The 60,948-nt window shown below is 40.5% G+C and overlaps 5 protein-coding genes and 1 pseudogene across 6 annotated transcripts; all 6 read right to left on the bottom strand.

Moving 5' to 3' along the window:
* Window positions 1–6,177: 6,177 nt before the first annotated feature.
* Window positions 6,178–9,950, bottom strand: LOC146371048 (trace amine-associated receptor 1-like). 2 transcript variants are annotated; one of them, XM_084908185.1, is made up of 3 exons: window positions 9,938–9,950; window positions 7,117–7,270; window positions 6,178–6,994 (listed from the first exon to the last, which is right to left on the bottom strand). In XM_084908185.1, the coding sequence occupies exons 2-3, from the start codon at window positions 7,182–7,184 to the stop codon at window positions 6,178–6,180; spliced, it is 885 nt and encodes a 294-aa protein (XP_084764311.1). In that variant the 5' UTR covers window positions 7,185–7,270; window positions 9,938–9,950. The 2 variants fall into 2 exon arrangements, with proteins under 2 accessions (XP_084764311.1, XP_084764310.1); XM_084908184.1 differs by lacking the exon at window positions 9,938–9,950 and having other exon boundaries at window positions 7,117–7,289.
* A 3,633-nt stretch (window positions 9,951–13,583) lies between these two features.
* LOC146371049 (trace amine-associated receptor 13c-like) lies at window positions 13,584–14,700 on the bottom strand. The gene is made up of 2 exons (XM_084908186.1): window positions 14,525–14,700; window positions 13,584–14,400 (listed from the first exon to the last, which is right to left on the bottom strand). Exons 1-2 carry the CDS (start codon window positions 14,695–14,697, stop codon window positions 13,584–13,586), a joined length of 990 nt encoding a protein of 329 aa, XP_084764312.1. The 5' UTR covers window positions 14,698–14,700.
* Window positions 14,701–24,409: 9,709 nt separating this feature from the next.
* LOC146371050 (trace amine-associated receptor 13c-like) lies at window positions 24,410–25,659 on the bottom strand. The gene is made up of 2 exons (XM_084908183.1): window positions 25,487–25,659; window positions 24,410–25,226 (listed from the first exon to the last, which is right to left on the bottom strand). The coding sequence occupies exons 1-2, from the start codon at window positions 25,657–25,659 to the stop codon at window positions 24,410–24,412; spliced, it is 990 nt and encodes a 329-aa protein (XP_084764309.1).
* Window positions 25,660–33,693: 8,034 nt separating this feature from the next.
* On the bottom strand, window positions 33,694–34,943 carry LOC146371051 (trace amine-associated receptor 13c-like). Its single transcript, XM_084907936.1, has 2 exons — window positions 34,771–34,943; window positions 33,694–34,510 (listed from the first exon to the last, which is right to left on the bottom strand). The coding sequence occupies exons 1-2, from the start codon at window positions 34,941–34,943 to the stop codon at window positions 33,694–33,696; spliced, it is 990 nt and encodes a 329-aa protein (XP_084764062.1).
* Window positions 34,944–45,309: 10,366 nt separating this feature from the next.
* LOC146371052 (trace amine-associated receptor 13c-like) lies at window positions 45,310–46,559 on the bottom strand. The gene is made up of 2 exons (XM_084908754.1): window positions 46,387–46,559; window positions 45,310–46,126 (listed from the first exon to the last, which is right to left on the bottom strand). Exons 1-2 carry the CDS (start codon window positions 46,557–46,559, stop codon window positions 45,310–45,312), a joined length of 990 nt encoding a protein of 329 aa, XP_084764880.1.
* Window positions 46,560–50,880: 4,321 nt separating this feature from the next.
* On the bottom strand, window positions 50,881–52,444 carry LOC146371053 (trace amine-associated receptor 13c-like; annotated as a pseudogene).
* Window positions 52,445–60,948: the final 8,504 nt, after the last annotated feature.

Here is a 60,948-nt window from a genome sequence, read left to right on the forward strand (position 1 = left end):
TACAGCTGGGCTCGTCAGGCTCTCTTCTTGGCTACAGTGGTTATTATTATATTTACATGCTTCCAGCTCCCGTTTTTGCTCGATGACAACTCGTACCTTTCCACTCCCCTTTTTCTCCCTCCTCGCGCTCACAGACCCATAACGTGTATGGCAGTCCATTCTCCCTGCAACACGGACTACACTGCCCATGATGCTACATTCTTTAGAGCTATGCTTGTAGCATTCTGCCTGTTAGCTTAGCACAACAACAACAACAACGAAAAGGCGCTCTCTCACCCAGGAAACACACAGTCGCAGAGAGAGAGAGAGCGTCGCCCTGTAACCATGGCAACCGTAACGCTGCCGCCTGGAACAACAGAACGTAGCTGTCAAACAAAACCCAAACAGTCCTGACCCGCGACAAAATGAAACAGGAAAGTACCGCAGTGTAATCCATTTATTTCAACAAAGTAACTGTATTCTGAATACCACCTTTTTAAACGGTAACTGTAACAGTTACTCATATTTTGTATTTTAAATACGTAACGGCGGTACATGTATTCCGTTACTCCCCAACACTGGTTGTATCCCTGGCCACCCCACCTATTAGCAGATAGGTGGGGTACTTACTGACTGGACTAATGTGTGGGCAGACCACACTTATAAAGACAGTTTGCTGACACAAACAGTCAAAGACAGTAATACAACTATAGGTGTATCAAACAAATAATACATAAAACTGTTTTGGGTTTTTTTGTGGCTTTTTATAGCATTTTATCAAAATCTACAGTAGGTTTTACTAAATCATTTTTACATGATCCATTTAAATTCTTTCCTCCCTATCTCTGGGCTCTACACATACATGTGAAAGAAGCCTACCTGCAAACATAACTGTGTCCATTCCAGTAAACTCTCACTGCTGGAGCCTGTCCAAACTACCATAAAGCAAGAATCCATTCAGAATGTCAAAATTATTTAAAAAAAAATGCCCTGCACATTTTCATTAGTGTGACCAAAAAAAGAAGAGCGTCATGTAGGTATACTGAGAGATAAATGGCAAATGGATGAATGAAACGTCATAGTAAGAACATGTTATAATCTGAGTCACTGATAGTGTTTCATTTTAAAATGGACTCTGTCTTTGCTAAAGGAGACAAGGTCAAAGATGCCTTCGCCCACAGGAACGTCAGATCTCATTAGAGGAAGAGGGGGTGGTGGTGATGGTGTGTGCATGTGTTTGGGCATGACTCCATTTATAAAATCACATCCTAAGAATACTTACTTTAAAAAATTAGAAAAATCCCAGTAAGTTAGGACTTAGTCTGAGCGAGTAATGCTTATGATTATATAATGTACTGTGTCCTCTAAGCTACTAGAAACAAGGCGGAGTGTGTCTGTGTGGTTGTAGACACTCTTGCAATATAAAACATAGTGAAGCATCAATCTGACACACTGTCACCCCTCCCTACTCTTTCCCCATTTTGCCTTAAAAATGAAAAAGAAGTCAAGTCTGTTAGGAGTGATGAGGGCAGAGCGAGGCCTATGATCTCTGAGGTTATCTGCTGAAATATGTGGAATCAGAAGTAATTGGAATTTCCTTGTGTCAGTTTTGAGGCTGTGATTTTGTCCATATATTTGTTTGTTTAGAAGAGCGTGATTGTAAAGAGAAATAATTACCCTTTATGCACCTGGAACCCAGGTCTCCTCTTGTCAAACCAGCCAGTTTCCAATTAGTAGCAGAGAGCATTGTGCCACTATCCTGTGCCTGAAGACACAAAGGCAGGTCATACCACAGTGTTCTTGCTCTGCCATTCATTAGGCTGGGTCATGCAGCTGCTCTCAGGAAGTTTGAAATTACATTTGTGACCATCTCACATAACTCTACACAGTACTGTAATTCTCTTCAATTCTGAACCAACTGTGGTTATCCATAATTACTGGGCCACATGACAAGCTCTGCTTTATGCGCTATAACTAATATATATCACAGTCTGGGTTAAATTACCAAAATGGCCAGAGTGTGACCTTGCACACAGTAAATTGTGAAACATCCACCTGAAAGGAATGCGTCACAAACAGCTTTGTAATCCTTTGGGTATTTGCCTGGCAGCAGCGCTAGTTCCCGAGGCAGTACCTGGTGAGGACATACAGTCAGTTACATCATTTCATTTACTTCTAAAGAAAACATAACTATGTAAAAATCTCTTTCGTTTCCTTGGTATCAAATTTGCTGATAGCACATATTTTACATTTTTCCAAAGAGTAACATAGAAAAAAAACTGACCTTATACATTAGAAAGATTTTGTTGTTTGCTGGGATAGTGAATATATTTGATGTACATATTTACAAAAATTCAAATAGATAAATTGACAGTGGAACACAATTTTTGTAACAAAAAATAAATAAAATACTTAAGTATAAACAACAAGCATTAAGAATTTAAACAAGAATATGAAAACTAGGGGGAAAGAAGAGTTTTGATTATAGCTTGAATTTGCCACTATTCTTAGTGTATTTTTGGCCCTCTTTAGAAGCAACAGGACATAATGTAGCACCTTCTTGTGATTTAGCCTGAGGTGGACGGGTATGTTTTGGTTTTCGTCCAACTACAGAAATGACATGTCAATAGTCTTACAACCTTACAATCCTGAAAGAAAATGTCTTCTGCACTTCACCATGACTCTGCAGCTGAACCTCCTGCATGTTGAGAGGCGGACCCTTTGAATGGCAGCAGGAGTCATGCTGGCTGACAGAGGAATGTGCAGCAACAGTTCCAGACATGTCGAGCTAAACACAACCACATAGGCTTGTCCAATGAGTGAATTCGTACGGCACATTGCTCCAGTTTAACAATTAAAAAAGCTGTGGTAAATGTGCTGGAACCTAATGGTTGTTTCCTATAACATTTACTACTTCACCAAGACGACTGTGTTTGTTTGATAGGTGAAATAGAAACAAATGTTGGTACCAAATATACAAAAAACATCTTCTCTGCAGAATTTAATTCAAGTGGTCCATGTAAACTAGACTCCTACACCTCCTCTGGGCTCTCTTTTCAGGCGTAAGAAAATCTAACTGCCATAGTCGCTGCTCCTTTTTTTGATTTTTTCCTAGAAGATTCCCAGTTTTTTGGATTATGTGCACTGATCTGTTTTTTTGTATGACATCAGCAATACAGCATCTTTTTGTGTTTATGTGTGGCTATCCGAGTCCTCCATTTTGGATACTTCTCCTACTTGTCAGTCATCGGTCTATTTAAGATTGTAAGAGGAAAAAATACATGCCTAAAATGATATATTTCACCAACATGTGACACTGGACTGTTTTTAGTTGACTATAGCACATTTACCAGGTCATATAGACATGTACAGTATACTGATGGGGTAATGAAATATTTCTTGATTTTATGCCTTTTAGAGACCAACTTTAGCTTGTGAAGTTTTGGACTGTTTGCATTAGTATTCTTATCCTATGATACTATTTCAGGTTTAAATGGTCATTTTTATGTTGAGGCATTGCTGGTTTAAATTTAATAAAGTGGATGACTGCCTTGAGTATGAAAAAATGATAAACAATATGATTAGAAAGTAGTTATAGTTATATGTCTCGCTGTTGCAAAACTTGTCACAACGCCTGGTCATGGCAACAACAACACCATGGTGATTTAACTACCCCCCACCAGATGGCTGCTTCACAGCAAAACTTGCAATATAAAAACTGATCAGAGATTAAAGACCCCTTTTGCAGAATCCATAGGCCCCCATCTGCCCATTTATTAAGCCTCAACCAAACCACGAAGGATGGGAGGGAAAAAAAAGAATAATCTTTGTACAAATTCAACATACAGTGTTTGATCTCGAGGCTTGCAGAGCTCATGCTGTTGTCCACAAAATTTCTTCCAAATGTTTGGCATTTAAGTTGAACAAAATTAAAAAATCAATCTTTGCCTTTTTTTTTAAACATTGGCTTCACTTAAGGTTTTCTTTGTTCAAGAATTCAGTTTATGAAATGATATTTAAATATTTTTCTGCATTTATACACAAAGTTTTAGCATTTTTTCCACCTAAAGCCCTAGCTCTCAAAGGCCAAGAGCCATAGTATTTTATCAGTATCCCAATCAACTTTCTATCAAACCTTAATTTTTTTACTCCATACTCATGAAAAAATTTACTGTGTAGCCACATCAATAATACAAGAATTGCTGCTCTTTTCAGGTTTGTTTAAATTGAGGTTAATATCTGACCAAGCAGTCTTTTAACATCCAGATGAGACTCTGAAGCGAGTCAGAGGGCTGCAAGACAAGGAGTGGGTTACAGTATGTTCAGTCTGGCGTGCACTGTGCAGAGGGAGACCTCTTGTGGCTTGAAAGGTTGCTGACTCCAATAAGCCAGTGGTTGAAACAGCAACTGTGATCTAATTTACAGATATTCATTTCATTTCTGGCATCGCAAAATTTAGTCAGGAGCGCCATCTTCTGGCAAGTTTGTAGAATGAACAAAGGCTGACTCAACAATATAAAATTTAATGGTAACAGCAAAAACAAATATTGTATTGACCTTTATTTTTTTCTTCAAAGTACATTCATAAATAGCTGTACTGAAATCAGACTGAAGAGACTGCATGTGCAGATCCAGATGTAAAATATCAATCTGAAAGAAAAGCATGCTCCTTGCTTTTTCCAAATTTTGTATCTTTGCATTGTTTTGACAGGTAGTTTTATTTTGCTGTTTAAAGGCTACAAATTTTAATTCATAATATCAAATATATATATATCATCTCTCCGCACCTTTTTCCCTATTGTGGCCTATAAAGCCTGATTCCCACCTTGATGCCTCACAGTTTAATGTCCTAAGTAGTCACAGTGATGGTCCAAACATGCTAGAACCCAGGTTATCTTAGCTAGACAAGTAGAATTTTAATCTTAGGAACATAAATAAAGGAGAAATAAATTGAATATTAAATATAAAATTGACCTTTGATCTTTGAAAAACTAAGAGCTGGTAAGACATCCCACAAAGCAAAATTGGTATGGCCCGGATCTGGCCCACACAATGTGCTTACACATGGCCCACATATCGCAAAGAATGATGGCCCTTTGGTAGCCCAGATCTGGTTTGCTAGAGGTAATCCACACATAGGCCAGCACAAGGCAGACACACTGCTGGCTCTGTGTTGGCCCAGAACAGTTTCAGCTCTGGCCCCATATGTCAGCCTAATGTGTACTGTAATCAAGCCATGTAATAACAACATGTGCTGGAACATAATAGTGCAAAAGTAACATGACGAAACTCTGTTCAGACAGGGAATGGACTGATTCTTATATAGCGCTCTTCAACTCTCCCAAATTACTCAAAGTGCTCTATACAACATGCCACATTCACCGGATCACACACTTTCTCTAAACGGAGTACTAAAATAGGAAAACAGGAACATAAATAGTGACATCATTGCCACACCTGGCCCACATCTGGTTGACATACACCCTGCCAGTCAGTCAGAAGTGCCAGGTTGATGCCGGATCCGGGGAAGACCTGTTTTCTATGAGCCTGGGCCACATAAACCAAACCATAATTCGGTCAGAAATGGCATGGCATCACATAAACAGTGCCATCATTGCCAGACCTGGCCCATATCTGGATGACATACCACTTACCATGCCAGAAGTCAGCCAGCAGTGCTGGTTTGAGACCAGATCTGGGCCAGACCTGTCTGCTATGTGGGATAGTGTGTATACAATGGAATTTATATTGTTAGTAATTTTTTTAGGCTTTTAAGGCTTTTATTCTGCAAAAATAATTAAAAGAATAAACCAAATTATTTTGTAAAAAATGTAAATACTTATAGGCCGAGAAACCAATGATGAGCCTGCGAAAGGGGAAACGTGATGCGGCGAGGGAGTAATGTATCTCTAAAATTAGAAATATCCTGTCTCAGAGTGATGCTTAAATACTAGTTCATGCATTTATTACTTATAGGCTGGACTACTGTAATTCATTATTATCAGGATGTCCTAAAAAAACTCCCTGAAAAGCCTTCAGTCAATCCAAAATGCTGCAGCAAGAGTACTGACAGGGACTAGAAAGAGAGAGTATATTTCTCCCATACTGACTTCTCTTCATTTTCTCCCTGTTAAATCCAGAACCGAATTTAAACTTAGTTTTGATTATGGTAATCTTTTTAGAACAGATTTCTTCCTTCTACAGTATGCTGACTTCACAGGAGCCAGGCTGCAGTATCTGTAGAGTCATAATTAGTTTCACAGCTTTTCTAAACCAGGGGTAGAACATAGCATAGATCAAAGGGTTTAGACATGAGTTTAAAAGAAAGAAATAGAATACAATAGATTCAGAGGCACTATTGAGAAACTCGTCTCCAAAAAGCGAAACAATGTAATATGGGCAGAAACATATTAGAAACACAAGAACAAGAACACCCAGAGTCTTGGCTGCTTTTAACTCTGATTTCTTTGCTGTTAGAGTCACTGATAGCTGCAGTGTGACAGCTGTAACCTGAGAGCGCATGGCACGGGCCTGAGACACAGCCACCACAAACACTCTCATATACAGAACAATGATGACAGTAAGTGGAATAATAAAGGATATAAAAAGGTCAACAAATCCTGCAATGAATTCAATGAAAATTATACATTTTCCATAGCAAGATTTATGCTTGCCTGGTTGACTTAGATCATCTATTAAAATCACATAGCTGTAGAAAACAGAGCAAAGCCAACACAGACAAACACAAAGTTTCACTCTTCTCTCTGTGATTCTGGTGGGGTAATGCAGAGGGTCACAAATAGCCACATAGCGGTCGACTGATATCAGCACCATGTTGCCCACTGAGGCAGAGGCAATGATGTAGGATACATAATTACACAGAGAACATGTGAGCTGACCAAGAAACCAACACGCTGTATTTCGCAGGATTTCTCCAGGCATAAACAGAAGACCAACGAGAAAGTCAGCGACAGCCAGAGAAAGGAGCAGGATGTTAGTGGGTGTGTGGAGCTGCCTAGAAAGACAGGAAAATATAATTTTAAAAAATCAACAGAAAGAAACTATTCAAACAAGTATTACAAATCAGGTATAGACTTGTAAAGCCACAGCAGCAGGTAAAAAAAAGTGAAACTCTGCCTGAAGTGGGAGACTGCAATGATGACAAACAGGTTGAGAGTCACAGTCAGCAGAGACATTGATGGCATCAGAATGTGAAAAAGCAAAACTTGTGATAGAGGAGTTGTAGGCTTCTTGCAGGAGGTGTTGAAGAGTTGTGGAAAGCAGAGATCTGCTCTGCCCTGGGTATCCATCTTCACAGACCTGCAGAGAGCTGCAGCATTGTGACCAGAATTAGTAATATCCCCACACCTTCTTTAAACTCCTCCCCTTATCATTCTCTCAGTGTCTGTTGGATACTGATGCCCCTCTTCCCTTCCCTTGGGCCAATATGTTAATTAATTTTTGATCGTAACCATATCTATCTCACTGTCTGCCTGTACTCATCCCTCTTTCTTGGAGGTTTTGCATGTGATGTCATGAGGATGTCGTTCAAGAGCTTCCCATCATATTGGACGAGATAAATGGTAGTTTACATAGAAATTGCCACTATTTATTTTTCCCCTCACAATACCTACATTCTTGTGCATGGTTGGCTGCAGCAATCATCATAGACAGAAAGCAAGCCTTTTTTTTAATCACTTTCTTGTTGTTTCAGATATATGTACCCGAGAAAAAAACAATAGGCATTGCATAAATAGTATAACAGTATAACAATTATGTTATTTAAAGTCGCTAGTATCTGTTTCAAACGGTATTTGACCATTTAAAAGTTTTATATTTATCCTTTCATAGTTTTTTCTTTCTCATCTTGTTCATCCACCTCTTCCATTTCTACTCTTGCCTGCTCATATCCATCTCATCCTTTTCCCCCTCAACTTAATCATCACTCCTGAACTGTAGTTAGTGTTTTAACAAAAGAAATCCTCCAGGTTCAAACTTAATTTAATCTCTTTATTGTCGCAATTAAGTTATCATCATGCAACCCCCCATCCCTGGACAGATGACAAGAAATGGCTATGCAACAACATAACATTACAAGCTAGCTTGATGTTGTAAGTTTTAACATCCTAAAACTTTTTAAGTAATTTCCCTCTGATCAACAGTTTAATTACATTTTCACATCATGAAAGTTTATTTGTGGAATGCGAATCTACACATGTTAGATCCACTGCAAAAAAAGTTTCAGTAACAGCCATGAATGGCAGCAAACAGGGGATAACAGCAGTGCCCCAAGAAATGAATTTCTATTTAACTTTTAGTATTTATATCATGTGTTATACAGGGAGTGCAGAATTATTAGGCAAGTTGTATTTTTGAGGAATAATTTTATTATTGAACAACAACCATGTTTTCAATGAACCCAAAAAACTCATTAATATCAAAGCTGAATGTTTTTGGAAGTAGTTTTTAGTTTGTTTTTAGTTTTAGCTATTTTAGGGGGATATCTGTGTGTGCAGGTGACTATTACTGTGCATAATTATTAGGCAACTTAACAAAAAACAAATATATACCCATTTCAATAATTTATTTTTACCAGTGATACCAATATAACATCTCCACATTCACAAATATACATTTCTGACATTCAAAAACAAAACAAAAACAAATCAGCGACCAATATAGCCACCTTTCTTTGCAAGGACACTCAAAAGCCTGCCATCCATGGATTCTGTCAGTGTTTTGATCTGTTCACCATCAACATTGCGTGCAGCAGCAACCACAGCCTCCCAGACACTGTTCAGAGAGGTGTACTGTTTTCCCTCCTTGTAAATCTCACATTTGATGATGGACCACAGGTTCTCAATGGGGTTCAGATCAGGTGAACAAGGAGGCCATGTCATTAGTTTTTCTTCTTTTATACCCTTTCTTGCCAGCCACGCTGTGGAGTACTTGGACGCGTGTGATGAAGCATTGTCCTGCATGAAAATCATGTTTTTCTTGAAGGATGCAGACTTCTTCCTGTACCACTGCTTGAAGAAGGTGTCTTCCAGAAACTGGCAGTAGGACTGGGAGTTGAGCTTGACTCCATCCTCAACCCGAAAAGGCCCCACAAGCTCATCTTTGATGATACCAGCCCAAACCAGTACTCCACCTCCACCTTGCTGGCGTCTGAGTCGGACTGGAGCTCTCTGCCCTTTACCAATCCAGCCACGGGCCCATCCATCTGGCCCATCAAGACTCACTCTCATTTCATCAGTCCATAAAACCTTAGAAAAATCAGTCTTGAGATATTTCTTGGCCCAGTCTTGACGTTTCAGCTTGTGTGTCTTGTTCAGTGGTGGTCGTCTTTCAGCCTTTCTTACCTTGGCCATGTCTCTGAGTATTGCACACCTTGTGCTTTTGGGCACTCCAGTGATGTTGCAGCTCTGAAATATGGCCAAACTGGTGGCAAGTGGCATCTTGGCAGCTGCACGCTTGACTTTTCTCAGTTCATGGGCAGTTATTTTGCGCCTTGGTTTTTCCACACGCTTCTTGCGACCCTGTTGACTATTTTGAATGAAACGCTTGATTGTTCGATGATCACGCTTCAGAAGCTTTGCAATTTTGAGACTGCTGCATCCCTCTGCAAGATATCTCACTATTTTTGACTTTTCTGAGCCTGTCAAGTCCTTCTTTTGACCCATTTTGCCAAAGGAAAGGACGTTGCCTAATAATTATGCACACCTGATATAGGGTGTTGATGTCATTAGACCACACCCCTTCTCATTACAGAGATGCACATCACCTAATATACTTAATTGGTAGTAGGCTTTCGAGCCTATACAGCTTGGAGTAAGACAACATGCATGAAGAGGATGATGTGGACAAAATACTGATTTGCCTAATAATTCTGCACTCCCTGTAGAACTAGTCAAGGATTTCTTTGTTTTAACATTTTTAAACATTTATCCAGAGGCACATCCTTTGATCCCATCAACATCAGAGGGGAAGATAATTCATAGCTCTGCAATGACTTGTTTTGTGCAGAGCTATGTGTGAAGGAACCTCCTTGTCAACTCAGTTTACTGAAAGAAAAAAAGAAGTCAAGGCACATATTTAACAGCTTTTGGAGAGTAAAGCGATTAGAGAAAATTGCTATCCCTTTGCATCCTTAGTAGTATTAGTACTAGTTTTAGCTTATGCCAATGTTTCACAACCCTTCATTTTGAAGGTTGATGTTCGTTACTGTTGTTTGGGTGCCCCGCTTTCACAGCAGTATTCAGATGATAGGGTACGTTCTATAGCTCCAGGAAACTTGAGTTCCTAACTTTACAATGGGCGAAAAGTTCAGAGGGTATATGCTGGTTCATAAATGTGGTCTTCACAACGTTAACGATCCCTAGAGCTTTCAGACCACAGCAAACCTTGGAGCTTTGAAGCAATGCTGAGCTGCTCAAATATCCTCCTTTAACCATTCAATTAAATATCATCGAGGTTGGGTCAATGGTAATATGGATCCTCTCTCCTGCTATTGTCAGTCATCTGCCTCAATGGCACATATTGAGAGCTTGCTTTCTGGTACCCTTCTTCCAGATGCCTTAATTTGCAGCCAGATGGTGGTGCGCCAATACAGCAATTAGTACTCTCTCAGAGCCTTAGGGATAAGGTCTTGTTTCACAATGAGTATGGTTACCAGGCGATTGACAGGACACCAATGCAAAAAACATTTTGAGAGGTGAAACTTGAGTCTTAGTAACGCCCCTTTTAGGCAGGGTTGGGTTCTTCTTTTCTCTTTACTAGCACAGGTAGAAGAAAGTAGGGGTATTTTGTTTGAACTTGGAGCTTTGTGGGGCTCCTTGGTGCAGAGCAGTGGTGTGTTTGAACTTTTTGACATGTAGGAGAAGGCTTTATGGTTCACTCCCATTAGATCGTCATAGTGGCCCCTCCCAACTCTTCTCATGATACCTGTTAGGGTGGGACCCTATTATGGAGACAGCCTACAAAAAGAGTAGAGTAAACAGGGAGAGATAGTCACTCCGAAGTAACTTGCTCATTTAATATATTTATGCTTTGCTTCAGTTAACAGATCGCCAGGCTGTTTCTTTGTCAGTGTGGATTTCAGGCTGCTGGTCTAAGGTCCTTACATGCGTGTGGCTACCATAATTTGTGGGGTTTTATTGAAATAGCTTAGAGCTGAAGACTTTTGTATGTTTTTGTATATTAACACATTGCATGTTTAAAAACAGTGGAGAGCACAGAGATCAGTGGTTAATTGTTGTTAATTAATTGTGTTCAGGGTAGTTTAATAGTCCTGCTGGTTTTGGTGCTTGGAGTATGTTTTTTCTTTTGATTTCAGTGGGGTGTCCAAATTCATAGGCTGCATCCTCCTGAGGACTCAGCGTTCAGTCTACGTGGCCCAGGTCAACTCGCCAACTGGTCAGGGAATGCACATTACCAAAAGTTGCCACAAGGTTTTAAGGTGCCCTTTAACCTTTGTGACAGAGGCGATACTAAGCACTGCTTCATAACAACTACTGCCCTAAAACACTGATGATCTGTCAAATAGAATTTAAATGGCTTCTGGGGCATAATAATTATATATAGAGAACAACTGTCTAGTCTGAGAAAGAGGGAAAAACACTTTCAACTTTTGGAGCAAAGTCAGAAAACTTTTACAAAGCATGTCTTGATGCATGCTCAATCATCCAGGTATGTAAATCTCCAAAAGTTGATTCTGAAGCTACCCTGGAGCTCTCTTTTCCAGCCGATCCAGGAGAGTAGGACAGCTGCCTAAAACCTGTAGTGATCCCGTATGTGTCAGGAGTATCAGAACAGTTGAGATGCATTTTTTCTAAACACGGTGTCTCTGTGGTTTTTAAACCCCAAAACACGCTGCGCCAAAAATTAATCTGTGTCGGGGATTGGGTCCCCGACACAAACAGAGTAACATAGTGTACGCTGTTAAGTGCCAGGAGGATTGCCAGGACTATACATTGGGGAAACCAAACAACCTCCTGCGAAGCAGATGGCACAGCACAGAAGAGCTACCTCGTCAGGCCAGTAGTCTGCAGTCTACTTACACCTACAGGCCAGTGGACACTCTTTCAATGATGAGCATGTACACATCCTGGACAGAGAGGAACGCTGGTTTGAGTGCGGAGTCAAGGAGGCCATTTAGGTGAAAAGGGAAAGACCATCCCTGAATCGAGGAGGGGGCCTAAGGGTACATCTTTCGCCATCGTACAATGCTGTGATTGCAGCCATTCCCCAACTTGATCAGTGAGCTTTGATCAGTGGGCCTTGATCAGTGGTTGTTGATCAATGGTCATGAGAATTTGCACAATTATGATGAAGGAACTGACCTCCCTGCCCTTTGTCCCTTCAGTGGGCTGGTTTCAGTCATTATGCAAATGTACTGTTTATAAGATAGGGGAAACCTGCAGTCAGCTGAGACTGAAGAAGACACTTGGATGAGTGACGTAACATTTGTCCTACTGTAAACGCTACGTCCAGATGAACAGAATCAACTTTTGGAGATTTACAAAGCATGGTGTTAAATTCCTTTATATCTCCTATTTCCTCACAGATTTCAATTCATGATTAATAATGAATGGAAAAATCTATGATCATATTATCTATGTGCTAAAAGAGCTTCTTCTAGAACATTCATTGTGACACATAAATGTGAAAATTCGGATTGAAGAAGGTAAGAAGAGAGGCACAACAGTGAGTGTCTAGAACGATCTGTAAAACATTGTTTTGAACTGCATTTCAGCAAGTGGTGCTTGTGCTTTCATACCCTCCACAACATTTAAACCACTATAATTCTCAAATAGACAAAGACAGACAAAACTAAATCATAAACACTATACATAATTGTTAATTATACTAACTAATTTGTATGTTATACTTGGATGCCCACACGTGAAACCTATTTTTAATGTCCTACCTTTAAACTGTTTTAATTAGTATACCCTACAGCTTTAAAATTGTACCAGTTTTTTTGTGAAATGGGGCACTTTTGAATCATCTAAGAACATCAAGGTTTTTGTCATGTTGGTTTTAAGTTTTAGGGCTAACTGTTTCGCCCACCAGTGGGCAGTGATTTCAGAATATGACATGTTTATGCTATGTGTCTGCAGCTCTGTTTCAGTTTACAGTTCAAATCCTCCTGATGCTTTCATACACTCGCCCATGTCAGTTTAGTTGTATTCAACTAAACTTGGGCAAAACTGAGAGTATTTTTAGTACTTTACAGTAATTATAAATAGAAACTTGTAGTTTGGTAATATTATACTGTACAACTCAAATGTAATGCAATTTATATAACAATTAAAGATATTACATTTTAATTTGTTATTAATATATCAAATATACAGTCTACAATATGGTTCTAAGATAAGCCAAGGCATTTTGCAACTTGTCTAATAAAGGAATGTGGATTTTTCAGAAAGCTGTAGTACCTTGCCCTTTTATTAATATACTGAGTAATAATTTGCAATCTCTATCATTTCTCTTATAAATTATAAGTTCTCTTAAAGCGACAGAAAAGATTTTATCTTCTGCTTGTTTAATTTTGCACATAAACATAATAAATAAACATTTTTAAAGGAGATTTCTTCCTTCTACAGTATGCTGACCTCACAGGAGCCAGGCTGCAGTATCTGTAGAGTCACAATTAGTTTCACAGCTTTTCTAAACCAGGGGTAGAACATAGCATAAATCAAAGGGTTTAGACAGGAGTTAAAATAGTACAGATAGATCACAATCGATGCAGATGAGCTATTGAGCAACTCGTTTCCAAAAAGTGAAATAATGTAATATGAGCAGAAACATAATAGAAACACAAGAACAAGAACACCCAGAGTCCTGGCTGCTTTTAACTCTGATTTAGTTGCTGTTAGAGTCACTGAGAGCTGCAGTGTGACAGCTGTAACCTGAGAGCGCATGGCACGGGCCTGAGACACAGCCACCACAAACACTCTCATATACAGAACAATGATGACAGTAAGTGGAATAATAAAGGCTAAAACAAGGTCAACAAATCCTGCAATGAATTCAATGAAAATTATACATTTTCCATAGCAAGATTTATGCTTGCCTGGTTGACTTAGATCATCTATTAAAATCACATAGCTGTAGAAAACAGAGCAAAGCCAACACAGACAAACACAGAGTTTCACTCTTCTCTCTGTGATTCTGGTGGGGTAATGCAGAGGGTCACAAATAGCCACATAGCGGTCGACTGATATCAGCACCATGTTGCCCACTGAGGCAGAGGCAATGATGTAGGATACATAATTATACAATGAACATGTGAGCTGACCAAGAAACCAACACGCTGTATTTCGCAGGATTTCTCCAGGCATAAACAGAAGACCAACGAGAAAGTCAGTGACAGCCAGAGAAAGGAGCAGGATGTTAGTGGGTGTGTGGAGCTGCCTAGAAAGACAGGAAAATATAATTTAAAAAAAAAGTCAACAGAAAGAAACTATTCAAACAGGTATTACAAATCAGGTATAGACTTGTAAAGCCACAGCAGCAGGTAAAAAATTTGAAACTCTGCCTGAAGTGGGAGACTGCAATGATGACGAGCAGGTTGAGAGTCACAGTCAGCAGAGACATTGAGGACACAACAATATAAAGGAGCAAAACTTGAGACAGAGGAGTTGTAGGTTTCTTGCAGGAGATGTTGAAGAGTTGTGGAAAGCAGAGCTCTGCTCCATCCTGAGTATCCATCTCCACAGACCTGCAGAGAGCTCCAGCTCTGGCAGAGTTATGACTAGAATTAGTAATATAACTGATCCCCACACCACATCCTCTCAACTCCTCCCCTCTTCTTTCTTTCATTTTTTTATTGGACATTGATTTCCCCCTTCCCTTTGTCTTGGCCAAAAGCTTCACTATTTTCTTCCTGTAGTCCTGCCTCTCTCTCTTTTCTACATTCCTTTTGGATATGTTGTACTTGTGTTTTTTTTTTTTTTTTTTGTTGTGTCCTAATCTCTCTCTCTCTGTTCATTCTAGGTCAGAAATGGAAGTCTCAGTTTTTTAATTTACTCAACTTGTCAATCGGTAGGCCCACAAAACCCCTATACAGGATGTTGATTTCAGCTCGCTGATTTAAAAAAAAAAAGGTCCTAATCCCTGATCCTATGAGTCTTGCCCAGTGGACAATGCAGGATTCTGATGCTGATGTGGGTGAGGGGACTCGCCCAGTACTGGCTACCTCAAAATCAGCCAGGTGTAACCTGAGTAGCTTATTTAACATGGCACTTGTTATTTCTGGTATTATTTTAGTAGCTTGGAAGGAAGGGTAACCTGTGGGAGCTATTTGCACTAATAAAAAATAATCCTCATTGTTACAGCAATAAAGGATGAATGTGGAAACATACTTACCACCCCAAATTATATTAATATTCAGTTCATTTTATGAAAATTTGTATACTTCTGAAGCCTGTAATGCAGCCTTAGTGGAAGATTTTTTTGTAATTTGGCTATGCACACTCTCATTTGGATAAATCCAAATTGAAGAATGACATTACGCCATCAGAAATAAATGAGTGTGGTGAGGCATGGTCGGCGGTGTCATGCGGACGCACCTGCACAGCATCCGCTATCACGCCCGCCGTGTTTAAAACCACGGGGAAGCAGGGGTTGAGAGAGTTGTGGTGTGATGTTATGTGCGGCTGGCAGCTTGTGAGCTGCAGTCGGAATGACTAAAGATGGCTCTGATTAACGATTTCCGGAGCGGTGGAGGAGTGAGAGGGTCCGTGCCCGCTGGAGGTGGGGGAGCTGCTACAGCTGGAGATGGAGGACACACACGAGGGTCCTCTCCAGCCGGGAGCAGTGGAGGAACTGTGTGGGAAGACGGAGGTCCCCGTGTCAGGGGAGCCTGCTCGACCTGGGTCCGAGGTCTAGGCACGAGCTGCTCCAGAGTGACAGATGCCGGCCCAGCCGCCTGAGCGGGGGCTCACAACTGTCCCTGCGGGGTCGTGCCGGCTCGCCAGGTGGCCTCCGGACCAGCATTGCCATCGCTGCTGGAGGCGTGGCCGGACTCCAGACCAGCGTCGCTGCCACCACTGGAGGCGTGGGCAGCCTACGGAAGGGACATGGCCCTGTCGCCATGTTGGAAGCTGGCTGGGGGAAGTAGGTTCGGCCAGATGGTTCCCCAGCCTCAATCGGGCGATGGGGTTGTGTGGTGAGGCTCTGATTAACGATTTTTGGACCCGCCGTGTCTCATTCACACCACAATAAGGCTATCAAGAAATTGAAATATGGTAGGCCCGGTCCATATAGATTTCCCATCTAGCAAGAAACAGTTATCGGGTCTGCCGTCGTATCTTCACTGTAAACATACCACGGCAGACACAATGAAAAATGCAATAGTATTCATCACGCTACTTGCAAGACGCTTCATACTTTTCAATTGGTAATAATCTTCTCCTCCAGCTCATAAGCTATGGATAGAGGATATTATGTTCCATCTGAAGCTTGAACATTTGAAAAATACTTTTAACGACTCTCTTCAGAAATACATTATGACTTGGCAGTGATTTCTTTTGTACTTTAAGACAGAATTCTTACGGCAGCTCTGCTTCTTTCTTATTTTCCTCTTTACTTCTCTTAATCTTTAACTTAGGTCTTAGTAATTAGATTCTGCCATCATGCACTACCATTTTGTGCGAGTTCTGGTCATTTTTACCTGTCTTTTACCTGTGTTTGGAGACCCGGCGCATGGCTCCTTTGTTTATATTAGGGATCAGCTGTTAGCACTGCGCCCTGCAGCTGCAGCTGTGCTACTGGCGGACAGACCTGACATCCCCAGTGAGGTGAGGAGGAAGAGAAGGGGGTGTCGTGCCTGGAGGGAGCGTTGTCGCATCGGAGACGTTACAGACATCTCTCCCTTTTTTGATCATGGGAAATGTGAGATCACTCCCTAATAAGATGGAAGAGCTATAACGATGCTAACCTGGTCAGTCTCTCCCTCCCCCAGGAAGATCTGATCACAACATGGTGCACCTTGTTCCTGTATATGAGCCTTTAGTGCGCAGGGAGCGACCAATCGCCCGCACAGTGCAGAGATGGTCGGGTGCGTGAGGGACCCGCACAGCCAGAGCCGAAGGTCACAGCGTACCAGGGTCCTACCCTGGCCACAGTTGGTGTGCTGTCTGGACTGGCCTTGCACAGTGCAGAGATGGTCGGAGGAGAGCGAGGAGGCTTTTAAGGACTGTTTTGAGTCTACTGTGTGGGAGGTGCTTTGTGACAACCACGGGGAAGACATCGACAGCCTTGTGACCTGCCTTATGGGCTACATTAACTTCTGTGTGGATAACATCATACCCACCAGGACCATGCAGTGTTTCTCCAACAACAAACCTTGCATTACCCCAGAAAAAGCTGTCCTCAAGCAGAAGAGGAGGGCCTTCAAAGCTGGAGACAAGAAGGAGCTGAAAATGGTGCAGAGAGAGCTGAGAGGTCTGATCAGGAATGGGAAGGACAGCTACAGGCAGAAGATGGAAAACCAGTTTCAGCAGAATAATGTTAGTGAAGTCTGGAGAGGCCTTAGAACCATCAATGGCCACACAGATCAAAACTCTCTGCCTGTGGGGGATATGAGGTGGGCAAATGAACTGAATCACTTTTTTAACAGATTTGATTAATTCAGGAGACAGTCTTCAACATCGGCTGAACACTCACCCACTGCAGCTGTTCCCCCTCTGACACCTCAGTCACTTCACACCTCCTCTACTCACCCTGCTCACTACTCCCCACCCCCCAACCACAGCATCCAGCACACATCTCTTTCGACCATCCAAGTTAGGAGGGAACTGAGGAGGATCAGAGCCAGGAAGGCAGCGGGTCCAGATGGCATCGGCTCAAGGGTTATCAAGTCCTGCACAGATCGTATGTGTGGGATGATGGAGCCCATCTTCAACCTGAGCTTGAGGCTGGGGAGAGCTCCACAGCTCTGGAGAACTTCTTATGTTGTACCAGTGCCAAAGACTCCACGTCCCAAGGACCTCAACAGCTACAGGCCAGTGGTTCTGACATCCCACCTGATGAAGATACTAGCAAGCTTCGACCTGGCACAGCTTCACATCAGTGGACCCGCTTCACTTTGCCTACCAACCTGGCACTGGAGTCACTGATGATGCCGTCAATCACCTCCTACATCATTTCCTCTCTTACCTGGGGACCACTGGGAGCACTGTGAGATCATGTTCTTTGATTTCTCCAGTGCCTTTAACACCATTCTTCACACAGTTCTGAAGGGCAAGTTGGGGAACACAGGAGTGGACAATCACCTCACAACATGGATGGTGGACTACCTCCCCGACCGACCACATTATGTGAGAACTCAGGGCTGTGTGTCGGACAGGGTCGTCTCCAGTACAGGGGTCCCACAGGGAACATTTCTGGCTCCGTTCCTCTTCACCATCTACATTGCAGACTTCTCCCACAACTCCACCCAGTGCTTCCTGCAGAAGTTCTCTGATTACTCTGCAATAGTCGGCCTCATCACTGATGGGGATGAGAGGGAGTACAGAGAACTGACCCAAGACTTTGTGGTCTGGTACCAGCAGAACTACCTACAGATCAACACTAGTAAAACCAAGAAGCTGGTGGTAGACTTCCACAGGCACAAACATCCTCCACTGCAACCAGTAAGCATCCAAGATATGGACATTGAGGCTGTGGATAGCTAGAGGTACCTTGGTGTTCATCTGAACAACAAACTGGACTAGACTCACAATTCAGATGCCCTCTACAGAAAAGGGCAGAGCAGGCTGTACCTGCAGAGACTGGCCCTCTTGACCCAGTGGAGGTGGTGAGAATGATGGCTAAGCTGTCATCCATGTTGGACAACATCTCCCACCCCATGCAGGAGACTCTGACAGCAGTGAGTAGCTCCTTCAGTGGCAGGCTGCAGCACTCATGATGTGGGACCTAGAGATTTCACAGGTGTTTCTTTCCAACCGCTGTCAGACTCTAAAACATGGTTTCTGTAGATGACCACACATGTGCAGACAGACACACACAAACATCCAATACACCATGATAGCTGTCAAAAGAAAATTGTACATAGTGTGATCAGCTACATGAAATGTGTGTTTTTATGGATCACTAAGCAATCCACATGTCTACGTGACTTTTCACATAAACTCTTGTGTGATAAACTTATTTAGCAACTAACAGCTTCCTCTTTTCTAAGAACATACAGATTTAAAAAAGGGGAACCTCATCTCTGAGTTCTTAGAATAACTTTGTTATCTTTGTACACACACAAGCTTGTATAAATAAAGAACGCAGACAGTGACAGAGCGCGAGTCCGTGAGTGTCTCCTTCAAGTACGAGCGCTCTGTGACCGTCCTCGCGAGTAAAGACAACTGCAGTGTTTGTGTTTTCTAACTCAGGTGTCTTAGCTGAAGAATTGTGGGGTGATTCTTAGAAATCCCCTGTCAATAGCCTTCGCTCAGTCTCCCTTATATGCAATATTATGTGCAATATTTATGTGCTATACCGAGTGCAATTTTTTTCATTTTTTGATTGCAGCCATTCCCCAACTCTCTGTGAATGGTACTCATGGCCATTGATCAGTGGGTTTTGGTCAGTGGTTGTTGATCAACGGTCATGAGAAATTGCACAATTAAGATTAAGGAACTGACCTCCCAGCCCATTCTTCCTCAGTGGTCTGGTTTCAGTCATTATGCAATTGTACTGTTTATAAGATTGGGGAAACCTGCAGTCAGCTGAGACTGAAGAAGTCACTTGGATGAGTGACGAAACATTTCTCCCACAAAACGCTACGTCAAGATGAACAGAATCAACTTTTGGAAATTTACTTTCTTGGATAATTGAGAATGCATCAAGACGTATACCTACTATAGGTAATACCTTACTATAACAGGGTATTTTATTTTATTTTGTTGGTACCTTATTCGATGGTATATAGTATTTTATTCTTGTATGTTATTCTTTTTTGATCTTAACCTATTCTATTGTGTTTTTCTTAAAATTTACTGCTCTTAAACTTGTACTCTCCCCCCTGTTTTTGAATCTTTTAAACCAATAAAAAGATGTAAATAACAATAAGAATAACACCAGACTTTTACCGTTATTGTTTTTACAAAAGTGGAAAAGTCCACAATGTAGGTTTTAATTGCAGGAAATTTTATTAAAGGAATTTAGTAAAGCTAAACCAAAACCGAATAATGAAAATCACAAAAAACATTGAACTCAATTAAACCTTACTCATCTTAGAAACTCTGAGTGAGGAGAAGTTGAAGGAAAGATAATATAGCCAGGCCTAGAGATGTGTTCATCCCTGTGTTCAAATCCGCTTGGTCTCACTGCTCTCATGACACACTCCACACGGGAGTCATCAGTAACACAGAACTGAAGACTGGTTTTTGCTGTGTGACGACCCACTGCACCCTGCCTTCCTTTTGGCTCATGTGTGTCTTGTTTGCAGGCATTGGAGAGGCGGAGTTCCCGTTTACAATCAGTGACACTGTCAACACCTGGGCCAGCGTGCCAGGAATCTATAAAAAAAGCCTTTAGGGCATAGTTTGGGTTGGCCCTGAGACACCAGGTTGGATTCTGGCTGCGTTAGCTTTGGTTTTTGCTTTTGACACTATTACATGCATCATCTTCCACTCATCCATTCCTTCACACACTACTGATGGTACTGATTACACACACCACTGTTTGTTTTGGACAGTAGGGTTTTTTTTCTGTTTTATTTGTTTTAAAAGAATAAAGCAGCTTGGAATACATTCCTAGCCATGTCTGAGGTTTTCTTTGTCATGACCGTACGGCCCGGTTCATGACAGCTGCATGGCAACAAGGCATTGAACCGTTCGATACAGTGCTTTCGGTTCGGTACGAACAATACAAAATTTTTCATTTTTTTTATCAACTTTTCTTCTGACGATACTGTCTGTGTTGAGAGCTCAGTGGATCTGCGTTCGACTACTCCGCCTAGGCTGCACTGTCGAGCGCAGATCCACTGATCGCAGCGCAAGCTAGCCAGATAGACGTTAAGCTCGTTGCAACTGCCTCAACGCTACCTGAAATTGAACCTCCCCCACCCTCATCCAGATCTGGCGTTTGGAACTATTTTGGTTTTCATGTGAAGTATGACCCTGATGGTAAGCGCGTCATGGACAAAAGTAAAACAATATTTCGGATGTGCCACGCAATGCTCAATTACATTGGCGGGAACTAGTGCGTTAGCGCAGTTAGCTAGTTAACGTGTTGATGCCGTCCAGCCCCACGCATGGGGCGATCCGCGGTAACTCGCTAACGGAGATTTGCTGCGTTATGGCGTTAACGTAATTTTAACGAGATTAACGCTGACAGCACTAGTGGGAACACAACAAATATGACTGCACATTTAGGCCGACATCATCCTAGTGCAAAGACAAGTGGAAGCAGACAAAAAACAACAAGCACGCATGCTACAAACTCTATCCGAGTCATTTAGACAGCCGTTAGCACGTGATTCGCGTTATGTGGACCTGATATGTTTAAAATGCTGTTGAGAATATACCTCAGAAGAAGGGTATAGTATAGCTTTTATTTTGGAAAGAGCCATCTCTTTTCCAAAGATGAGGTATTTCTCGATCAGATAGATCGAGAAATCACTTTTTTTTTAATTTTGTTGTTTTAGCAACATTAAATTTAAAAACTGTACTTTTGAGTTAAAATATATATTTATAATTTTAATAAATGACAAATTAAAAAGGCATGAACATTTTTTGTATAAAAAAATATCGAACCGTGACACCAAAGTGTCGAACCAAACTGAACCATGAATTTTGTGTATCATTGCACCCGTAGTTTTCAGCCAGTCTGACCCAGTGATAGCCAGCAACCACTCAGCAAACAGTGTCAGAATGCACATTTTGTTGCTAGTGACAGGAGGTTGCCAGTGGGTTGTTAACCCTTTTCTAGGCCTGTATAATTGAAAGCATAGAGTACTAAGCACTATTTGACAACCAGTGTTGGGGTTAATTACTAGCTAGGTGCTTAATTACTAGCTGGAGAAAGTAATTTGGTACAGCTACCACTTGTTACATTACATTCTCATTATTCGAATTATTAATGAACTGAAATGCGCCGTCAAATAATTACCAATAACAAAATAAATCTACACGCTAAAGACCCATACACCAACACAAATCCTTTAAAGTGATTTGCCCCTGTGATTCTACTTTTAAAAACGTGAACAGGTAGAAATGGCAGTTACAACCCTGACTGCTCATCACTGCTTCTGTTACATGATGAAGATCAATCCATTCAGCTTTAACAGTACTCTGGGGTCTTTGCTAGCTTTGTGTTAGCATGCTGTCTGTCCAAAAACTTGCAAAGAGCCAAAGTTCTGTTGCCAGTATAATCTGGTTTCTGCCTTGGATGCACTTTCCAATTTCCAATCACTCTCTCCTCCTTTTGTCCAAAAAAATTAAAAGTAATGTCCATATCTCCACTTGTCAAAGGCTGAAGATCACTCCGCCATTTTCCTTCTTCAGCCACATAAAATGAAATCAGATAATGGCAGCAGAGGAATAAAAAAGATCATCTTTGTTTGTTTTTGTCTTTCTATCCACCCGGCATGCAGATAACTGAAGAACCTTTATAACGCGACTAATGAAATAACTGTGACTGTAATGCAACTACTGAATTTAGTACAGCGACGTGTTAAATCACAGCAATACTGAAAAATAAAATGTAATTGCCATAACATGTTACTTTGTAATGTTACTTTGTAACGTTTTACTCAACACTGTTCACAGCAGCACTTACCCTTATGGTGTTTTTATGTAAGGCAAAGCTCTTATAATGTGTGTAGAAAAGCCATACCAGAAAAATCTTTAAAACAAAACTAAAGACAACAACAAACAAACAAACACGATAAAAGTTTGGTGACTTTGTTCCAAAGCATGGTGTTAGATTTGATTGTTTTTTCTTGTTCTCCTACAGATTTCAATTTATGATTGGCACTTAATAGGAACATTTATTAACATATATCCATATATTATAATAGCACATGTCTCTGAAACGAGACAGCTTAAAAATGGAAACATTTCTTATGGAGGGATGAATCCAAACTTGAACATTTTTGGTTTGGAATGTTTACAGAATAGCCCCTTTTCCAGGTCAACTCGGCGCGGTTCGCCACAGTTTTCAGGGTTTTCCATTAGGTCATAGGACCTGCTCGTTTGGGGTTCCAAGCGATTCAAGCAGGTACTAAAATGTGATGTCGTCAGACTGCATGCCACCGATTGGCTGGTAAGTAGCGTCACTCAGTGAGTCATGCGTGTGTCTCATTCGCAAAAATTAAAAACGTCAGTTTTGAAACCTGGCAACATGACTACAAAAAAACAACGCCGTGGTCCCTGAATCTAAAGAAAAGCCACACACTGAGCAGCAGGTATATTCTTGCCTCGATGTCCACCTTTTTTTGTAGCGTTTGTGTTGCACATTAATTATGTCACAGGACGCTTGGACGCGCTGCTATTATAATAACCACGCAGGTTAGGTTGTACTGGATTTTAATGTAAAACCAGTCAATCTGAGGCGATCAGTGGTTAGTCAATCCGAGGTAAGTACTAATGGAAAAAGGGGCTTATGTTTGGAAGAGGTCAGGAGGGAGGTACAACAGTACAACTTTAGAAACATTTTTACAACATGGTGGATGTGCCATGGTGTCATGGTTTTGTACTGCGTTGCAAAAAGTGGTGCTGGTGCTTTCATACCCTCCACAACATTTGAACCATTACATTGTTGCGATAGACAAAAACAGGCAAAACTATGAAAGCTATAGTGTTTACAGTTATTTTCTGTTGTTTTAACATAAAAAAGATACAATTATCCATTACTCGTTTCTTTTTTTGTAAGAAATATGACCGAAAACACAATTAGCTAGCAGCTAATTCCTGCTGCCACAGTTGTATTCTGTTTCTGACAATATTTCAGGCAGTATGTGAAGAACACCTTTGAACAGACAATGATATCATTTACAAAATGATATCATTGTCTGTTCAAAGGTGAAGAACACCTTTGAACAATGATCTTTTACAAAATGAAAAAAAGACATGAACCATGAAACAGTTTCTGAATATTGTGACCAATTAATGATTATATTTGAATAAAAAACAAACAAACAAAAACCCACTTCCCTTTTATTTCTATGGCATCAATAATAGTGGTCTTAATTGCAGAATCAGACAAAAATACAGAATTACTTCAAAAATGATTACAGAAACTGTCATTGATCTGGATAAACATAAATATCCTGGATATTTAATAATTTCCAATTTTTAGAATATGTCTAATAAGGTGAACAACACACCTTATTCTCCTTGTTCTCTTAAAGTGACAGAAAGGGTTTTAACAGCTGGTTGTTCAGTTTTTATCATAAACATCTTTTTGGAAAGATCTCTTTCTTCTACAGTATGCTGACCTCACAGGAGCCCGGCTGAAGTATCTGTAGAGTGACAACTAATTTCACAGCTTTTCTAAACCAGGGGTAGAACATAGCATAAATCAAAGGATTTAGACAGGAGTTAAAATAATACAGATAGATCACAATGGATGCAGATGAGCTGTTGAACAACTCGTTTCCTAAAAGTGAAACAATGTAATATGGGCAGAAACATAATAGAAACACAAGAACAAGAACACCCAGAGTCCTGGCTGCTTTTAGTTCTGATTTCTTTGCTGTTAGAGTCACTGAGAGCTGCAGTGTGACAGCTGTAACATGAGAGCGCATGGCACGGGCCTGAGACACAGCCACCACAAATACTCTCATATACAGAAATACGATGACAGTAACTGGAGCAATAAAAGTTAAAACAATGTCAGTGGTTCCTACAGTGTAGTCTATGACAAATACACATTCTCCATAACAGGAAGTATGTCGTTCTCGTTGAAGCAGGTCGTCCTTTATAAATAGTATGTTGTAAAAAACCGAGCAGAGCCAACACAGACAGACGCAGAGTTTCACTCTTCTGTCAGTGATTCTGGTGGGGTAATGCAGAGGGTCACAAATAGCCACATAGCGGTCGACTGATATCAGCACCATAATGCCCACTGAGGCAAAGGTAATGATGAAGCATATATAATTATACAGAGAACATGTGAGCTGACCAAGAAACCAACAAGCTGTGTCTCGTAGGACTTTTGCCGGTATCAACAACAGACCAATGAGAAAGTCTGAGACAGCCAGAGAGAGGAGGAGGATGTTAGTGGGTGTGTGGAGCTGTCTGAAAGAAGAGAGAGAAATATCAAGAAGTCATTATTTCTATACTAAAACAATCTAAACAAACAAAATTATTACAGCTGTCCTATCCGAAAGTGTAGACAGTTGAAAGGGTAGTAGAAGATAGAATCTATAGATTTGCACATTATTGTCCGATAATAGTCTACCCATAAGATATAAATTAACTTAAATTTAGTCGTAATTAGTAGTAGAGTTGTAGTAGTAGTAAAGCCACAGCAGAAGTTTAAAAAAGTAAATCTCTGCCTGAAGTGGGAGACTGAGACAATGACGAGAAGGTTGAGAGCCACAGTTAGCAGAGAGACTGAAAACACCACAACGTAAGGGAGCAAAACTTGAGACAGAGATGTTTTAGGCTTCTTGCAGGAGATGTTGAAGAGTTGTGGAAAGCAGAGCTCTGCTTCGTCCTGGGTCTCCATCTTCACACACCTGCAGAGAGCTGCAGCTCTGGCAGCAATGTGAGCAGAATATAACTGATCCTCACACCTTCTCTAAACTCCTCCCCTCATCATTCTTTCAGCATCTGTAATGCCCCCTTCAGTGCACACTGAATCCAGGCTGACCACTTGCTGATAGTATTGTATTAATCTGGCTAGTAATTACTGACCACATCTAGCCCAATGTTCTTAGGGTTACATTAGTTTCTGAAAATAGTACATCCTAGTAACATTAGCTAACTAAAAAAGCTGCCTTTTTTGTAAATTAATGTGCTTTTCAAAATAAAGCAGCACCAAGCCCTGTTTGCACAGTCTTAGAGCAATGGCTGTAACCTACATCCTTATGATAACAGCAACTGCAACAATAAAGGTTAAAAAATAAAGCTTAATAGTCTCTGCAATGTACCATATGGGAATCACAAATTCTGTATTGCAGGAACCTTCCTGGTTGAATAAGATCATTTGTTACAAACACACTGCTGTAGAAAATACAACAGGTCCATGAATCACAGAAAAGGAGTTTTACTCTTTCTGAGACTCAAGAGGGATAATGCAGAGGTTCACAAATAGAAACACTCATATTTTAGCACCATGTCTGCTGCAGAAATTCCCCAGACTTGCCTGCTTAGGTCCCATTCGGAAGCCCTGTGGACAGGCTACTCAGGACCTACATGTGCACATTGCCACATTATTGCCAGTAGGGTGTGGACTAGAATTCCCGGTTTCCTTCCACATATAGCTTTGCAAAAATTGCATAAAAAGCGCTTGCAGGAACAAAAACATAATATTCCAGAAGCACGCTTTGCCGATCCAATCAGCTGTTCGTAACACTTCCCACGTTGAAACAGATGTCAGCGTGAACGATCGCATGTCCGCCATTTCCTTCCCGAAACCGGAAGTGACGTCATTTTCGCGGAACATGTAGTTTTTGACTTGTAGGCCTTAAAAGCCTATACTGGTGTTTTTATAAGTCATGTTTGACTTTATGCTTTTCTCAATAGTTTCTGGGATGCTTAGAACTCGAATTGCACTGCTGAAAATAGTTTATTTTGATGCACATGCTGTTTTCTTTGCAAATTTGCATCATAGGATTGTTTTTCGTTTTTCCTGCAGTATATAAAAATTGCTGTATCTCAAAAATAAAACTATGAAGACACTCAAAATAAATTTCCTGTTGTTGTAAACTATTTTTTGCAACTTTTTTGTATTTAAAGTTTTGAGGGATAAGCCTCTTAAATTTCTCCAAGTAGAAATATATGTAAAAAAAACAAAAACGATTTTCAATTCTTTTGTAGTTTATTGCACTTTTTTTGCAATTAATGTAGTTACTATGGACTTAATGCATACATATTATTAAAATATGGGCTATAACAGTTGTATTGATGTATAGCAACTTGAAATGCTCCCAAAAATGGCACTACAGCATGTAAAAATATAAAGTAAGCTCTGGCGGACTTGGTTCTATGGTAGGTCTTAAAGGGTTAAGGATGGGTGGATGGAAGCAGACCCACCCATGAATTTGATTGATTATGTGAATCGCTTCAGACACAGGTTATATGTTGCAGGTGAGCTGGCAAGAGGCACGTTGGCAGTGTCGCAGGCAAAGATGAAAAGCAAGGAAAGCAAGGCATGATCGTCACGCTATAGTGCGCGAGTTCAGCCCTGGTGACAAAGTTTTGGCTCTCTGTCCGTTGGTGAGCTCTCCTTTTCAGGCTAAGTTTTCCAGTCCTTTTACAGTTGTCAAGCGTGTTTCGGATCAGAACTATTTGATTTCAACTCCTGGTCACCGGAAGCCAGTGAAGTTGTTCATGTTAATTTGTTAAAAGCTTATTATGATCAGTCTACTAGTGTATCTTGTTCTGCTATCCAGGATGGGGTGACGGGGGTGGATCCTGTTTTGGTAGTTAATGAAGTAAGTGTCATCACAAGGGAAGGTTCCGATGCAGATGTCGAACCGGATGAGGGGTTGTTGTCTGGGTGCCTGAAGAATTTGGAGACCCTTGAGAACTTGGGGTGTCTTCTGGGGCATTTACCTAACGCTCAGGCAGCTGAACTTGAAGGCCTTCTTATGAAGTATTCAGGTTTGTGTGGTGATGTGCCTTCTCGTACAGACTGGGTGGAGCATGATATTGATGTAGGGGAATATTTTTGCCGAAAATATTCGGCAGCATTTCTATAGAGTTTCTCCTGCTAAGCGTGAGTATCTGGATGCTGAGGTAGAGTACATGGTTAAGCATGACATCGCTGGGCCTTCTTCATCTAGTTGGGCGTCTCCGTGTTTGTAAATGGCCTGTATTTATATAGCGCTTTACTAGTCCCTAAGGACCCCAAAGCGCTTTACATATCCAGTCATCCACCCATTCACACACACATTCACACACTGGTGATGGCAAGCTACATTGTAGCCACAGCCACCTTGGGGCGCACTGACGGAGGCGAGGCTGCCGGACACTGGCGCCACCGGGCCCTCTGACCACCACCAGTAGGCAACGGGTGAAGTGTCTTGCCCAAGGACACAACGACCGAGACTGTCCAAGCCGGGGCTCGAACCGGCAACCTTCCGATTACAAGGCGAACTCCCAACTCTTGAGCCATGATCGCCCTGTGCTGACTTTCGAAAAGTTAACTGGGTTACCAAACCTGACTCCTTTCCATTGCCTCGTATGTCAGCAAGTTTGATCTGCTGAAAGGCTATTGGCAGGTTCCCCTGTCAAAGAGAGCGCAGGAAGTGGCAACATTTATTATTCCATCAGGGCTGTATTCTTGTTGAGGAATGCACCAGCCACATTTCAGCGTCTTATGAATCGTGTTGTGGCTGGGTTGGCGGGTTGCGCTGTATATTTAGATGACTTGGTGGTCTACAGTGAGTCTTGGGCTTCTCATGTACAGAGAATTAGGGCTCTGTTTGACCGTTTGACGGAACCAAACCTCACAGTAAATCTTGCAAAATGTGATTTTGCTCGGGCTACTGTAACTTACCTGGGTCGGGTGGTTGGACAAGGGTGTGTCGCTCCGGTCCAGGCTAAAGTGATGGCAGTCCAGCATTTTCCACCACCTTCTACAAAGAAGGAATTGATGTGGTTTCTGGGAATGGTGGGGTATTATCGTGGTTTTTGTAAAAACTTTTCCACTGTGGTTGTACCACTCACCAACTTGTAAAAGACCAAGGTCCCATTTGTGTGGTCAACGGATTGCCAAGAAGCCTTTGATGGTATTAAGTCCCTTTTGTGTTCAACACCTGTTCTGGCTGCACCAAGATTTGACCACCCTTTTGTTTTGCAGGTGGATGCAAGCTTTGTAGGGGCTGGAGCTGTCCTGTTGCAAGCAGATGAACAGGGGGTTGATAGACAAATCAGTTTCTTTTCTAAGAAGTTTAACTGGTACCAGTTAAACTACTCTGTGATTGAGAAAGAAGCCCTGTCTTTGACTTGGGCTTTGCAGCACTTTGCTGTCTATGTGGACTCTGGGGTAAAGCCCATAGTAGTTTATACAGACCACAACCCACTGACCTTTTTGCATTCGTTGCGTTGCCCTAATCAGAGACTGATTAGGTGGTCACTGTTTCTGCAGTCCTATGTTTTGGATGTCTGACACATTAAAGGCCGTGATAATGGGGTTGCAGATGCACTGTCTCGAGCTCCAATTTCTGAATAGTTTAGTGTACCCTGGGGAGGATTGTATTGTGCTCGCTGGGTTTTGACATTTTCTTTTTTTTTTTCAGGGAACGGAGATCCTGTGGAGGACTCCGGTCTTATGGGGAGGGGTGTGATGACCCACTGCACCCTGCCTTCCTTTTGGCTCATGTGTGTCTTGTTTGCAGGCATTGGAGAGGAGGAGTTCCCGTTTACAATCAGTGACACTGGCAACACCTGGGCCAGCGTATCAGGACTCGATATATAAAGCCTTTAGGGCATAATTTGGGTTGGCCCTGAGACACCAAGTTGGATTCTGGCTGCGTTAGGTTTGGTTACATGCATCATCTTCCACTCATCCATTCCTTCACACACTACTGATGGTACTGATTACACACACCACTGTTTGTTTTTGACAGTAGGGTTTCTTTTCTGTTTTATTTGTTTTAAAAGAATAAAGCAGCATGGAATACATTCCTAACCATGTCTGGGGTTTTCTTTGTCATGACCGTACGGCCTAGTTCATGACAGCTGCCTGGCAACAAGGCCAACTTGAAAAGCTTGAATCTTCCCTCTGAGTAGCCACAGCAACATTTTGGTGATTAAAGCAATCATGTTATGGTTTTTTTGACACTGTTTTCAATAGGGGTGCAATAATACATGTATTGGTATTGAACCGTTCGATACAGTGCTTTCGGTTCGGTACGCATATGTATCGAACAATACAAATTTTTTTATTTATTTCATCAACTTTTCTTCTGCCGATACTGTCTGTGTTGAGAGCTCAGTGGATCTGCGTTCGACTACTCCGCCTAGGCTGCACTGTCGAGCGCAGATCCACTGAGCGCAGCGCAAGCTAGCCAGACAGAAGTTAAGCTCGTTGCAACATGGCAACTGCCTCAACGCTACCTGAAATTGAACCTCCCCCACCCTCATCCAGATCTGGCGTTTGGAACTATTTTGGTTTTCATGTGAAGTATGACCCTGATGGTAAGCGCGTCATGGACAAAAGTAAAACAATATTTCAGATGTGCCACGCAATGCTCAATTACATTGGCGGGAACTAGTGCGTTAGCGCAGTTAGCTAGTTAACCATCCATCTAGTTCCATCTTTGGACCCCTTCTGTTTAACATTTACATGCTCCCACTGGCACAGATTATAAAGAACAACAAAATAAACTATCACAGCTATGCAGATGACACACAAATATATATCACAATGTCACCAGGAGACCGAGGCCCTGTACAGGCTCTTGGTAAATGCATTGAGGAAATTAATGACTGGTTGTGCCACAATTTTCTCCAGCTAAACAAAAACAAAACTGAGGTAATAGTCTTTGGCGCCAAAGAAAAACGATTACAGGCCACCAGAGAACTTCAATCTATACACCTAAAAACCACAAACCAGGCGAGAAATTTGGGTGTAGTGATGGATGCAGACCTAAACTTAGAAAAACACATTAAGACAGTAACAAAATCAGCTTACTATCACCTCAAGAATATTTCAAGGATAAAAGATCTGATGTCTCAACAGGACCTGGAAAAACTAGTCCATGCATTCATCTTTAGTAGGCTTGACTACTGTAACAGCATCTTTACAGGTCTACCTAAAAAAATCAGTCAGACAACTACAGCTCATTCAGAACTCTGCTGCTCGAGTCCTCACTAAGACCAAAAAAGTGGACCACATCAGTCCAGCTCTGAGGTCTTTACACTGGCTGCCTGTCCGTCAGAGGATAGACTTTAAAGTTCTGATGCTGGTCTATAAAGCTCTGAATGGTTTAGGACCAAAATACATCAAAGACCTCCTGACCCAGTATGAACCTTCCAGATCCCTCAGGTCATCTGGATCCGGTCTTTTATCAGTTCCCAGAGTCAGAACCAGACACGGAGAAGCTGCATTCAGCTTTTATGCTCCTTATATCTGGAACAAACTTCCAGAAAGCCTCAGATCAGCTGAAACACTCAGTTTATTTAAATCCAGGTTGAAGACTCACTTATTCTCAGCTGCATTTAAATAAAGCACCAAATCCGCACTTAAGCTTAAATTTCAAAACTTACATTTTAACTACTGATTTTATCTACTGTTCTGATTTTATCTGTTTTGATTTTATATACTGTTTTGTTTGTTTGTTTGTTTGTTAATTAGTTAGTTAGTTTGTTTGCTTGTTTTAATCAATTTTAAATCATGCTTTTTATTTGTTTTTGTTTCTAATGTCTCTGTAAAGCACTTTGAATCACCTTGTTGTTGAATTGTGCTATACAAATAAACTTGCCTTGCCTTGCCTTAATGTGTTGATGCCGTCCAGCCCCACGCATGGGGCGATCCGCGGTAACTCGCTAACGGAGATTTGCCACGTTATGGCATTAACGTCATTTTAACGAGATTAACGCTGACAGCACTAGTGGGAACACAACAAATATGACTGCACATTTACGCCGACATCATCCTAGTGCAAAGACAAGTGGAAGCACATAAAAAACAACAAGCACGCATGCTACAAACTCTATCCGAGTCATTTAGACAGCCGTTAGCACATGATTCGCCTTATGTGGACCTGATATGTTTAATATGCTGTTGAGAATATACCTCAGAAGAAGGGTATAGTATAGTTTTTATTTGGAAAGAGCCATTTCTCTGTAATAAACTCTCTTTTCCAAAGATGAGGTATTTCTCGATCTATCTGATCGAGAAATCACTTCTTTTTTTTTTTTGTTGTTGTTTCAGCAACATTAAATTTAAAAACTGTACTTTTTAGTTAAAATATATATTTATAATTTTAATAAATGACAAATTAAAAAGACATGAACATTTTTTGTATAAAAAAAATATCGAACCGTGACACCAAAGTATCGAACCAAACTGAACCGTGAATTTTGTGTATCATTGCACCCCTAGTTTTCAGCCAGTCTGACCCAGTGATAGCCAGCAACCACTCAGCAAACAGTGTCAGAATGCACATTTTGTTGCTAGTGACAGGAGGTTGCCAGTGGGTTGTTAACCCTTTTCTAGGCCTGTATAATTGAAAGCATAGAGTACTAAGCACTATTTGACAACCAGTGTTGGGGTTATTAGTCAAGGAATGTAGTTTAATTTTAAGACATTTAACATATAATAATAATGTAGCACATTATTGATAGAGAAAGTCATTTGGTATACCATTTGGTACATTAACCCTCTCGGGTCCAGGGTATAATTTTCCGTTTTTGACTACTTTTGATTTTACCTCTATATTTCACCTTTAAAATATGTTTTTCTTGCCTTGTTTGGTATCATTATTTTCAGCACAACCTCAAATATCTGAAATTTGAGTTATTTTTTCATTTTGGTATACTATATTAGCACAGTTGATCTAAATTCAGACAAAAAATTCAAAATCCGAGTAGAAAAAAGTTATATTTTTTACTGTAAAACCCACAAACATGTTCAACGAATCATTTTCATAACTTGAAATGCAAATAGAAATTGTACATCTCTAAAAATTATGCACAAGTTTTGCAAACAAAAAAGTTATATGGTACTATTTACCTAAAAATGCAGCCAAGGCCTCAGGCGTTTTTTATATAACCATTTAAATCTATTTACAGAACAATCAGGTGTTCTGCATCAAAAAAGAAGGCACACAAATTAATTGTGCCAGTCCAAAAAATGTAGTTTGTGTTCAGTATAAGACAGAGGAGAACACCACAGGCCTAAACCCTGCACAAACCCTGTACATTGTTGCGATGGACAAAAACAGGCAAAACTATGAAAGCTATAGTGTTTAGTTATTTTCTGTTGTTTTAACATAAAAAAAGATACAATTATCCATTACTCGTTTCTTTTTTTGCAAGAAATATGACCGAAAACACAATTAGCTAGCAGCTAATTCCTGCTGCCACAGTTGTATTCTGTTTCTGACAATATTTCAGGCAGTATGTGAAGAACACATTTGAACAGACAATGATATCATTTACAAAATGATATCATTGTCTGTTCAAAGGTGAAGAACACCTTTGAACAATGATCTTTTACAAAATGAAAAAAAGACATGAACCATGAAACAGTTTCTGAATATTGTGACCAATTAATGATTATATTTGAATAAAAAACAAACAAAAAAAAAACCACTTCCCTTTTATTTCTATGGCATCAATAATAGTGGTCTTAATTGCAGAATCAGACAAAAATACAGAATTACTTCAAAAATGATTACAGAAACTGTCATTGATCTGGATAAACATAAATATCCTGGATATGTAATAATTTCCAATTTTTAGAATATGTCTAATAAGGTGAACAACACACCTTATTCTCCTTGTTCTCTTAAAGTGACAGAAAGGGTTTTAACAGCTGGTTGTTCAGTTTTTATCATAAACATCTTTTTGGAAAGATCTCTTTCTTCTACAGTATGCTGACCTCGCAGGAGCCCGGCTGAAGTATCTGTAGAGTGACAACTAATTTCACAGCTTTTCTAAACCAGGGGTAGAACATAGCATAAATCAAAGGATTTAGACAGGAGTTAAAATAATACAGATAGATCACAATGGATGCAGATGAGCTGTTGAACAACTCGTTTCCTAAAAGTGAAACAATGTAATATGGGCAGAAACATAATAGAAACACAAGAACAAGAACACCCAGAGTCCTGGCTGCTTTTAGTTCTGATTTCTTTGCTGTTAGAGTCACTGAGAGCTGCAGTGTGACAGCTGTAACATGAGAGCGCATGGCACGGGCCTGAGACACAGCCACCACAAATACTCTCATATACAGAAATACGATGACAGTAACTGGAGCAATAAAAGTTAAAACAATGTCAGTGGTTCCTACAATGTAGTCTATGACAAATACACATTCTCCATAACAGGAAGTATGTCGTTCTCGTTGAAGCAGGTCGTCCTTTATAAATAGTATGTTGTAAAAAACCGAGCAGAGCCAACACAGACAGACGCAGAGTTTCACTCTTCTGTCAGTGATTCTGGTGGGGTAATGCAAAGGGTCACAAATAGCCACATAGCGGTCGACTGATATCAGCACCATAATGCCCACTGAGGCAGAGGTAATGATGAAGCATATATAACTACACAGAGAACATGTGAGCTGACCAAGAAACCAACAAGCTGTGTCTCGTAGGACTTTTGCCGGTATCAACAACAGACCAATGAGAAAGTCTGAGACAGCCAGAGAGAGGAGGAGGATGTTAGTGGGTGTGTGGAGCTGTCTGAAAGAAGAGAGAGAAATATCAAGAAGTCATTATTTCTATACTAAAACAATCTAAACAAACAAAATTATTGCAGCTGTCCTATCCAAAAGTGTAGACAGTTGAAAGGGTAGTAGAAGATAGAATCTATAGATTTGCACATTATTGTCCGATAATAGTCTACCCATGAGATATAAATTAACTTAAATTTAGTCGTAATTAGTAGTAGAGTTGTAGTAGTAGTAAAGCCACAGCAGAAGTTTAAAAAAGTAAATCTCTGCCTGAAGTGGGAGACTGAGACAATGACGAGAAGGTTGAGAGCCACAGTTAGCAGAGAGACTGAAAACACCACAACGTAAGGGAGCAAAACTTGAGACAGAGATGTTTTAGGCTTCTTGCAGGAGATGTTGAAGAGTTGTGGAAAGCAGAGCTCTGCTTCGTCCTGGGTCTCCATCTTCACACACCTGCAGAGAGCTGCAGCTCTGGCAGCAATGTGAGCAGAATATAACTGATCCTCACACCTTCTCTAAACTCCTCCCCTCATCATTCTTTCAGCGTCTGTAATGCCCCCTTCAGTGCACACTGAATCCAGGCTGACCACTTGCTGATAGTATTGTATTAATCTGGCTAGTACTTACTGACCACATCTAGCCCAATGTTCTTAGGGTTACATTGGTTTCTGAAAATGGTACATCCTAGTAACATTAGCTAACTAAAAAAGCTGCCTTTTTTGTAAATTAATGTGCTTTTCAAAATAAAGGAGCACCAAGTCCTGTTTACACAGTCTTAGAGCAATGGCTGTAACCTACATCCTTATGATAACAGCAACTGCAACAATAAAGGTTAAAAAATAAAGCTTATTAGTCTCTGCAATGTACCATATGGGAATCACAAATTCTGTATTGCAGGAACCTTCCTGGTTGAATAAGATCATTTGTTACAAACACACTGCTGTAGAAAATACAACAGGTCCATGAATCACAGAAAAGGAGTTTTACTCTTTCTGAGACTCAAGCGGGATAATGCAGAGGTTCACAAATAGAAACACTCATATTGTAGCACCATGTCTGCTGCAGAAATTCCCCAGACTTGCCTGCTTAGGTCCCATTCGGAAGCCCTGTGGACAGGCTACTCAGGACCTACATGTGCACATTGCCACATTATTGCCAGTAGGGTGTGGACTAGAATTCCCGGTTTCCTTCCACATATAGCTTTGCAAAAATTGCATAAAAAGCGCTTGCAGGAACAAAAACATAATATTCCAGAAGCACGCTTTGCCGATCCAATCAGCTGTTCGTAACACTTTCCACATTGAAACAGATGTCAGCGCGAACGATTGCATGTCCGCCATTTCCTTCCCGAAATCGGAAGTGACGTCATTTTCGCGGAAAATGTAGTTTTTTACTTGTAGGCCTTAAAAGCCTATACTGGTGTTTTTATAAGTCATGTTTGACTTTATGCTTTTCTCAATAGTTTCTGGGATGCTTAGAACTCGAATTGCACTGCTGGAAATAGTTTATTTTGATGCACATGCTGTTTTCTTTGCAAATTTGCATCATAGGATTGTTTTTCGTTTTTCCTGCAGTATATAAAAATTGCTGTATCTCAAAAATAAAACTATGAAGACACTCAAAATAAATTTCCTGTTGTTGTAAACTATTTTTTGCAACTTTTTTGTATTTAAAGTTTTGAGGGATAAGCCTCTTAAATTTCTCCAAGTAGAAATATATGTAAAAAAAACAAAAACGATTTTCAATTCTTTTGTAGTTTATTGCACTTTTTTTGCAATTAATGTAGTTACTATGGACTTAATGCATACATATTATTAAAATATGGGCTATAACAGTTGTATTGATGTATAGCAACTTGAAATGCTCCCAAAAATGGCACTACAGCATGTAAAAATATAAAGTAAGCTCTGGCGGACTTGGTTCTATGGTAGGTCTTAAAGGGTTAAGGATGGGTGGATGGAAGCAGACCCACCCATGAATTTGATTGATTATGTGAATCGCTTCAGACACAGGTTATATGTTGCAGGTGAGCTGGCAAGAGGCACGTTGGCAGTGTCGCAGGCAAAGATGAAAAGCAAGGAAAGCAAGGCATGATCGTCACGCTATAGTGCGCGAGTTCAGCCCTGGTGACAAAGTTTTGGCTCTCTGTCCGTTGGTGAGCTCTCCTTTTCAGGCTAAGTTTTCCAGTCCTTTTACAGTTGTCAAGCGTGTTTCGGATCAGAACTATTTGATTTCAACTCCTGGTCACCGGAAGCCAGTGAAGTTGTTCATGTTAATTTGTTAAAAGCTTATTATGATCAGTCTACTAGTGTATCTTGTTCTGCTATCCAGGATGGGGTGACGGGGGTGGATCCTGTTTTGGTAGTTAATGAAGTAAGTGTCATCACAAGGGAAGGTTCCGATGCAGATGTCGAACCGGATGAGGGGTTGTTGTCTGGGTGCCTGAAGAATTCGGAGACCCTTGAGAACTTGGGGTGTCTTCTGGGGCATTTACTGCTCAGGCAGCTGAACTTGAAGGCCTTCTTATGAAGTATTCAGGTTTGTGTGGTGATGTGCCTTCTCGTACAGACTGGGTGGAGCATGATATTGATGTAGGGGAATATTTTTGCCGAAAATATTCGGCAGCATTTCTATAGAGTTTCTCCTGCTAAGCGTGAGTATCTGGATGCTGAGGTAGAGTGCATGGTTAAGCATGACATCGCTGGGCCTTCTTCATCTAGTTGGGCGTCTCCGTGTTTGTAAATGGCCTGTATTTATATAGCGCTTTACTGGTCCCTAAGGACGCCAAAGCGCTTTACATATCCAGTCATCCACACACACATTCACACACTGGTGATGGCAAGCTACATTGTAGCCACAGCCACCCTGGGGCGCACTGACAGAGGCGAGGCTGCCGGACACTGGCGCCACCGGGCCCTCTGACCACCATCAGTAGGCAACGGGTGAAGTGTCTTGCCCAAGGACACAACGACCGAGACTGTCCAAGCCGGGGCTCGAACCGGCAACCTTCCGATTACAAGGCGAACTCCCAACTCTTGAGCCATGATCGCCCCGTACTGACTTTCGAAAAGTTAACTGGGTTACCAAACCTGACTCCTTTCCATTGCCTCGTATGGAGGACTGTGTGGACCAAGTTGGTGCAGCCAAGTATGTCAGCAAGTTTGATCTGCTGAAAGGCTATTGGCAGGTTCCCCTGTCAAAGAGAGCGCAGGAAGTGGCAACATTTATTATTCCATCAGGGCTGTATTCTTATAAAGTAATGCCGTTTGGGTTGAGGAATGCACCAGCCACATTTCAGCGTCTTATGAATCGTGTTGTGGCTGGGTTGGCGGGTTGCGCTGTATATTTAGATGACTTGGTGGTCTACAGTGAGTCTTGGGCTTCTCATGTACAGAGAATTAGGGCTCTGTTTGACCGTTTGACGGAACCAAACCTCACAGTAAATCTTGCAAAATGTGATTTTGCTCGGGCTACTGTAACTTACCTGGGTCGGGTGGTTGGACAAGGGTGTGTCGCTCCGGTCCAGGCTAAAGTGATGGCAGTCCAGCATTTTCCACCACCTTCTACAAAGAAGGAATTGATGTGGTTTCTGGGAATGGTGGGGTATTATCGTGGTGTTTGTAAAAACTTTTCCACTGTGGTTGTACCACTCACCAACTTGTTAAAGACCAAGGTCCCATTTGTGTGGTCAACGGATTGCCAAGAAGCCTTTGATGGTATTAAGTCCCTTTTGTGTTCAACACCTGTTCTGGTTGCACCAAGATTTGACCACCCTTTTGTTTTGCAGGTGGATGCAAGCTTTGTAGGGGCTGGAGCTGTCCTGTTGCAAGCAGATGAACAGGGGGTTGATAGACAAATCAGTTTCTTTTCTAAGAAGTTTAACCGGTACCAGTTAAACTACTCTGTGATTGAGAAAGAAGCCCTGTCTTTGACTTGGGCTTTGCAGCACTTTGCTGTCTATGTGGACTCTGGGGTAAAGCCCATAGTAGTTTATACAGACCACAACCCACTGACCTTTTTGCATTCGTTGCGTTGCCCTAATCAGAGACTGATTAGGTGGTCACTGTTTCTGCAGTCCTATGTTTTGAATGTCTGACACATTAAAGGCCGTGATAATGGGGTTGCAGATGCACTGTCTCGAGCTCCAATTTCTGAATAGTTTAGTGTACCCTGGGGAGGATTGTATTGTGCTCTCTGGGTTTTGACATTTTCTTTTTTTTTTCAGGGAACGGAGATCCTGTGGAGGACTCCGGTCTTATGGGGAGGGGTGTGATGACCCACTGCACCCTGCCTTCCTTTTGGCTCATGTGTGTCTTGTTTGCAGGCATTGGAGAGGAGGAGTTCCCATTTACAATCAGTGACACTGGCAACACCTGGGCCAGCGTATCAGGACTCGATATATAAAGCCTTTAGGGCATAATTTGGGTTGGCCCTGAGACACCAAGTTGGATTCTGGCTGCGTTAGGTTTGGTTACATGCATCATCTTCCACTCATCCATTCCTTCACACACTACTGATGGTACTGATTACACACACCACTGTTTGTTTTTGACAGTAGGGTTTCTTTTCTGTTTTATTTGTTTTAAAAGAATAAAGCAGCTTGGAATCCATTCCTAACCATGTCTGGGGTTTTCTTTGTCATGACCGTACGGCCTGGTTCGTGACAGCTGCCTGGCAACAAGGCCAACTTGAAAAGCTTGAATCTTCCCTCTGAGTAGCCACAGCAACATTTTGGTGATTAAAGCAATCATGTTATGGTTTTTTTTGACACTGTTTTCAATAGGGGTGCAACAATACATGTATTGGTATTGAACCGTTCGATACAGTGCTTTCAGTTCGGTACGCATATGTGTCGAACAATACAAATTTTTTTTTATTTTATCAACTTTTCTTCTGACGATACTGTCTGTGTTGAGAGCTCAGTGGATCTGCGTTCGACTACTCCGCCTAGGCTGCACTGTCGAGCGCAGATCCACTGAGCGCAGCGCAAGCTAGCCAGACAGAAGTTAAGCTCGTTGCAACATGGCAACTGCCTCAACGCTACCTGAAATTGAACCTCCCCCACCCTCATCCAGATCTGGCGTTTGGAACTATTTTGGTTTTCATGTGAAGTATGACCCTGATGGTAAGCGCGTCATGGACAAAAGTAAAACAATATTTCAGATGTGCCACGCAATGCTCAATTACATTGGCGGGAACTAGTGCGTTAGCGCAGTTAGCTAGTTAACCATCCATCTAGTTCCATCTTTGGACCCCTTCTGTTTAACATTTACATGCTCCCACTGGCACAGATTATAAAGAACAACAAAATAAACTATCACAGCTATGCAGATGACACACAAATATATATCACAATGTCACCAGGAGACCGAGGCCCTGTACAGGCTCTTGGTAAATGCATTGAGGAAATTAATGACTGGTTGTGCCACAATTTTCTCCAGCTAAACAAAAACAAAACTGAGGTAATAGTCTTTGGCGCCAAAGAAAAACGATTACAGGCCACCAGAGAACTTCAATCTATACACCTAAAAACCACAAACCAGGCGAGAAATTTGGGTGTAGTGATGGATGCAGACCTAAACTTAGAAAAACACATTAAGACAGTAACAAAATCAGCTTACTATCACCTCAAGAATATTTCAAGGATAAAAGATCTGATGTCTCAACAGGACCTGGAAAAACTAGTCCATGCATTCATCTTTAGTAGGCTTGACTACTGTAACAGCATCTTTACAGGTCTACCTAAAAAATCAGTCAGACAACTACAGCTCATTCAGAACTCTGCTGCTCGAGTCCTCACTAAGACCAAAAAAGTGGACCACATCAGTCCAGCTCTGAGGTCTTTACACTGGCTGCCTGTCCGTCAGAGGATAGACTTTAAAGTTCTGATGCTGGTCTATAAAGCTCTGAATGGTTTAGGACCAAAATACATCAAAGACCTCCTGACCCAGTATGAACCTTCCAGATCCCTCAGGTCATCTGGATCCGGTCTTTTATCAGTTCCCAGAGTCAGAACCAGACACGGAGAAGCTGCATTCAGCTTTTATGCTCCTTATATCTGGAACAAACTTCCAGAAAGCCTCAGATCAGCTGAAACACTCAGTTTATTTAAATCCAGGTTGAAGACTCACTTATTCTCAGCTGCATTTAAATAAAGCACCAAATCCGCACTTAAGCTTAAATTTCAAAACTTACATTTTAACTACTGATTTTATCTACTGTTCTGATTTTATCTGTTTTGATTTTATATACTGTTTTGTTTGTTTGTTTGTTTGTTAATTAGTTTGTTTGCTTGTTTTAATCAATTTTAAATCATGCTTTTTATTTGTTTTTGTTTCTAATGTCTCTGTAAAGCACTTTGAATCACCTTGTTGTTGAATTGTGCTATACAAATAAACTTGCCTTGCCTTGCCTTAATGTGTTGACGCCGTCCAGCCCCACGCATGGGGCGATCCGCGGTAACTCACTAACGGAGATTTGCCGCGTTATGGCGTTAACGTCATTTTAACGAGATTAACGCTGACAGCACTAGTGGGAACACAACAAATATGACTGCACATTTACGCCGACATCATCAAAGACAAGTGGAAGCACATAAAAAACAACAAGCACGCATGCTACAAACTCTATCCGAGTCATTTAGACAGCCGTTAGCACATGATTCGCCTTATGTGGACCTGATATGTTTAATATGCTGTTGAGAATATACCTCAGAAGAAGGGTATAGTATAGTTTTTATTTGGAAAGAGCCATTTCTCTGTAATGAACTCTCTTTTCCAAAGATGAGGTATTTCTCGATCAGATAGATCGAGAAATCACTTCTTTTTTTTTTTTGTTGTTGTTTCAGCAACATTAAATTTAAAAACTGTACTTTTTAGTTAAAATATATATTTATAATTTTAATAAATGACAAATTAAAAAGGCATGAACATTTTTTGTATAAAAAAAAATATCGAACCGTGACACCAAAGTATCGAACCAAACTGAACCGTGAATTTTGTGTATCATTGCACCCCTAGTTTTCAGCCAGTCTGACCCAGTGATAGCCAGCAACCACTCGGCAAACAGTGTCAGAATGCACATTTTGTTGCTAGTGACAGGAGGTTGCCAGTGGGTTGTTAACCCTTTTCTAGGCCTGTATAATTGAAAGCATAGAGTACTAAGCACTATTTGACAACCAGTGTTGGGGTTATTAGTCAAGGAATGTAGTTTAATTTTAAGACATTTAACATATAATAATAATGTAGCACATTATTGATAGAGAAAGTCATTTGGTATACCATTTGGTACATTAACCCTCTCGGGTCCAGGGTATAATTTTCCGTTTTTGACTACTTTTGATTTTACCTCTATATTTCACCTTTAAAATATGTTTTTCTTGCCTTGTTTGGTATCATTATTTTCAGCACAACCTCAAATATCTGAAATTTGAGTTATTTTTTCATTTTGGTATACTATATTAGCACAGTTGATCTAAATTCAGACAAAAAATTCAAAATCCGAGTAGAAAAAAGTTATATTTTTTACTGTAAAACCCACAAACATGTTCATAACTTGAAATGCAAATAGAAATTGTACATCTCTAAAAATTATGCACAAGTTTTGCAAACAACAAAGTTATATGGTACTATTTACCTAAAAATGCAGCCAAGGCCTCAGGCTTTTTTTATATAACCATTTAAATCTATTTACAGAACAATCAGGTGTTCTGCATCAAAAAAGAAGGCACACAAATTAATTGTGCCAGTCCAAAAAATGTAGTTTGTGTTCAGTATAAGACAGAGGAGAACACCACAGGCCTAAACCCTGCAGGTCTGACAGCAGGAGGTGCATGAGTCCAGTTTTCCATGTGGGAACAGCGTTTACACTGGAATCTGCCTTTGACGGCTTTTTTAGAGCAAATATGAAATTCAGCAGTCTAACTGACACACAATACAAGACAATAACTACACAACACACTAACTACAGCCTCCAAACACGCTAAACGTCACTAATGTCTCACATATGAAAACTTGCGCTCTCTTTCTTTTGCTCGCCTGCTTTCCGTCGCGGGTGTCACTCCTAAAAACTTCCCCTTCTCCCTAAACAACCAAGTACCACATGTTGCCATATCATTTTTTTGATTGGCTGACATGGTAAACTCTAACACCAATAGGGAAGGGGTGTTTTTTCTTTTTCTTTTTTCACTCACAAGCGGAGAGTGTTTGCTAGCGCTGTCTGTAGAAAACGCTGTTTTTACCGTTCTTCCCGCTGTAAACGCCACTGTTTTGTTCAGAAAAAAACATTGCGTGTATTTTTTATTATAACTCTGGTTTTACGTGGCCCATCGACACAATTCAAAAACTGGTATATAGTTTTAAGTCCGCACTTTTTTTTCTACTTTTAAAAACGTGAACAGGTAGAAATGGCAGTTACAACCCTGACTGCTCATCACTGCTTCTGTTACATGATGAAGATCAATCCATTCAGCTTTAACAGTACTCTGGGGTCTTTGCTAGCTTTGTGTTAGCATGCTGTCTGTCCAAAAACTTGCAAAGAGCCAAAGTTCTGTTGCCAGTATAATCTGGTTTCTGCCTTGGATGCACTTTCCAATTTCCAATCACTCTCTCCTCCTTTTGTCCAATAAAATTAAAAGTAATGTCCATATCTCTACTTGTCAAAGGCTGAAGATCACTCCGCCATTTTCCTTCTTCAGCCACATAAAATGAAATCAGATAATGGCAGCAGAGGAACAAAAAAGATCATCTTTGTTTGTTTTTGTCTTTCTATCCACCCGGCATGCAGATAACTGAAGAACCTTTATAACGCGACTAATGAAATAACTGTGACTGTAATGCAACTACTGAATTTAGTACAGCGACGTGTTAAATCACAGCAATACTGAAAAATAAAATGTAATTACCATAACATGTTACTTTGTAACGTTTCACTCAACACTGTTCACAGCAGCACTTACCCTTATGGTGTTTTTATGTAAGGCAAAGCTCTTATAATGTGTGTAGAAAAGCCATACCAGAAAAATCTTTAAAACAAAACTAAAGACAACAACAAACAAACAAACACGATAAAAGTTTGGTGACTTTGTTCCAAAGCATGGTGTTAGATTTGATTGTTTTTTCTTGTTCTCCTACAGATTTCAATTTATGATTGGCACTTAATAGGAACATTTATTAACATATATCCATATATTATAATAGCACATGTCTCTGAAACGAGACAGCTTAAAAATGGAAACATTTCTTATGGAGGGATGAATCCAAACTTGAACATTTTTGGTTTGGAATGTTTACAGAATAGCCCCTTTTCCAGGTCAACTCGGCGCGGTTCGCCACAGTTTTCAGGGTTTTCCATTAGGTCATAGGACCTGCTCGTTTGGGGTTCCAAGCGATTCAAGCAGGTACTAAAATGTGATGTCGTCAGACTGCATGCCACCGATTGGCTGGTAAGTAGCGTCACTCAGTGAGTCATGAGTGTGTCTCATTCGCAAAAATTAAAAACGCCAGTTTTGAAACCTGGCAACATGACTACAAAAAAACAACGCCGTGGTCCCTGAATATAAAGAAAAGCCACACACTGAGCAGCAGGTATATTCTTGCCTCGATGTCCACCTTTTTTTGTAGCGTTTGTGTTGCATATTAATTATGTCACAGGGCGCTCGGACGCGCTGCTATTATAATAACCACGCAGGTTAGGTTGTACTGGATTTTAATGTAAAACCAGTCAATCTGAGGCGATCAGTGGTTAGTCAATCCGAGGTAAGTACTAATGGAAAAAGGGGCTTATGTATGGAAGAGATCAGGAGGGAGGTACAACAGTACAACTTTAGAAACATTTTTACAACATGGTGGATGTGCCATGGTGTCATGGTTTTGTACTGCGTTGCAAAAAGTGGTGCTGGTGCTTTCATACCCTCCACAACATTTGAACCATTACATTGTTGCGATAGACAAAAACAGGCAAAACTATGAAAGCTATAGTGTTTAGTTATTTTCTGTTGTTTTAAAAAAGATACAATTATCCATTACTCGTTTCTTTTTTTGCAAGAAATATGACCGAAAACACAATTAGCTAGCAGCTAATTCCTGCTGCCACAGTTGTATTCTGTTTCTGACAATATTTCAGGCAGTATGTGAAGAACACATTTGAACAGACAATGATATCATTTACAAAATGATATCATTGTCTGTTCAAAGGTGAAGAACACCTTTGAACAATGATCTTTTACAAAATGAAAAAAAGACATGAACCATGAAACAGTTTCTGAATATTGTGACCAATTAATGATTATATTTGAATAAAAAACAAACAAACGAAAAAAAACCCCACTTCCCTTTTATTTCTATGGCATCAATAATATGGTAAATGGCCTGCATTTGTATAGCGCTTTTCCAGTCCCTAAGGACCCCAAAGCGCTTCACACTACATTCAGTCATTCACCCATTCACACACACATTCACACACTGGCGATGGCAAGCTACATTGTAGCCACAGCTGCCCTGGGGCGCACTAATAGTGGCCTCAACAGGAGAATACAGCACCTTCCCTCTGTTTCCCTCTCTTAATTGCAGAATCAGACAAAAATACAGAATTACTTCAAAAATGATTACAGAAACATTCATTGATCTGGATAAACATCATCATCACAACATAAATATCCTGGATATGTAATAATTTCCAATTTTTAGAATATGCCTAATAAGGTGAACAACACACCTTATTCTCCTTGTTCTCTTAAAGAGACAGAAAGGGTTTTAAAAGCTGGTTGTTCAGTTTTTATCATAAACATCTTTTTGGAAAGATCTCTTTCTTCTACAGTATGCTGACCTCACAGGAGCCTGGCTGAAGTATCTGTAGAGTGACAACTAATTTCACAGCTTTTCTAAACCAGGGGTAGAACATAGCATAAATCAAAGGATTTAGACAGGAGTTAAAATAATACAGATAGGCCACAAAAGAAGCAGATGAACTATTGATGAATTCTTCTCCTACAAGAGAAACACAGTAATATGGGCAGAAACATAATAGAAACACAAGAACAAGAACACCCAGTGTCCTGGCTGCTTTTATCTCTGATTTCTTTGCTGTTAGAGTCACTGAGAGCTGTAGTGTGACAGCTGTAACATGAGAGCGCATGGCACGGGCCTGAGACACAGCCACCACAAATACTCTCATATACAGAAATACGATGACAGTAAGTGGAGCAATAAAAGTTAAAACAATGTCAGTGGTTCCTACAATGTAGTCTATGACAAATACACATTCTCCATAACAGGAAGTATGTCGTTCTCGTTGAAGCAGGTCGTCCTTTATAAATAGTATGTTGTAAAAAACCGAGCAGAGCCAACACAGACAGACGCAGAGTTTCACTCTTCTGTCAGTGATTCTGGTGGGGTAATGCAGAGGGTCACAAATAGCCACATAGCGGTCGACTGATATCAGCACCATAATGCCCACTGAGGCAGAGGTAATGATGAAGCATATATAATTATACAGAGAACATGTGAGCTGACCAAGAAACCAACAAGTTGTGTCTCGTAGGACTTTTGCCGGTATCAACAACAGACCAATGAGAAAGTCTGAGACAGCCAGAGAGAGGAGGAGGATGTTAGTGGGTGTGTGGAGCTGTCTGAAAGAAGAGAGAGAAATATCAAGAAGTCATTATTTCTATACTAAAACAATCTAAACAAACAAAATTATTGCAGCTGTCCTATCCAAAAGTGTAGACAGTTGAAAGGGTAGTAGAAGATAGAATCTATAGATTTGCACATTATTGTCCGATAATAGTCTACCCATAAGATATAAATTAACTTAAATTTAGTCGTAATTAGTAGTAGAGTTGTAGTAGTAGTAAAGCCACAGCAGAAGTTTAAAAAAGTAAATCTCTGCCTGAAGTGGGAGACTGAGACAATGACGAGAAGGTTGAGAGCCACAGTTAGCAGAGAGACTGAAAACACCACAACGTAAGGGAGCAAAACTTGAGACAGAGATGTTTTAGGCTTCTTGCAGGAGATGTTGAAGAGTTGTGGAAAGCAGAGCTCTGCTTCGTCCTGGGTCTCCATCTTCACACACCTGCAGAGAGCTGCAGCTCTGGCAGCAATGTGAGCAGAATATAACTGATCCTCACACCTTCTCTAAACTCCTCCCCTCATCATTCTTTCAGCGTCTGTAATGCCCCCTTCAGTGCACACTGAATCCAGGCTGACCACTTGCTGATAGTATTGTATTAATCTGGCTAGTACTTACTGACCACATCTAGCCCAATGTTCTTAGGGTTACATTGGTTTCTGAAAATGGTACATCCTAGTAACATTAGCTAACTAAAAAAGCTGCCTTTTTTGTAAATTAATGTGCTTTTCAAAATAAAGGAGCACCAAGCCCTGTTTACACAGTCTTAGAGCAATGGCTGTAACCTACATCCTTATGATAACAGCAACTGCAACAATAAAGGTTAAAAAATAAAGCTTATTAGTCTCTGCAATGTACCATATGGGAATCACAAATTCTGTATTGCAGGAACCTTCCTGGTTGAATAAGATCATTTGTTACAAACACACTGCTGTAGAAAATACAACAGGTCCATGAATCACAGAAAAGGAGTTTTACTCTTTCTGAGACTCAAGAGGGATAATGCAGAGGTTCACAAATAGAAACACTCATATTTTAGCAACATGTCTGCTGCAGAAATTCCTCAGACTTGCCTGCTTAGGTCCCATTCGGAAGCCCTGTGGACAGGCTACTCAGGACCTACATGTGCACATTGCCACATTATTGCCAGTAGGGTGTGGACTGCTTTACAGGACATCGTGGCTCAAGAGTTGGGTGTTCGCCTTATAATCGGAAGGTTTCTGGTTCGAGCCCCGGCTCGGACAGTCTCGGTCGTTGTGTCCTTGGGTAAGACACTTCACCTGTTGCCTACTGGTGGTCAGAGGGCCCGGTGGCGCCAGTATTCGGCAGCCTCTGTCAGTGCACCCCAGGGTGGCTGTGGCTACAATGTAGCTTGCCATCACCAGTGTGTGAATGGGTGCATGACTGGATGTGTAAAGCGCTTTGGGGTCCTTAGGGACTAGTAAAGCGCTATACAAATACAGGCCATTTACCATTTAAAATGTAAATCACTAAACTCGGGAGCAACTAGCCTTCAAAAAGTAAAAACAAAAGTTAGTCTCACTTGTAGCTTTGACTTCTTGAGTTGTTTTGTAGTATATCAGTAAGATCTTTACTAAGCTTTTGAATCATTTGCCTTCTATCAGCCTCATATTTCTAAGAAGTTTCATCTTCTCCACAATAGTCATATTTCCCTGTATGGTGTTTCCTTATTATAAACAATGTATACCCTTGATCTCCCATGGTGACTAGGTGTGGGTAAACTGGGGGACTGTTTTGGCAAGGCAGGGCAAACTTACTCCAAGAGTTATGCTTCTCTCACTCTTTGTCAGAGTTCCTGGGTCATTGACACAGTACCCCTTTATTGTGTTAGTCATCTGTCTCTGTCCATTATGTTTAGTTCTACTTCCTGTGTGTTATTAGTCAGATTCAGTTCAGCTGTGTACTCACCTGTCTCTTGTCATCATCGCTAGCCTGCAGGGGTGGATTTAGAGAAATTTCCTTCAACTAGCATGAAAATCAGATGGGGTGGCAAAATCAGAGACATTTTTTACACATATGCATTTGTTAAATTCTGTAATATGTATTAAATTTGGTTAAAATACATACAATGCTGTAAGTATGCAAGTGTTTCATATAAACAAAATATGTAAATCAATTTTTTGTCCAGATAATTAAACATTTCAGTTACATAAAACATGTGAATTTTGATTTTATCTACTGTGTAGCGTATATACTAAATAATTATGTACCCCAATAAGTATAAAATCCAGAAAGCTACACAACATGAGGTGGTTCATTTAAAAACATAGTCTAATTTACATTTCACACTCATTTTTTTTAAATGAAAAATAATCACATTATTACATTCTTACATTGACACAAAATGTCAGGCATGTAATGTATTCACTTTCATGGATACATTTTTCACTAAAAATGTGAACCAGATTTTTCATGATTTATTGGGTTTTATTGAACCCTCTGGGGTCCAGGGTATAATTGGCCACTTTTAACAACTTGTTTGTTTTACCTTTACATCTTTTTTCCCCCTTGCCTTGTTTGGTATCACTATTTTCAGCACAATCTCACATGTCTGAATTTACAGTTATTTTTTCAGTGATATGCTGTATTAACACAATTGATCTAAAATCACACAAAAAAACATAAAATCGAGGTCGGCTCTGGTGCTGCCACGTGAACTGATTCGTCTCAGCCTCTGGCCATGTGGCCGTCCACCAGAACTATTTCATTTTGGACTCTTCACAATAAACACCGTCCACATCCTCAATAAACCCGCGAGTCCTGCGTTTGGGTCCTTTCTTCTCCAGCAACAAGGTTGACACTCCTCTACCTTTCTGGCTTATTCTACTGTGTTTTTTATCAGTTTGTTTTTTTTCACCACCTTTCTCTCCATTTAGATTACTTAAACAATATGTACACAGATGGAAACATATGGCACATTGTAAATGATACAGTAATTTATTTTAACAACACCACACTGGAAAAAAGTGAAAAATATATAATATTTTTTCTTTATTCATGCTGTAATTAATTTTGTTCCGCTGTATTCTGGTGTGTGTGGTGCCTTCTCCAGTAGAGGCCAGCAATGACGCATCAGAGATTTTGTTTTCCCAGGAAAAGACTCTCAATCTATTCTGAAAGCAACCACATGTCTTGATATAGTATTCTCCCATCATTAAACTTCACCTGCATATCTTTTTTTTGTGTGTAATTTTCAGATAGAAAATAGGATCTCAATGATGACCAGCATTTGAACTGGAAGCAGCAGAATGATTAGTTAATTGCAAACTCAATTCCCTGAAGCTGTGTAAAAACAAAAAACAAAAAAACACCAAAAAACCCACAGATGGAATTATTTGCACATCTCATAAACATATATAGTATTTGTAATAGAACAGAAAAAAAATACAGAATACATCAAATGTGAAATCTGAATTCTGCACTTTAAATACATCTTGTATATTTGATTCAGAATCCACTGCGGTGGTCTCCAGAGGCAACATTACAAAAAAATAATGCATCATTGTCCAAAACCTTGGGGACCTAACTGTAGGTCATTTAACACATGAAATAGTTGATTTATGCAAATGCAACTTTCCTGGATACAATTTAGGTTAGACCATGCAATAATCTCTCTTACTGTTCATTAGTACAGTAAAGTAAGTCCTCCTTGTCATCAATATTGAGATGGCTGTAGCTCAGGAGGTTGAGCAGGCCATCGACTAATCAGAAGGTTAGTGGTTTTGTCCTCCGTCTGCTCCTGCTTAAATAGCCTTGGGCAATTTACTGAACTCAGTCGCTCGTGAACACTAATCATCAGATTAGCCTACACTAAAAAAAACAGGTTGCTAAAAAGGGTGCTAAAATAATAAATGAAACTGAGGATGGCCCAAAGATATCACTGAAAGAAAAGCCACATATTTTAAGATTTGGGAGCTTATAATGTTCTTGTACTCTATAAATTCAAAAACTAACGAGAATTGTTTTAAGTGGTTTCTGCTCTTATTTTAGGTTATCCTCTTTACACTTTCTCATGCAAAATATGTGACGTTGACTGTACCATCCAGAGACAATAAATAACATTTCATTTACTCAAATGCTTCTTATAGAACTATATGTCCCATATACTGAAGTAAAATCACAGACATAAAACTTATATTCACTTTCAGTCCATATTTACATGCCTAATGCAGTCACTGTGTTTCCTTTTTAAGTAAAAGTTTAATTAAATGTTAAAGAACATAGATAAAGTAAAAACATATCAATACAACATACAACATATCAGACTATGCACTTCTAGAAGGTTGGAAAACACTTGACTTAAATTCTTGATTTTCTAAAATTGCTTATGATACCATGTGTACACATTTTGATCAATTCAAAAGCACTCTTTTGGAGAGAGCATTCCAAGTTTCTACTAGATGAGATCCACACAAGGGGAAAAATGTCTGTCATGAAGGGTTGATTTTGTGGGCTATAGACCCAATTAAAATGCACTAACTTGTCTCAATGTATGAGATCTGATTAAAATATTTAAAAGCATAACACATGCCTGCACACACTACGATGACTGGTCACCCTAAGTGCAGCATTAAACTTCTATTACGAATATTTTGTAGAGTCGGATCTTATTATTTCTGCATTTTGCTGACTTCACGTGTACAAGACGGCACTACATAAATGTCAAAAATAAGCAAACAATTTATTGTTATAAAATGAAGTCAACAAGATTAAGATTTTTTATTACGAGCTGAACCTGAAAACAACTGTTTAAATGTTTTGATCTGTTTACAAAATACTTACCTCACTGGAGCCAGGCTGCAGTATCTGTAGAGTGACAAGTAGTTTCACAGCTTTTCTAAACCAGGGGTAGAACATAGCATAGATCAAAGGGTTTAGACATGAGTTTAAACCAAACAGATAGGCCACAAAAGAAGCAGATGAACTATTGATGAATTCTTCTCCTACAAGAGAAACACAGTAATAGGGGCAGAAACACATTAGAAACACAAGAACAAGAACACCCAGAGTCCTGGCTGCTTTTAGTTCAGACTTTTTTGTAAGCGTCATTGGAAGGTGATTTCTGACAGCTGTAGCATGAGAGCGCATAGAGCGGGCCTGAGACACAGCCACCACAAATACTCTCATACACAGAACTATGATGACAGTAACTGGTACAAAGAAGGTTAAAATGAGGTCAACAACTCCTGCAATGTATTGAACAACAACTACACATTTTCCATAGCAGGAATTTTGTTTTCTTGTTTGATGCAGGTCATCTCTTACAAGGAAACAGCTGAAGGCAATGGAGCAGAGCCAACACAGACAAACACAGAGTTGAACTCTTCTGTCAGTGATCCTGATGGGGTAATTCAAAGGGTCACAAATAGCCACATAGCGGTCAGCTGATATCAGCACCATAATGCCCACTGAGGCAGAGGTAACAGTCAAGGACACAAAAATATACATTAAACATGTGGGCTGACCAAGAAACCAACAGGCTGTAGGATTTCTGCAGGGGACAATAGGAGGCCAACAAGAAAGTCTGAGACAGCCAGAGAGAGGAGCAGGATGTTAGTGGGTGTGTGAAGCTGCCTGCAAGGAGACAGAAAAATAACAATTCCTCAAACCTCTATAATGAAACAAGCCAAAGAGCTATTAAGTGTCACACAGCAGCATATTATCAACGTCAAACTGATTCAGAACATAGTATTACTTATAAGACAATGAGTATAGTATGTTTTCTGGTGCCAAAGTAAAATTGATGAAATGTAAATATTCTCAAGTATAAATCTGTACATATGAAGAATCTTGTATTACTAGCTCAAATACTTGAAACACTAGAATAGTGTAGCTAGTAAAACAAAAACGTTGTTTCTGCCTGAAGTGGGAGACTGAGATGATGACAAGCAAGTTGAGAGCCACCGTCAGAAAAGAAATTGAGGACAATACAATATGAAGGAACACAGCTTTGGACCGAGCAATGGCAGGCTTTTTGCAGGACATGTTGAAGAGTTGTGGAAAGCAGAGCTCAGATTTTTCCTGTGTGCCCATCGTCACAGACTAGTGAAGAACTGCAGCTCTGGTCGCAGCATTATGAACAAAAATTGATTTCATAAGTAGCTGATACTCCTTCTCTCAACTCCACCCTTTCTTTCCCCCATTGTTTGTTGGATATTGATGCCTCCTCCCTTCAGACATCAGACCTATAATATTCTTTTTACCCACAGTCCTGCCGCTGTCACTGTTTCTCTTTCTTTTTGTCCTACCTCTCTATACTTTTAGTTAAGATATATGAGTAACTAATTCTTCTCTTCATTATGAGTCGTGCATTTGGGAAGAGAATCCAAATGTAGGACTCACAAATCCCAAAAATGTTTTATAAATTGGAATGCAAAAATACATAAACAAATAAAACAAAAAACCCAAAATGGTAAAACAAATTTAAATTATTCAATATAAACAATGAAGATGAGATGTTAGGTAATATCTGAGAAGTCATGTCTAACGTGACAATAATCACACAGGAGGATAACAAGACACAGCTGAAACTAATAAAGGTAATCAGACAAGCCAAGTAAAACTACATATAAGACACAGGAGATATACACAATAAACATCAGCAAGAACCCTAATCCTAACCCATGAGACACAGACTCAAAGTAAAACAGGAAACATAACACAGAGACGCAGACCTGACAAGGGGATACAGCTGACAGGAGAGACAGAGCAACTATAGAAGCCTGGATCAGAGACAGAAACCAGAAGACTAAGAGCTCTTAGGCTACGTTCACACTGCAGGCGAAAGCGCATGAAATCCAATTTTTTTGACCCTACGCGACCCATATCCGATCATGGTGTGACAGTGTGAACGGCACAAATCCGATATTTTCAAATCCGATCTGGGTCACTTTCGTATGTGGTACTGAATCCGATACATATCCGATGTTTTAGAAAGCGACTGCTGTTTGAACGGTCATATCGCATTAAATCCGTCTTTTAGGTCACTGACACAAGACAGACGCCAATTATCAGCGCCGGAGAAGCACCCGAGAAGACATCGCGAACGCTTCCTGGCCATCCAGTGTAGATGTCAGTGAAACTGTTGGGAAGACAACGTTGGAGAAACATGAACATTTTATTTGTACTGTATAATCTGCAGATTCTGACAGAAATCTGCAACTATCCTTTGAAGCACCGCTCCTCTCTAAAACAGCAATAAGGATAATTATTAGGTTATCTACATTATTATGTAAATAACAAAATAACTTAAAGCAAAAATTGGGAAACGTAAATTCCGAAGTCTTTATATTAAGGGCCATCAGTCAAATATTGTTTGCTCTGGGTCTAAACAGAGCGCGTTGTGTGTGACATCTTCTTTTGCGCATGCGGGCCGCTTTGAGCGTTCACACTAGAGCGCGTTTGCTGTTGCATTTTATTTGTAGTGTGAACAAGCAGACAAAAAAATCGGATTTGATCAAAAAATCGGAATTGAGCATTAAGACCTGCAGTGTGAACGTAGCCTTACACTGAATCCAAAAGACTAGAAATGATACACACTGACAAAATGAAAGTTCAATAATAATGCAGCACTCAAAACACTGAGTCAATGACCCTGGTACACTAACAGCTTAAGAGAGGAGAAAAATGTGGATTCCTGCATCAGCCTGAAAGAAGACATAAATATGTAATAAAATATAATTAAAATAAAAATTAGAGATGGCACGATACCACTTTTTAATGTCCGATACCGATATCATAAATTTGGATATCTGCCGATACCAATATGAATCCGATATAGCGTATTTTGTAATCAATAAAACATTTTTTTTTTTTTTTATAAATATCTTGCTGCATTTTGTATAAGTTCATACTCAAGTTTTAAAAAACAAGAGACTGAAGCTATTCTGTTATACCTGTATGCAAAAAATTCACTCCACCCAAAACATTTTATAGTTCAGCAACACTGATCAATCAAATAAACTTAAACCTACACCATCCTCCCTATTCTGGTATTTTAAAGAGTACTTACCTACCTAACTAATAGGGTTGCCAAATCCCAGCAAAAATATTAGGGAACCAACCCCCGCCCTTAATTGATGTAATCAACTTTCATTTAATGCAAGTGTAAAACAAATGCACAGAAATCAATTATTTTTCTACAATAATTTAATAGATTCAACATCTTTCTTCAACAGAATTGCAGACTTCCTTTCCATCCCAAAGGAAAAAGTACTATAGCTTACTAGGGTGTATATTAGACTTATTAGTTACTATATACAATAATCTCCAAAAAGTTGATTCTGTTCATCTGGACGTAGCGTTTTGTGGGAGAAACATTTCGTCACTCACCCAAGTGACTTGTTCAGTCTCAGCTGACTGCAGGTTTCCCCAATCTTATAAACAGTACATTTGCATAATGACTGAAACCAGCCCACTGAAGGAACAATGGGCTGGGAGGTCAGTTCCTTAATCTTAACTATGCAAATTCTCATGACCATTGATCAACAACCACTGACCAGAACCCACTGATCAATGTCCATGAGTACCATTCACAGAGAGTTGGGGAATGGCTGCAATCACAGCATTGTAAGATGAGACTGAAGAAGTCACTTGGATGAGTGACGAAACGTTTCTCCCACAAAACGCTACGTCCAGATGAACAGAATCAACTTTTTGGAGATTTACTTTCCTGGATGATTGAGAATGCATCAAGACATATATACAATAATGGATATCTATACATTTAATCAGATCACTTTTGTTGCAAGATTCAGATAATTATTTATTCAAAGTTTTTAAATGACATAAAAAAGAAAAATATTTCTTCATGTCCCCCTTTCCCTGTTAATGCCCAACCTGGCCCCTGACAAAACTTTGCTAGACCCGCCCCTGCACAGTTACCAGCCGTCAGCTATGTAGAAAAGGATCCTGGTGTTATTTGTCTCTCAGAAACAGTTCATAACTTCCATTCAACTCATTCCTGTCACCTAAAAGGTAAACCTGTTTCTCCATCACCTGCTCAGCGCTGATGATTCAGTAAGGACATCTCCTGGTTTCATCTTCATGTTTCCCTCTCACCACATATCCAAACGGATATCATGACCAGCAGCTTTTACAGCCGTGGCTCCAGCAAACCTCAGCTGATACTAGAAAGTAATATTAAATACATTCTAACAACAGCTTATCACGCTTAAACGTGCTGCTGTTTATCTGCTGGTTTCCTCTTTCTAGCGCAAAGTGGGCGATAAACAAACAAGCAAGATGGGACTTGTGGCAGAAAAGCCGATCAGCTGATCCTTTATCAGTTTCATGTTTGAAGTAATAATAGGAGAGGAAGGGGGAGTGAATGAGAGAAGTAGAAGCAACTGCGCAGCAAAGACAGAATAACTCCAGCTTTGTGTCTATTTTTTTATTCTAGCTGAAGTACGGGACAAATCGCTTCCTTTTCACCTCAATATGGAACTCCGATGGCCAGTCCAGCCGTGGCTCAATATATCAGTTGTTAAGTTTAACGTGGAAATACTATGCAAACATTCAGGGATGAACTGGAGCGATCGTGGCTCAAAGAGTTAGCAGTTCGTCTTGTAACCGGAAGGTTGCCGGTTCGAGCCCCAGCTTGGACAGTCTCGGTCGTTGTGTCCTTGGGCAAGACACTTCACCTACCGCCTACTGGTGATGGCCAGAGGGGCCGATGGTGCGATATGGCAGCCTCGCTTCTGTCAGTCTGCCCCAGGGCAGCTGTGGCTACAACTGTAGCTTGCCTCCACCAGTGTGTGAGAGTGAATGAATAGTGGAATTGTAAATATATATATGCAATCCATTATTATTATTAACTTACACACTTGCTTTACTTCTCTGGGATAGTTTTCGCCGAGATGAAATGCCGCGGTTAGGAAGCATGTAGCAAGGCTCCAAATGCTCCAACAGACCTCCGACAGGTCTCGGAGACAACAGCCGCTCTATCACGTGCAGGGCTCTAGACTAACTTTTTGCCATGGGCGTACCGGCACAAAAGTTAGGCGCACACAAATTTTATAATAATTTATATAATATAATGTGTTTTTCTGGATACACTGTGCTTTTTCAGCATTCAAAGATTGATGACACCGTGTCAGAGCACTGGCTATGAATTTCAGAAGGATCAGGCCTTAACTTAACAGAAAAGTTAGCAATAGTTCTTTTCCTATTACAGCTACATCCACTTCTGTCGTGCCTAGGCTGCTCACTAGGGCTGGGTATCATCACTGATTTCTATAATCCATTCGATTCCGGTTTTCAAAGTCCCGATTCGATTCAACTTAGCCTCAGACAGTCAGAAATATTATAATTCTGATCATTTATCAGTACTGACTTCATCAGAATTGTGAACATCACAGCAGACGCCTTTGTGTGAAAGTAACTGAGAATAAAACACAGAAAAACATGAAGGAGATTTTCCTGGTCTGGCTTTTTATAGCAGATAACCTTAAAAATATTCTACAATGTTCTGCATATAAAGTTTAAATTTCTTCAGTATTGAACAACAGAAAAAATAGGCTTTCTTGTCCGAGGTCATTTAAGTGAAAAAAAGAAAAAGAAAAGAAAAAGACAGCAGCCGACAGCGCTGTAAACGACGGTAGACTGGTGGGTAATAAGCGAATGAATAATACAGAAAACAGAGATCGGAGACGGGAAACTGTTCTTGAAGTACAGAGAGAGATAGAGAGAGAGCTAGCTGTGCATGGAGTGTGATTTTAATAGTCGTGGAAGCAAAACAGCAAAATTCATGACGACATTGATCAAATGTGAAGCGCAGTTTGCTGCTTCTTTTGCTGCTGGCTCAGTGAATTTTGGTTGGAGAGAGACAAAACCTGCAGCTCAGAATCAGCGCAAAAAGACGTAATCACAGCGCGGACCGGACGCATCAGAATCGCTAAGCTCCGACAGCGTGTCCGTCTACGGGCCGTCGGGTGAGAAAGCCGAGAAAGACAAAGTTGATTCTGATGCGTCGGTTCCGCTGTGTTTACGTCTTTGTGTGGAATCCGTGTACTTGCTCTCATTTACTGTTTGGTTGTTGTTGAAATGGTTTTGTGAGCTTTAATCTGAGAATCTGGCGTTTCTGGCAAAACACAGTTATATTTAAAAGTCGATTCAGGATTTAATGAATTGATATCGCTTTATTCAAGCTACTCACCTCCCACTTCCACCTGCACTTTCAACTGGACCACGGCCAATCAGAGAGGTCCCGCCCCTTACTATCTCTGATTGGTTTAGTCCACGATAGGGGCATAATGTGTCTGTTTTTGACCACAGGGAAGGTTGCAGATTTGTTTTTTTTTTTTGCTACCCGAACAGTTGGTCGCACAGGTGCAACCAAATATTTTTTTTTAGTCGCACCACTGAAAAATTTGGTCGCATTTTTAACCAAATTGGTCGCACTCTAGAGCCCTGACGTGACACATACTGCTCCGATGCACCGAGCTGGGTTACGCCAAGTAGCGCGTTTTGTGAGGTGATTTTGTGATACTTTCTCTCCGATCCAGTAATTTAGGTCAGTATAGGACCGATACCGATACGTAATATCGGATCGGTCCATCTCTAATAAAAATCGCTCAGATCTCTAGACTAACACAACCCTAACCCAAACAGCCATTACAAAAAGTGAAAACAAACCACAGTGTAAACACTAGTCTTAAAATATCATATTATGCAAAAGTCTAAAGTTTAAGATCTATGTTACGCTATCCACCACATGGAGTCCAAAGATACAGTTAGCATCCTCAACAACTTCTCTCGTCACAAATGAACAGGTCTTGCAATAGACTGACAACCACAAAGGTCCTGATGGTAATAGACCTGTTATTACTCACAGTTGCTTCATAAACGCACAGGAGGAAATGTCCAATGCATGGTAAGTCCCGGAATCTCCAGCTACATCGGCCGCTGCGCTGCTGTGGCTGTAAGGGCAACAAGCCATGTGATGTGATTAACTTTTTCGCCACAAGGTGTCACTGCTAGCCTTCAAGACAGTGCCTGGAAAGTTTCTTGACTTTAACTATTGCTTTTCTAAAATTGCATTAACATTATCAGCAATCTCCAAGTTTGGAAAAATGACTGGATCTAGTATAACTGTTGATCTGTGTGATTAGATGTATTGTCTTGTGATAAACACTAGTTATTTCAGTCAATATTACTGTGGCGGGGCGTGGCCTGCGGTGCCGTGCAGGGAAGGAGGACGCACCTGCACGGCATCCGCAATCATGCCGACTTAAACATAGCACTGGGTCCTGTGATGGTGTTGTTGTGGTTGTTATGTTGAGCTGGCAGCAGGAGAGCTGCAGCTCTGTGTGTATTGTGGACAGCAACCGTTAAAGCAGTGGTTCCCAAACTTTTTTTGCTATGCCCCTCTTTGAAAAATGTTCGCCCCCCCCCCCGCACAAACACATCCTCCAACCACACACACCACAAACCACACATATTTTGCTCCATTGCGGTTTATTTCACACCTCGAACATTTAGTAAACAATTAAGCAAATACAAGTAAACTGCACTAAATTACAGGCAGTAATAAAATAAACTACTAACTCTTTTATGCTACGTCCACACCTACACGGGTATTTTTGAACACGCAGCTGTTCCGTCCACACGTAAACGGCGTTTCGAAACACCGAAAACTGAGATTTTTTAAAACTCCTTTTTTGCGTTTACGTGTGGACGAGGAATACAGAGTTCGTCACGCGACATCAAAGGTATGTGCCTTTTTTCACGTCACGCTGTGCGCCACGTTATTGTTTACATGAGATGAATTGCAGAATGGCAGATAGAGACGAAATACTGTTAATCTGACTATCTTCAGGTTTTACACGCTTACATACACACGCAGTTACTGTCCCTCCATTTACAAAGGCAGAGGCGTCACGGTGTGATTATTTTACGTGTAGTTGTTTTTTTTCCCCTGTGTAATAATATTCAACATTGCTATCAATACATTTTTCAAAAAATGCCTCTCTGTGCAAAATGGGTTTAAAAACATAAACAACTGTGGGATACTGCTTGAACCGGGGGAATAAATCGTGGCAGGATCAGCCTGATATTATTTGTATCCCACTGTAACTTTACTGTATAAAGAGCTAACATCTCTAGAATGTCAAGAGTAGTTAGTCATTACAAGAAGTGTTTGTGAACTAAAAATCAAGAATGTGGGATACTGTTTGTCCGTGATTTGAAGAGCCCAGCGCTGCTCCAGACACAGGGAAAAACAATTATGCAGGGGAGACCTACCTCAGCACTTGTGCAGGTGAAACCAAAGGGAAGACATGCTTCACCATATTTTCTAGTCTTGGGCTTAGAATGAAGTTGGTTTGGAAATAGGGTTGCCAACTCCCTGAAAAATAAATAAGGGACACCTCGTGGCCAGGGCTGGGCAACCCAGTTGTCTTCACCTTTCCCAGTGTGGTAGCTCTTTTTTTTGCATGTGAAATTATTTTTTAACCATTTGACTTGAATTTGATTTAAGCAGATGCATATTCTTTGTGATATGACCATATGGGAAACAAATGATCATTTAGCCATTTATTTTTAGCTCAAAATGACAACATTAACACAGTAAAACAGGTCTCTTTCTTAAACAGAAGCCTGTCATGCTTAACTTTTGAGAATATAAGTAAATCTTTCTTTAAAAGAACTCTGTCCTGCTTAACTTAAAATTATATAAATTAATAGAAAACAATAGAACGAAAAATATTCTTGTAACAGTGCACATATAGTGCTTTTAATACAATTGGCTTCAGTTGAGGTATTATTTCAGCTTTTCTAATGCTAATCAGCTGCTCCCGTTTGTAAACCTGCTTGTTCCCATGATTACGCATCATAACTCATCATCATTATTCATCTATGTATTACTTTTATGTATTAGTCATCTATTTGTTGTAATCATCTATCCTTGCAGGTGTTTATTACACAAAATAAATTATATTATCACACTTCTGGCCACATAGCGCTGATATTCACTGCACATGCCCATATTAACCTTAACCAGAGGGTTTAAAAAAAACAAACCAATGTTTACATACCATATCTGCTTCTGCCGTGGCCTGGTGGACAAAAAATTGGTTAAGGGTTCCCCGAGCTTTCACGCCCCTCATGTTCTTCATGTGCCCACCACTAGAAGCATGCCTATGGAAAAAGTGCGCCGGCACACAGTGCAGTGCGCTTTATAGGTGTTATCGTGCACTTTTCCAGCCAGGTGTTTTCCTTTTCCCATTCCTCCCTGTACTTTTGCAGCCTTTTTTCTTTCTCTGAGCGAACAAACATTGCTGCTCTAATGCTGGGCTTACACTGTGCGATTTTTGGCCCATTTTGAGGCGAGTTTTTGAGTCGTGCGACCGATTTGGTGATTGGCCCGATTTTGGCCTTCATCGTGCATCGTGTAGTATACGTGGGGTAACGAGAAGCGATTAACACCTCACGACCAGCTCCCGATCATCAATCGCTCGTGAGCCGCTCACACCGCTCACGCGCAAACACGTAAACGTCGGTGAAAAAGACGGAGCAGCACGGCTGTGCAGCCTGTGATCTGGACACAAGCGATGGAGGCACAACTTGTAGAACTTTGGAAAGCTCATCCGAGCCTTTTCGATGTGGCATCACAAAATTATCACGACCACAACAACCGTGAAAATAGTTGGATTTACATTGCTGCTCAATCACAGCTGCCTGATCAATGTTTTTCATTAGCAATTTAGCAAAGTTGATGGTGGTGGTGTGTCTGTGTGAGTGAAAGACAGAGAGAGAGAGCGCGACAGATTTTCTGTTATAACCTTCATTTTATGGAGGCACAGT

This window comes from Perissodus microlepis, chromosome 16 (genome assembly GCF_051167445.1).
Source record: "Perissodus microlepis isolate ML-2025 ecotype Zambia chromosome 16, ASM5116744v1, whole genome shotgun sequence".
Taxonomy (NCBI): domain Eukaryota; kingdom Metazoa; phylum Chordata; class Actinopteri; order Cichliformes; family Cichlidae; genus Perissodus; species Perissodus microlepis.

Excerpts from the sequence above, each read along its gene's own strand:
- LOC146371048 (XM_084908184.1), bottom strand. The coding sequence starts at position 7,289 with ATGGATACCCAGGGCAGAGCAGATCTCTGCTTTCCACAACTCTTCAAC. Across the intron at positions 6,995-7,116 it reads ATTGCAGTCTCCCACTTCAG|GCAGCTCCACACACCCACTA; the intron begins GCAGAGTTTCAC and ends CTGTCTTTCTAG.
- LOC146371049 (XM_084908186.1), bottom strand. The coding sequence starts at position 14,697 with ATGGATACTCAGGATGGAGCAGAGCTCTGCTTTCCACAACTCTTCAAC. Across the intron at positions 14,401-14,524 it reads ATTGCAGTCTCCCACTTCAG|GCAGCTCCACACACCCACTA; the intron begins GCAGAGTTTCAA and ends CTGTCTTTCTAG.
- LOC146371050 (XM_084908183.1), bottom strand. The coding sequence starts at position 25,659 with ATGGAGACCCAGGACGAAGCAGAGCTCTGCTTTCCACAACTCTTCAAC. Across the intron at positions 25,227-25,486 it reads GTCTCAGTCTCCCACTTCAG|ACAGCTCCACACACCCACTA; the intron begins GCAGAGATTTAC and ends CTCTTCTTTCAG.
- LOC146371051 (XM_084907936.1), bottom strand. The coding sequence starts at position 34,943 with ATGGAGACCCAGGACGAAGCAGAGCTCTGCTTTCCACAACTCTTCAAC. Across the intron at positions 34,511-34,770 it reads GTCTCAGTCTCCCACTTCAG|ACAGCTCCACACACCCACTA; the intron begins GCAGAGATTTAC and ends CTCTTCTTTCAG.
- LOC146371052 (XM_084908754.1), bottom strand. The coding sequence starts at position 46,559 with ATGGAGACCCAGGACGAAGCAGAGCTCTGCTTTCCACAACTCTTCAAC. Across the intron at positions 46,127-46,386 it reads GTCTCAGTCTCCCACTTCAG|ACAGCTCCACACACCCACTA; the intron begins GCAGAGATTTAC and ends CTCTTCTTTCAG.